This window comes from Botryllus schlosseri, chromosome 10, assembly GCF_051294905.1.
Source record: "Botryllus schlosseri isolate E-star chromosome 10, Bs_hap1, whole genome shotgun sequence".
Lineage (NCBI taxonomy): Eukaryota > Metazoa > Chordata > Ascidiacea > Stolidobranchia > Styelidae > Botryllus > Botryllus schlosseri.
The window spans coordinates 8,311,807-8,383,895 of NC_137245.1; the positions used below are offsets into that span (position 1 = coordinate 8,311,807).

The window sequence follows — 72,089 nt, forward strand, 5'->3', positions numbered from 1 at the left end:
GTCACACGTCATTTCAAATCCCGCTAGTGGGCGATAGACAGTATCCGGAATTTGAGTCACAAAAATATGGTAACCCTAATATACACCGACTCATGCTATACACATACATGAAATGTACGTATGCATACCATGCGTGCATGATGCGCATATGCCGCTGGACCAGGAAGGAACAGATATGGCCCTGTAGGGCTTTCTAAATCTTGCACCACCCCTCCATGCTATCCCAGTAATGCATGAGCGCCAAGCGGGAAGACATGGATACTCAGGTCTTTGGTCTGACCCGGCCGGGGATCGAACCCACGACCTACCGATCAAGAAGCCGGACGCTTCACCATTACGCTATCTTGATGGGACCAAAATTTTAATGAGGATCTGGAAAAAATATAGTCGAATAACGATGGTCTTTCGGGCCCTTATTGGGTGATTAACAATTAGGGTCATATTTTTCCACTCACGCTCATGAAGTTATGGAAAATAGGGCACCTCTAGAAATTTTCAAAGTTAATGGATGAATTTGATCAATAATGTTTCTCGCAATTGTCTTGTGCAGCTTATAGCCAACAACCGAACTTCTGGAGGGCTTCGTCTCTTAGACCTCCCATGTTACCGCTACTTTTGGTTTATTGCCATGATATAGGCTAAAGGGCTTCTTTTGCATTGTCTATCATAGACAATCAGATGAATGGAGACTGCTTACTAACAGCTCAACATGAAACCCCCTGAAGAGCGCGTCACTTCATAATAGAAACAAATATGCATCGGTTCTAGGACAGTCGATCTCTCTAGACATCGGTCATTCTGTGGCCTACACGAAATACCACGCGTTCTGTGCTGGAACAGAACCAGAGATTAGCATCGGTTAATTTCGAGACTTTTTGTTAGTGTTGTTCATGATTAAACGCCAGTTCTAAACGCAAAAGGCTTCACATCTTTGGTGGATTCTGATTTGCCGTAGTATTTTTCTATGAACTAGAGTCTGTGGAAGTGATCAGCATTGCTCCTTGAGTAGAACAAATACCGACTTACATTTCTACTCAATTACAAGTAGAAGTAGCCTACTCATTTCTAAGACATGTCAAAACGACTTCAAGGGGAAGACGAAATGAAAGGTCTGAGAATACTAAAAGTCAGTAAATATATAAGTATATTTCGTCGGGGGAGGGTGGTCGCATACTTTGAACAGTTAGTCGGAGGTGTCTATACATACAAAATCGCAAAGATGTATCGCTGCATATAACGCAAAATGACTATAATGACACCACCCATGGGTAGAATCTTCGAAAAAATGTACTCAGTTACCCTGATTCAGAGGCTATTTTACGCATTCCTTATGACAATTTAACCCATGGTAGTGATGCAATATTATCCCTGAACTACTTTCTACTTTACGAAAACCAAATTGCAAAAGTAACTAGTTCATCCAGAATACTGTTCAGGTAGATATTGAAGTAGTTGTAAAACATTACCACTTCAGTAAGTACTGCAAGTAGCCAAAATCTACTTGAGTACCTCGAAAAAGTAAAAATATTCAATATATATAATATCTCAAAAACGTGACGTGATGGAGCAAAAATAACGTCAGATTCGCATTCAGTGCCCCCAAATTAGGTATAGTTGACTCAAAGAAGTCCTGGCGCAAAAAATCGTGTAGACCAGTGTAATTTAATCTGTTGCATGTTGTTATTTCGTGACCTCACGGCTGCTATATGGTTAAAATATATTGGAATCGCACAAATGCACCAGACTATAGACAGAAAGAAGAACCTCTTTCGTGACTCGTGAGGCACACGCGATTCCAAGTTGACATTTCATCACCGCGTGCGGCATTTTCTCAGATTGCCAAGACAGGCCTATTCGATGCCGACGATTTAGGCACGTATACGAACAACTGATAATTGGACACATATTAGGGTTACCATATTTTGAGATCTGACAAAGAGGACACTTTGTTAAAATTTTGAAATATTAGTAAGCTACCGGCTGGAAAACTGATAAATTTGAAAATTGTTCAACCAAAACTATGTGTTGACTAAAAAAAGGGCATCACCAGAGGTGGTAGAAGTAGTCAAGAAGGCTACTCAAGTAGAAGTAGAAGTAGTGACGTAAAAATCTACTCAAGTAAGAGTAGAAGTAATTTAGTTTTACTAGTTTCAAACGTTATGATGGGCCTTATTTACTGCGATGAACTATTTCATATGGGAGAAAGCAATGCGGTGTGAGAAGAGGAAGCATCGCTACCTAAATTGTAGATTATTCACCAACACTTTCGTGAAAGCATTGTCACTCCATATAGGCTATCTACTTCACGAGAAGCGCGATGAAAATTCTGGGCTTTACTTAACTTTTATGAAAATTACATGTTACTTAGGGTTACCATACGTCCTCTTTTAAGAGGATTTATTGTCCTCTTTTTTGACTTTTTTGAAAGTGTCCTCGGAGGACGCCCTTTTGTCCTCTTTTTTGAGATTTTGTCCTCTTTTTTGAAAATTTAGGTCATATTTAGAGCAAAATGCGAGTGATATGCCGTAAATTAGCACAGAAGTGACACTCCGACTGGGCGAAAAGTTGACCTTTTTTTTAGTCAACCACCCGGCAATGTGGAGGAAGAAACGGTATTTTGGGCTCTGAGCGTAAAAGTTGACCTTTTTTTTTTAGTCAACCGATCACAAAGTGGGAAAAATTCACCGATTTCTGAGAATTCTTCTCCGGTTTTGCAAGTCTCAAATTTCTGAAAAAGTGTCCTCTTTTTAGATTTCCAAAATATGGTAAGCCTAATGTTACCACTCCCTGAAAACAGCCTCGAAATTCCTCAGTCTCTCTTTCGAATTGAACGATTATACTACTTTCTACTTGACAAACTGAAAATAGCGAAAAGTAAGTAAGTAGATCACAAAATATTACGAAGTAGAAGTAGTGAAATTGAGATTTACTTGAGTAAGTACCACAAGTAGTGAAAAAATACTTGAGTACTTCGAAAAAGTAGAAGTACTTCGTTACTGACCAGTGACCACCTCTGGTCATCACTTATTTGTCTCGACTCCGGAAAATTCCGCTTTTTACGATACGTTTGCGGTGCTGAAGGTCGTCATTTCAATCGACTACCGCATTACCCATTTTTTTTTTATAATTCTGATTCTCTATTCTGCTTTTCTTTCATATTGTCGGGTCTTTTTCCGTTGTTTCTTGACACGAGGGGCGAGGGAGCCCAGAATAACCTCCGAATGCGGGAATCAAACCCGGGCAGCCTGCATGGGCGGCGCCGACGTTCACTACTACGCTATGTCCATGCTGTGCGTCTATAAATGGCAACATAATTTTAGGTTACCCTAGGACGAGCGAGGACGAGCCGCCACTGCGGAGAAAGTGAACATGATATTACCAGTGAGCATATTATCACTGCTATTATTATTAGAAATATCACTATTGTGTTGTTCTTCTAAGTCACGACGGCGCAGGCCGTAATCAATCTGAATCGCTGCGTAATCGGTCGTCTCAACTTGCCCGTCGGAGAGTTGAATGGATTTCCATTAGTCATTCTGACTCCGCGTTGAAATGTTGCGAGCTTTACTACGCCGGAAAAAAGTCTGCCAATCATTCGCTGCAACATCGGCGGCGACCAAAGTTCTCGCCGCGTTTCACTCCACAACGCTTACGATCGATCTGCAAACAATGAAAATCAAAATACTATCTGCGTTGGAAGACAACTACATGTACTTGATCATTGACGAGAAAACAAAAGCAGCCGCAATCGTTGATCCAGTCAACCCGGATAAAGTATTGTCAGCTGTAAAAGACGAAGGAGTTAATCTGTCAAAAATCCTGACTACTCACCATCACTATGATCACGCGGGAGGTAACAAAGATCTAGCGCAAAAGTGTAAAGGGTTAGCAGTATACGGCGGAGATGATAGGATCGATGCATTAACGGATAAAGTGACCGAAGGTAGCCAATTCAAGATAGGCTCTTTGTCGGTTAAATGTCTGTTCACACCATGTCACACAAGAGGACACATATGCTACTTCGTGCAGCCTGAAGACACTAATAAAGATCCAGTGGTTTTCACAGGGGACACGCTTTTCATAGGTGGATGCGGAAGGTTTTTCGAAGGTACCCCTGTGCAAATGTACAATGCACTTGTAAAATCGCTTGGCAGCCTTCCGCACAACACCAAAGTATATTGCGGTCACGAATACACCGTTAACAACCTAAAGTATGCAAGACACGCTGAACCAGACAATGTTGATGTTGTGGAGAAACTGAAATGGGCACAGGAGCAAAGGTCGAAAGGTTTGCCCACAGTAGGGCTGTCAACGATTGGAGATGAATTCAAGTTTAATCCTTTCATGCGGGTGGAGGAAAAGACTTTACAGCTAAAAGCCAAGACCCAATCCCCAGTCGAAACGATGGGTCATCTACGCGCGGAGAAAGATGTGTTTCGCTCTTGAACCTTTATGCACAGAAGAGTTACATTGATCGATCTTGGTTAATTTGCAATTATCTTCTGCCAACAGCCTCAATTTGCTAAAAGAAGTGGTACAGTAGCAACTGGGCTAATCATCATTGTGATTGTTGTTTCTATTAGACTTATAAAGACTATATAGTGCTTTTCCCAAGATTTGCAGAACAGCATCCTATTTATTGATTGCTATTGCACTAATTACTTCACTTGGTGGAATATGCTACAGCCCAACTCAATCTGTGACAGATATATCGTGACGTCACCTAAGTAGGCCTATGGACATCGCTATGTTCCCTGTTGTGTGTCAAACTTCAATACAAGTTCTTAAATCAATATTATGAATTTTGAGTCTACAACAAATCGAATTTAAGTAGGCAGGTCCAGATTTAGCAAGAAGAACATCGACAAGTGATTCAGGTGTCCGAAGTCTATGCAATTCATATTGATAATTCTGTGTAGTAATAACCTTCTAATTTTAGTCAGGTAGTGGTGAAGAATTTGATGCGAATTCTTTGACCTTGTCAAGTGCGGAAGTGCCAAAATAGTACCGTAAAATAAATTTATTAGCTAGTCACTGGTCGCTCGTGTTGAACTGCATTGTTATCAAAAACTGACTTTTCCTGTGTTGGTTTTCACAAGAACTATATTGATGCCATTAAATATTGTAGCAAGCACGCTCTTGAGTAGGTTTTTTTCAGACATCAATGGAGAGAAGTAGTTGAGTTATCGACTCTGTGAAGAATGTTATTGGGCTTCTCTAGCGCAGCGCCTACTAGATTCTTGTCAACACATGCTCGAAGTGAACAGTACTGCGAGCTTTGGCTATGTGCTACAGTCGTCCAGAAATACAAATTCCCCAGAAAATGTAGCAAAATAGTTTTCAACAGCATCTAGTGATGCAAAGCAATCGATACTAGTGTCAAATCTAGGTATCGATATGCAACAGATGCCTTAAAACATTGACTATTTCAAGATTATCATATATTTGAAACGATGATAGTTACCATGTTGCTAGTGTGTCACATTTGACCCTGTCAGGGTTGTAACCAAGTCCATCTCACTTTATAGTTTCGACTCGAGAGTCAGTTTCGATTCACTACCTAGTTCAAGTCGGCTAGTAGAGGATCAGTTTAAGTCATCAATGTTCAGTCCACAGTTCGATCCAGTTCAACCCATTCTTTTCAACTCTGCTCAAGTGATGTAGAATGGCTCAAGTCATAACAGTTTCTTGCCCTATCTTCCTAGCATCAGAACTGATAGATTATTGGTACTTCATCTGTCCTGGTATCGGGTCAATACGAAAATCGCGACTGGAGTCATTACAACCCTGGATCAGACTGAATAACTATCGGCCTATTCTTGATATAAACTTCGAAAGTAAATAGTCATGAAACAATTACTGCTACAGATTAGCAAGCAGCAATGCAAACATCAATTATTAGGCTGAATCTCATCTCTACAATACTGCTTCACATTTTGGAACCTAGAGCGATAGGCTATTGCACAGCACAACTATTCCGGTCTCCCGATCAATGTAACGGAAATAAAGCAAAACTGTTTTCGTTCCGTCAAGCGCCTTTATCTCAAAATCAAAAAGTGTGACAAAGTGTTGAGTGTTGATGCATAGCGCCAATACGTCAAATGAAAACATTTTGAAATATTTGTCGACATGGCAACACAGATAAGATATAATCGCTGAGAATTTGCTGTAGCTTCTACTGATGTTAACATCAAAACTAGTGCTTTCATTTCCGTGCGTGAATTAGACTAAATGTAAAACAGTACCATTTTCAACCATGTCTATCACAAACGGACATCAAAGCACCAATGTGTCAACATTCACAGAGCCCATACGGCTGTCAGTGCCCTGGCGGGTTGCAAACGACATCAACTATCCCATCGAGGCCATATCATCAGTGTCAATCTGTTCTGGTTGAAACAGAGCAGCAGAAGAGTAAACAGGTTCAGTGTCGTTGAAGCGTGGCCTCTCCAAAAACTCGTGCTCGTCTCTCCTCTTTTCTTTGATCTATTTCTTCCGGAGGTATTATTTCAATGGCTTTTGCATCTATAAAGTTATTAAAACTAGGCTTGAAATTGCCTTTTACTTGTCGGACAACTCTTTCCTGGTCAAGTGAGCCTTTCACCAATACGTTCATACCCAGTTCTATATCCTTCATAGCTTCTTTTACTGTCTGATGAGTTGATTTGATCGGAATTCTTTGTCCAGTGTAGTGTTGTATCCACGTTGTGACATTTCCTTGCTTTTTGACTACAATGCCAGCGTATATCACATCATTTATATCCTCGGCTTCTGCAGAGCAGTACGTTCGTTTGCATGTAGCCGCAGTTTGAGTCAGCAGTCTTTGAAGTACCGTGGAGGTTCTACAAAGCCTATGTGCTAGATTCATGATCGCTTCTGAAGAAAAATATAACATGCCAGCCCAACAGATAGAATTAGTAACCGAAAGGCGCAACATCACAAATGAAGACAAGTTTAACCGAAAAGATAGCGGGAATAGAAGCATGTGACTAGAGCAGGGTGCAGTAATGCGAAGTAAATTCATGTTTGTATCGATATTCAGACAGATACAAGCAGGATATGTCGAAACAAATAGTTACTCCTAAATCTCATACTACTGGCTATGTATCAAAAACACACTATCCATCATGGTTGAATGATACCACGTTATCGGGTCACAAACCATTCCGTAATCAACTATCTAAACTACATGCGGTATTCAAGATTATATCGGATGGAATCCTATGGCAGCAAAGATGTGGTTGGTGACTCGTATAACGCTAGTTGGTTAATGCTGCAAGGGATTTTTTGCACAGTAGAACGTCAATGTTACAGTTCAGAAAAGCAGAACATTTAGGTCATTTTAAGCAAAACTATCGCATGAAACTGTTGGTGGCGTACTTCCTTCCACTGGTCTATCAAGGTAAAAATTGAATTCGGTAACTGCTGGCGATTGGATTGATGTTCAACGGCCAGATATACAGTTTCATATTCCTGTAAGTACCACGGATTTTCTAATCATTCTACGTTAGCTATTGTTTTGAACAAAAAGTTTATGCTCATCATATGTCTATAGCCTATATCAGGGAGACTTGAATGTGTCATACCCTGTCAACAATTATTGGTCAGACAAACCGATCGAAGACAACTCGTAGGGCGAAACGCTTGTGCATCATAACAAAATATATCTCGAAAAGCACAAAAAATGGTCTCGAAAATAAATTTCAGAGAAAACCACATCGCCACCTAATCGAATCGTAAAAACTTGATCAAGAAATCACGCAGGAAATATGTGCTGCTGGAAGTCGCACTAACTTTGCCAATTCAGAGATACAATAGATCACCTAATATCTCCACGATTGATGTACATTTATCCCATATCAGGTAACGCATCAGGATTTAACCTGGTCGAAGGTTTGGATAAAAATAGGCTACTTGTATATGATGCTTTCATACCGCACTATAGTATCGCGTGCATCACAGACATGATATACAATTCAACGCCTAATGCCGATTACCAAAGTAGACAGTGCGTAAATAACAGTTTATTCATCTAATAAAGTCTTCAAGAGGAAACGGCGTACTTTCTGGTCCATTCCTTGGCTTTCCTGATTGCAGAATTTTCATCTTTTTTCCACTCTTCGGCAACGTCATTCGCCAACGGATCGTCCGGATTCGGAGCACTTAACAAAGCTTGAATTGATAGTAAAACTGTTCTGATTTGCAGCGCCGGACTCCACTTGTCTTTGAGAATATCAAGGCATATTCTTCCGACTTTGTCGATATTAGGATGATAGATCTTAGTAACAAATCGTACCTTTGGCGGAGCCATCGGGTATTCTTCCGGCAAAAACAACTCCAATTTGAAGTCTCCATTTTCGTAAGGCGAGTCCTTCGGGCCGATTACATGGACATGAAAATACCGCGCGTTGCTCTCGTCGGGACAGGCGGTGATTCCTGGTACCGGGTCCGACACTAGCCGTTGGGTTTCTTTAATGATTCTTCGAGGCAAACCAGCCATTGTGGGTATAACGGGCAATGCTCGCCAAACGAAGATAAGAAAGATATACAAGAAACCACACTGTTCCACACGCCCAATCAATAACCTCTGACAATTGCCGTGTCATTGGGAGCATTTTTGAGAAACGGGAACATGGTTCGTACCATGGACGGTAAGATGGAAAATGATGGAAGAAGTATGATTAAAAAAAACTTGGTATCAGTATCAACTTATTAATAATCTTTATCAGTTCAAAACACCACAAAAACTGCGATACAATGAAAATATAGGAAGGTGCCTAAACGACTTGGAGTAATCTTTGAGATCAGACACCCACCTTGGCCTTATGCCAAGTAGAGAAGAGGCATGCACATTGCACACTGCACAGAGCACACTGAGTGCAAAGTGAAGCAGAGAATATAAAAGCAAGCGAAAAAACGAGCTGGCATGTGGCGGAAGGCGAGATCGACATGTTAGGTCGTCGTCCGGTGATTCTGAGGATTGACTGTGACTAGTACTGATGTTGTCGACAATGTATTATGGATCCACATCTTCGGTTAATCGCGATTCAATGATATATCTAGTATCTACCGAACCAGATAGTGTAATGATGATGCGTCCGGCTTCGTGATCCGTAGGTCGTGCGTTCGACCCCCGCGCGGGTCAGATCAGAGACTGCGGATTAAGACCAATTTCAGTAGATTGATGCCTGGGTATTCAAGCGTAACGACTGAGTTACGCATCTATCCGAAGGTTATCCATGAAAATAGCCCCTAAATTCCTCCGTCTCTCTCTCTCTTCCTCTCTCAAAGGAACAATAAAATACTTCTATTTGACAAACTGAAAATAGCCAAAAGTAAGTAGCCTATGTAGATGTACGTGGAAGTTTGTCACGTGTTTGTGATAGCCGTGAACATGATTGTTTTCTATGTGGTATTCGCGCTGGGGGTATAGTATCTTTGACGGCTGGTCAAAATAACCAGCAAGGTGCGGGACAGGTAGAGCCTACAAATATAGTACCATTGAGGCTAAATGACGAGGGAGCGCGCCAAGATATATAGGTAGGCCCAAGTCCGAATTATTTGGTTAAAGTCGACCCGAATGACTTGAAAGTTGCTGTTTAACCATAGAGATTTCATTCGCCATTCGCTGTAAAAGCTGTAAAGGAGGACGAATTGCGAAAAAGGAGGACATTTAGGTGTCCTCGGAGTACATTTTCAATTTCCTGAAAAAGGAGGACAAACTATCGTAAAAAAGGACGGTTGGTAACCAATGTTCCCTCTAATTTTTCAAGAGTCTGCGCAAACACGCCAACTCACTGCGCAGGCCCTCGGACAACAGTGCGCAATCACCCTCCAATAGGGTGATAAAACAAACTGCTGGGGGGCTTCGCCCCCCAGACCCCCCTACGGCTATAGGCTTCTTCCGGTACTTATCATGTACATTGGGTGCCCATTTAGTAGTAGGGTCCCTAAACGCGCGAAGCGCGAAAAAATTTCTATAATTCATGATTGCATCGGCCAATATGATCGGGAATTGCATATATATTGCTGTCAATTTTTATCCTCTCTCTGCTCACATAATCAGATTTACCGGCAGAGCTGATCCAGTGAGGTGTGTTGGAATAGATAGGCCCTCTAAATAATAATAAAACATCTTCGGGCGTACCCGTTGATATAATGACTTCGTTACATGATGCTATTTCGTGACCCCCTATCTCCTATGTCAAAAGATATTGAAATCGCCAAAACGTACTTAAGTAAAAGACGCACACGATTTCAAATTGGTATTTCTTAACTGGAAAATAATGTTCCCTCGATATGGCATTTGTCTTGTTGTGGGACTCAAATCGCCAGGACAGGAACATTCGGCGCCAGCCATTTAGGCGCCCATGGACACGGACACATATATCTGTATATATCTGTATATATCGAAGTTTTCGGTCAGCACCGGGGCAGTCTTTTTCGCCCAAGGTTTTCTCGCTGCTGATCGTTCTGGCGCACTTCTTGGATTCGCATGTTACATAGCCTTCAAGTTTATATGTCATGGTGCGGTAATGGCCGACGCCCAACTGCCCATTTCTATAAATCACGCCTAATTTTTGTTGGGAAAGGGTACCCAGTAATCAGACATCTTACACTAATAAAACACGCGTAGCGCGAAAAAAAATTCCTGAAAACTTCAAAAAATACATCATGATTTGTGTTAATTCTCGAAATAATGTTGGACCCCCTTCGAGCTCGGCCCCTCCAATTGGGGGGTTTGGGTGTGAAAGTTACGGTCCTGAGTAAATTTTACGCAATGTTTATGCCACGCGGAGAAGACTATCAATCGTTAGTTTCTCGCAGATTAACTTCGAGCTAGCCCATTGTAGTTTATAACTTTGTTAAACCATGTTATTTCGCCATTCCCAGAAAATAATGCGCTATTAAAATGATATCAGTATCGCTCACGTGTACGAGGCCATACTAAAAAATATCTTCCTTGAGGCGCAGGTTGTTGTTGTTTTTATTAACTCATATAATTGGCGCTTGCAACTCGTGGTTATTTGCGCCCACACAGTAAATTTCATAATCGCATAATGGCATGTCTTCATGAACTTCCGTGTTTTTTCGGCTCATTTGCTGCCTTCTTTCACGAGTTCGGCTCTCTCTTCGTCTGGGCTTTTCAATGCGCTGTACTACAGCGGGATCGGCGATGAGGAGCCCAGATAAACCTCCGACACATAGAAACATGGCAGAGCCGAGACTCAGGCGCAGGTGATTGTGAACTCTTATTTCTTCACGGAGCGCACTTGTACCTCGGTTTCAGACTTCTCTGATAACACTATTTGGCCCTGGCAATGTTCCATCTCAATTTTCACGAATCTGCGTGCCTGCGTGGTCCATTGGACAACAGTGCGCAACAACTATAAAAAAAATCATCATTTCTGATTTTTTGTGCGCAGTGTAGATTTTCTGTGCGCAGAGACCGTTTCAGCACTGCGCATTTGCGCACGTGCGCAGCTTAGAGGGAACACTGTTGGTAACCAGACACACGTACAGACGTACACACGTAACCAGACACACGGGTTGTATTTAAAACAAACGGTGTTTTAAAACACTTATCAAAAACATTTTTTAAACAGTGTTTTAAACAAAAGCCTATTTAGAAACAACTTGTGTTTTTTTTAAGTTATAAAATTATGCCATAATTGTGTAAATACTTTCCGAAAAACATGTTGAATGAGCCTACGGACGATTATCACCCGATATAGCCGACATATATCGATATAGGATGGTTGGAACCCTCAAAATAATCGGTTCAACATTAATAGTACAGATATTTCATCTGTAAGGAGCTATAATCACCCTATATTTACAATTGTCAATGTCAATCGACTATGGCGTCACAATTGAATACTCATGACGTCATGGCTTAAAAACAAAAAATCAAAACAATAAAAAACATGTTTTCAATTAGGGCCTTGTTTTGATCATGTTTGTTTTTAATTGATTTTTGTTTTAAATGCAACCCTAGACACGCGTATATGTACGCTGCGCAGCAACAGAGAATATCAACTTTCGAGCTAAAAAGAATTAAAAGGCAAATTTGGCACGACATAGCCCATCGATGACACGGCGAACTTTGATAAGGTTATAACAAGCAGGAAGCGGAAAACAGGGTGTAGCTGAAGATATTTCGAAACAGCGGATAATAGTGAAAAACTCAACAATGCTAGTTCCAGGCCAATTTGCCGGAAAATTGCCCATTGATGAACTTTATATGGTTGAGAGCGGATAGCGGGGCGTAGCTCGGGTTGCATTCAGAACAAACATGTTTGAAACAAAGCCCTTGTCTAAAACATGTCTTTCATTTTTTTAGCTATGAAGTCACGAATATTTAATTGTGACGTCACAGCGGATTGTGATGAACAATTGAAAATGTAGAGTCGGCGGTCATCATCATCAGAACACCCAGTCCATGCCAATGATCTATAACTATATGGGGAGGCGAGAGTCGCAGTGTGTAAAACGACTGCGCTACGACACCAGTGGTGGCTGGTTCGAACCCCGGTTCGGGTTAGTTTCTATGTGTCGGAGGTTATCTGGGCTCCTCGTCGCTGATCCCGCTGTACTAACAGCGTCTTCAAAAAGCCCAGACGCACAGTATGCCACGCTGTACGAAGTTACGATACAAAGATACGAAGTTATTGAAACCGAACTGTTGCAATATCAATTTGTAAAAGCCCACAAATGGCGATAAGCGTCACTGAAATGTTGTGCATTTATAATAATCTATAACTATATCTACGCGCAAAAACTGTTGGACCGAGGACGATTTCGAGGGTTCCAGGCACTATTTTGGGTATAAATCGTCCGAAGGTTTATATTGCTTGATATTTTGGACGTATATTTACACACTTATGGCTTAATTACAGACAAACGTTAAAAAACGATTTTTTTTCAAAAAGGCATCAGTTTAAAACAGTGGTTCTTAACCTTTTTTCCACCAGCGCCCCCTTTCAAAAATTATCGTGCTCTAGCGCCCCCACCCCAATATTGTCCTCCTTTTTGAGATTTTTGAAATTGTTCTCTGAGGACGCTTAAATGTCCTCATTTTTGGCAATTCGTCCGTTTTTACAGCTTTTAGAGCTAAGATGGGGGATAGTTTCGAGTAAAAATGGGCGTAAATGATGCTAAACAGGAAGTCGTGGATCGAACGTAAGCGACGACCTTTTTTGAGTCAACCAACGGAAAATCTAAAAGAAACATGTAGTTCGGGGGTTGAGACTGAAAGTGGACCCTATTTTAGTCAACTAACCACGATTTCGTGGTAAATTTACCCATTTTTTCGGATTTTACTCTAGTATTTCAAGTATGCAAATTTTGAAAAAGTGTCCTCCTTTTCCGATTCCCAAATATGGTAACCCTACGTAACAGCACGTCGTCAGTCCCCCTAAAAACGATATCCCCGTCGCGTGATTTCGATGGTCACCAAAGTTTGTGTCGTTTGAATTTTTTTTATATGTAAAATATCGGCCGCGATAATCGGTCAACCTCTATTCTAAACACAGAAGACTAGCTAGAAATTGCCAAGTTCATGTATCAGTGGTTTGTCACAGTTTGTTGTCACAGTCCCACAAATTTTTACGACTACTTCACCTCGAAAAATACGCACTAATTAGGCCTAACACACGCGCGTCGTCGAAGATCAACAACCAAAAGATCAGGGCGTAATACGAGAATCCAACTGACACTGAATACGACGACCACCGTCAAATTTTCACTCACCTCCCGAAATACCCGCTGGAGCGTTTATTCGGTGCTGATTTACGGGATCTCAGTCGGATTTTGCTATAGATAGCTAGTCTAGCCAGTCTATCCAGTCTTCAGGATTACCGGACCACGACGTAACATAGACCTCGCCCTCCGCCACATGCCACCTCATTTTGTCGCTTGCGTCTTATATTCTCTGCATTACTTTTCATTGAGTGTGCAACTGTGCATGCTTTTCTTTAATTCGCCTAGGCTAAGGTGGGTGTCTGATATTAAAGGCTACAATACTCCAAGTTGTTTCGACACCTTCCTATCTTTTCATTGTATCGCAGTCTTGTGATGTTTTGAAACGATGAAAATATTATTAAAGTTGATTGATTTATTGAAATAGGCCTATGACCAAAATTCGCAAAATAAGAGGACAAAATCTCAATAAAGTGGACAAAGAGCGTCCTCCGAGGACACTTTGAAAAAATTCAAAAAAGAGGACAAATACCCATAAAAGATGACGTATGGTAACCCTAATTAGTAATAAGACCTAATTAATAACTAATTAATAAATAACTAATTCCGGAAATTACCGCGTGCCCACTTCAGGAACCACTGATCTTGGCCATGTTTATTTTTGTTACATTGTTTCAAAGTTACCATGGTCAAGATATGGCCATGAAAATGAAAACCATACATCAAGTAAATTGTTGCAAAATATGTAAAATATACAAAAAACTACTTTGAGTTCGCAGCGGCGACCTGTAGATTCGCTGGTCAGACTAGATGACCTTCACGGTCTTATCGATCATTCCTATCTAATACCGAATACTGTGCATGCATATTTTCTGTACCACCAACACTGGCGTTTGTTACTTATTTTGGTTGGATGAAAATAAAGACTCTCTCTCTCTCTCTCTTAAAGCGCCAAGGTTGAAGTGCGTGGCATCGTTATTTAGAAGCACCACAACATGAAAACAATCTTCAGGCTAAGTCAACGTGCACATGTGATATATACTGAAGTGGTCCTGGCGGAATTTCGGCGGAATATTTGTGATCACGTGAAACATGGCGCATGATCACGTGAAACATTATGGTGAACGAATAGTCAATATTAACCCCTTGCGTATCAAGTGGTCGGAAATGTCGACTTCTCGGGCGGAATTTTTGACTAATCACGACTAATTTATTGGAAAAACTGAATTTGAAGACAGATTTGATGCAGCGTTATTTCCTCGTTATTCGCTATTTTAATAAATCATAAAATTATCACACAAACGGTATTGGATTATTCTTCATTACAAAATGATTTTCAGAGTCTACATAGTCCTGGCTTATTCAAAATATGAGACCGATATTTGTGTACAATTGAAGAGCATATTTATATTGAAATATACTCTAATGGTAATCGTTAACAACTGGCAGAGGATTGGAAAGGACATTGTATACCAACACACGCATCACCAAATATGACGTCACCGGCCTGCAATTCCGAATGACCGGGGCTCAATGTAGTCTACTTGGACAACTAGATAATTATAGTTGTCTAATTTCATTAAATTAGAGCGAAATGCCAGTAATCTAATTCTAATCTAATCTGGAAAAGTTGTTGACGATTACCCCCGACCAGTGTCAGCTGAAATATTCGGGTATATTTCAATATGAATATATTATTCGATTGTACAGCTCCTTGGAGGTAGTCAATGTACATTTGATTAGCATAGTTATATTGAAATGTACCCGAAACTCGTCAGGGGTAATCGTCATCAACTAGTAGAGAATTCACAAGAGCATCGTATATCAACAATCGTATCACAAAATATGACGTCAACAGCATGGAATGTCGAATACGAGAGCGTTCAATGTACTATTTTTAGATGATACGCGAACTCGTTTTGTTGACACAGCGTTGGCTGGTGCATTTTGATAAAAGTCGACTCATCGACTCATTTTGATAAATGAAAGAGTAAACGACCCTTTCCGAGTATGCGAAATCTGTCGTCTCGTCTCTGCCTACAAAAAGCTCGTCAATATTTTTTGTCTAAATACTTATTATTTTAGGCTTACGCGTCCATAGGAATAGTAGCTTACTTTCAATATTTTACTTAGAAGTCTGACACGTCTTCAAATATCACAATGAAACCACCCAGGAATCGGTATTGGATAGTTCTTTAGCACAAAATTACTTCCAGTCAGAGCTGGGGTGTGAAATTATTTCTCACGAGGGGTCAAATGTGATGCAGAAAATACTTTGTTGAATCAAACGTTGAATATTAGGTAATAAAGTGAGGTTATTTTAGCAAAAAATACTATATATTCAGTGTCATTATTCTTGGTCGTGGTCGCTGCATTCCGAGGTGTGTGCAGTTTGGTAAAATAAGCCTAGTGAGGTTATTTTAGCAAAAAATACTATATATTCAGTGTCATTATTCTTGGTCGTGGTCGCTGCATTCCGAGGTGTGTGCAGTTTGGTAAAATAAGCCTGGTTTGCTAAGTCATCCGAAATTCGCGCTCTCTCTCACCCGAGTGTCTGTATTTCACTAGCAGTTTTTCTCATAATGCCGACTCAACTTATATGCCTTAACCACGGCAACTTGCTCCCACAAACTAAAAGAATGCGTTTATACTTGAGTAGGCTACAATATTTATCATCATTGGTTTATTAGCAATTTTATCAATTCAATACACCACAAAAAATGCGATACAATGAATAGACAGGAAGATGTCGAGGCACAAATCTCTGCAAAATGTCGGTCTTCAGCCTCCACTTCTGTTTTCATGAAATTCTCGCACGACGCGAAATATAAAGCACGCGGCGTATAATTCTGAATGTAACAATGGAAATTTAAAAAAAAAACATGGTTTGAACTATAGAAAGAGTGAGTTGCGACTTTATTTGTTACGGCATACCTTTTTATATTGACTTTAGTTTGAATCTGGAGTATATGCATGCGATGTACGTAGGCTACGTAATGTAATGTAGACTATATAGTGTTAGTCCACGCATTCACATTTTCCAATCAACTTTTCGCGGACCTTAAAATGTCCAGGTATGGTCTAATGAGTCATTGTGTATTTAAAGTATACGAAACTAAAATTTGAGGGTAAATAGCCTACTTATTTCTGGCCTACGCGTTCATGCGATTATATCTTACATTCAACATGCTATTTGAAAGTCTTGCGCGATTTCAGAACAAAAGTAAACTAACAAAACTACCAATGAAATGGAATTGGATAGTTATTCAACAAAAAAAGTATACTCAAAATACGAGACGAAAGCTGCAGAAACGTACCTTATAATTCATTATTTTCGCCATTCATATGGCACCTTCAGATTCTCCAAAACTTCTTCGTATGTCCTCTTCTGAGTAATGAACAGAAACATCAAAGTAACTTCTTGCAACACAACCAACTTGAAATACTTGTCGCTGCTGTGTGTTGGTTCTAATTTCTTCATGAGCTCACTGTCCTCACGCACCACAGCCTTGTTGAAAATTATTCGCGAAAATGTGTTGTATGCGACGTATTCTGTTCCTGTGTCCAAATACCTGATCCGTTTCGCATGTAAGATGCAGGTCTTGTTTTTGATATATTGGAATATGGGGTGTGGCAGTTACGGACCTGGTAAGAATGCAAATCGTTGGTTGCGACGAATAGTCCTGCATAGAGTTGGGCAATGGGTGCATTACGAAGTAACAAGCAAATGACGTATGATTAATAAAGAAAGTTGTTATCTCATTAGAACTTTTCATCGCAAGCCTTACATTGTCTTCCAATCTCTTCTGAAATTAGTTCTAAGAAGTAAAACAAATGTAATCGTGAGTAATCGTGATTACTTTTGAAATGTAATCGTAATCGTAGTCGACTACTTCCTGATTTTGCTGTAATCGTAATCGTAATCGCGGAATTCAAAAGTAATCGTAATCGCAATCGATTACATTCGTGAAGTAATCACCCCATGTCTGGAGTCCATTCAGACGTGGTGTTCATTGTCCGAAATGCAGGCGCGGAACGCTCTTGAATTCAGCGTTAAACTTGACCAACATTGGAATTGAGGCATATGGACTTTGAAGGCCTTTTCCGATAATGTGTTCGTTGTCTGAAAAACATTTGCAGAACGCTCTTGAATTCAGCGTGAAATGTTTGGCAAACATTGGGATTTTTCGTACATTTGGAATTGAGTCATAGCCTATGCCTGGCCGGGAATTTGTCATACATTTTGAGTTATAGCCGTGGTTCTCAACCGCCGGTCCGCGGACCGGTGCCAGTCCGCGATGACGTATCTGCCGGTCCGCGAGGTATTTTTAAAAAATTTGGCTAATTGCAAATTACTTTTATATTGTAGAACTATTCAATCACTTTGCCGTGGTATATGAGTTGTAATATTAGCAAGTACGCTCGACTCCCAAATATAACACTGAAAGTATCGTATTTTCGTGTCAATTGGTATATTCGTATGCCTGAAATGCGACGTTACGGACTTACTTTGCCCTCTTATTTTGAATAAACTAAGACCCGCTATTCTCTGAAATTACTTTTATATTGTAGAACTAATTAAGCACTTTTCCGTGATATATTAGTTGTAACATTAACAAGTCCGCTCGACTCCCAAATATAACACTGAAAGTATCGTATTTTCGTGTTAATTGGTATATTCGTATGCCTGAAATGCGACGTTACGGACCTACTTTGCCCTCTTATTTTGAATAAACTAAGACCCGCTATACTTTGAAATTACTTTTATATTGTAGAACTAATTAAGCACTTTGCCGTGATATATTAGTTGTAACATTAACAAGTCCGCTCGACTCTTAAATATAACGCTGGATATATGGTATTTTCGTATCAATTGGTATATTCGTATGCCTGAAATGCGACGTTACGGACCTACTTTGCCCTCTTATTTTGAAAAAACTAAGACCCGCTATACTCTGAAATTACTTTTATATTGTAGAACTAATTAAGCACTTTGCCGTGGTATATTAGTTGTAACATTAACAAGTCCGCTCGACTCCCAAATATAACACTGAAAGTATCGTATTTTCGTGTCAATTGGTATATTCGTATGCCTGAAATGCGACGCTACGGACCTACTTTGCGCTCTTATTTTGAATAAACTAAGACCCGCTATACTCTGAAATTACTTTTATATTGTAGAACTAATTAGGCACTTTGCCGTGATATATTAGTTGTAACATTAACAAGTCCGCTCGACTCTTAAATATAACGCTGAAAGTATCGTATTTTCGTGTCAATTGGTATATTCGTATGCCTGAAATGCGACGCTACGGACCTACTTTGCGCTCTTATTTTGAATAAACTAAGACCCGCTATACTCTGAAATTACTTTTATATTGTAGAAATAATTAAGCACTTTGCCGTGATATATTAGTTGTAACATTAACAAGTCCGCTCGACTCCCAAATATAACACTGAAAGTATCGTATTTTCGTGTCAATTGGTATATTCGTATGCCTCAAATGCGACCAACTTTGCGCTCTTATTTTGAATAAACTAAGACCCCCTATACTCTGAAATTGTTTTTATATTGTAGAACTATTTAATCACTTTGCCGTGGTATATTGGTTGTAATATTAGCAAGTCCGCTCGACTCTCAAATACAACGTTGAAAGTATGATATATTATAGTCGACGCTTCTGGTTGCATTCGATAATTTCGCTATAGCGAAGAATATGTTACGAATCATGTCGACTATTATTCCTCGATTTATTTCAGATAGCAATGAGCTAATGACGATGTTGCATTAAATTAAGTCTCGAAATCCTGATTTTTTTCCAAATTAGACCCGAATAAAGAAAAAATTCAACCGTGGTCGATATTTCCTGATTGCACGATACGCTCGGGGTTAATCCCAGAAATAGTGATTTACATGATCATTCGTGGTGTTTCACGTTAGAGCGAAGATTCCACTAGAATTCCGCCAGGACCACTTCAGTTGATATATGTGTGCTGAGACTTGCGACCGTATTTTGAAGACTGGGACATTGTACGGTGCAGTTGCTTATATTCTTGGTCAGGCTTATTATACTCCGAGTCCGAGGACATGAGCTATCGCATGGGAGTACCGTCAAAGAGTTTTGACGCGTTAAAGTTCACCTGCTACAATGCAGAGGAGATTAGGTAAGTTTAACATAACATAACATAACATGGTTGGGTTATATTTTTATCTGAACAAGTCACACACAATGTACAATGCGATAAGACACAATGCGATGTCATGAACAGATAGGAGGATGTAGAACGACACGCATCAGTAGCGATCCTTTACTCTAACATCCACCTCTGCCTAGAGTGCCCGATGTCACAGTTCTTTTTCGATGTTGATCTCTTTGAAGCCGCGGCCCTTTCTACTAGTTCTTTTCCATTCATTGTGAGTGCTTTCTTTCGTCGGGTCTTTTACTGGGCTTTTTTGTCGCCGTAAGAACGGCAACGGCAGGGGAAGAGGAGCCCAGATAAACCTCCGGCGGGAATCGAACGCGGGTCGCCTGCGTGCTGGGCGCTTATCGTAACCACTACACTATCTCCCCTGCACTATCTCCCCTGCAGTTTCTCACCCAAACATAAACATAACCGTCACCCGCGTCACGTCACGGCGTAACCATGCAAATATAAGAATTATTGCAATTTGTACCAACACTGACAATAAATCAGTCTCCTGTAAGCATTAAAAAGCAACACCAATTCTGGTCGCAATTAACAGCTTTACCTTAATATCGAGATGATGTAATGTTGTGTATTAAATATTAATGTGTTGTTGATGCATCCGACTTCTCGATCGCTGTTCTCAATCATTGTTGGAAAATTTATAATTTGAAAAGTAACCAATTTATCTTTGAAAACTGTTTCGATCTTTGATGTATATATTATAGCATATGCAGGTATTTATATTTCATTCTCTGTAAAAAATGGGGAGTATTGACCTAGACCAGTGGGCACTTCTTCGATGGCAGTCAGAGATCGAAAAGTATTCACCATGATCACCAATGAATATTCTCCATGAACACAAACAAAAATTTATATACGTCAAAATAATTTTTTTTTTGTGCCTCTGGGTTGCGGGAGGGGGATATTAGGGTTGTGGGAGCGGGGCATTAGGGCTGGGGTTGAAGATATTAGGGTTGCAGTTAGGGGGAAATTAGGGCTGTGGGAGAGGGGATAATAGGGTTGGGGGAAAGGGAGATTGGAGGTGGGTTAAACCCCGGTTAGGGGTAATCTAACCCCAACTTTGAACCTAAGTCTCCTCCAACCCCCCAACCCTAATATCCCCCCTTCCCAAACCCTAATCTTGGGATACCCTACCCACCTCCAATCTCCCTCTTCCCTAATCCTAATATACCCTACCCTAACCCTAATATCCTCCCTCCTGCAACCCTAAAATCCCTCCTCCCTCAACCCTAATATCCCCCTCCCGCAACCCTAATATCCCCCTAACCCCAACCCTAATATCCCCCCTCCCGCAACCCTAATATCTCCCTAACCCCAGTCCTAATACCCCCCTCCCGCAACACTAATATCCCCCCTCCCACAACCCTAATATCCCCCCTCCCACCCTAATACTCCAACCCTAATCTTGTGATGCCCTAAACCCAACTTTGACCCTAACCCTCTCCAAACGCAAAAACAATATATTTTGACGTTTATAAATTTTTGTTCGTGTTCATAGGAAACATTCATTGGTGATCATGGTGAACACTTTTCGATCTCTGACTGCCATCGAAGAAGTGCCGACCAGGTGGTTCCCAACCTTTTTTGACTCGTAGCCCGCTTTTGCAGCTCCACACCGATCATCGCCCCCCAAATATTGTGATCCGAAAAATGGGTATAAAAACTGGGATCACTGGCAAGTTGACTAATTTAAAAAAGGTCAACTTTTCAGCTTGAACTTGAAATTACAGTTGCAGCTAAATTTTCCTGAGATCACTAAAAAAAGTCATTTCTCCAACTTGACTCCAATCAGGACCGTAACAGCATTTTGTCAGGCCTCCCCAAACATTGGTCTTGGGCCCCCATAGGGTGATAAAACTAACCCTAGACCTTCTCCGCCAGTGGGCTTTTTGTCGCTACATATCAGCTATACCCAATTTAATGTACTGTTTGTTGAGTCACAAATTTATATGATTCATGTTTGAATTGGTCAATATGGTCGGGAATTGCATATATATTGCTATTGTATATATATTGCTGTCAATTTTTTATCCTCTCTCTGCTCCCGTAATCAGATTTACCGGTAGAGCTGAGTGTGGTATGTTGGAAAAGGTAGGACCTCTAAATGAAAATTAAACCTCTTCGGGCGGACCCGCTGTTATATTGACTTCGTTGCATGATGCTTTTTTGTGACCTCCTATAGGCTATTTGCTATATATGCATATATGATTTCAAATTGGTATTTCTTAACTGGCAAATAATTTTTCTCCGTGGGATGGCATTTGTCCTGTAAGGTTCAGATCGCCAGGACAGGAACATTCAACGCCTGCCATTGAGGCGCCTATGGACAATTAAACATATGTATATATATTGAAGTTTTGGGTCAGCAAAAGGGCATTACTTTTCGGCCAAGGTCTTCTCGCTGCTGATCGTTCTGGCACACTTCTCAGAATCGTATGTTACATGGACTATAACTTCATGTCTTGGTGCGTTGTCACGTAGTAATGGCTGACGCCGAAGTCACCATTTCCATAAATAATGCGTATTTTTGTTAGGGGAAAGGTACCCTAAAATCAAGATACAATGACAACATTGAATCGCGCTGCATGAATTTTTTACAAATTCCTCTATAATTGATGTTAATTCACGAAATAATTTTTGGTCCCCTTCGAGTTCGCCGCTCCCCAATTGGGGGGTTTGCGGTGCTGCAGTTGTGGTCCTGATTCCGTGTAGCCGTTTTAACGTTCCATCGTCCCCTATCGCCCCATTCGTTGATTTCGCCCCCTATCGCTCCCTTCTTCCGTTTTCGCCCCCCTATCACCCCCTTCGTTATTTTCGTCCCCGAGACCGCCAAATCGGGGGGCGATATCGCCCACGTTGGGAACCACTGACCTCTACCGAAAACAGTGGTTGTTTTCGTCAAGTTGCACTTGTCAGAAGGGTTATTTCATAGTATGATTACATAATTTAACTGGAAGTTTCGCGTGACGTTACCACCAATTCCACTCCCTATACTGACCGGTTGTCCACTATAACATTCCTACTCATTATGCGACAGAAACATCTCGGTTATGGAGGTCACAAATCCGCGGAGCCTTGATTTCTTATTGAATCCGACTGAGAAAGGGCTTTATGACCCTGTTCTTGGTCCTCCGACCCGCCTGGACAGCTGCAAGACGTGCGGACAAGGATCGATACAATGCCCGGGTCATCTAAGCCATATTGAACTTCCTCTGCCAGTGTACCATCCGGTGTTTTTCAATGTGAGTATGACTAGAGCCCAACCGATATCGGATTTTTAAGCAGGTACTGAAAAAATTATTACTAAGCGATTTTTTTTGACATGTCAAAAAAAGTCAAAATTAGGTCAAAATTGTAGCGTTAGGTCAATAAATGTCAAAATTGTTTACAAAGTTCAAACTTTTTTGTAACCTGCATTTCGTTTGTGTCGAAGATTTTGCACTGTCGGTGAACTTATCATTTGACATTTTGCACCTACCTTAAAGGCCTATACCGTTGTAGACGGCCCATTGTCTGATCATTGTGAATCGTAAACAGTCAAATGAAACAAATAAGTTGACATGGTGTTATGCTCAACATACCGCAATATCCCAACTGAAACAAGACTGCGTAGGCATTGCGTGGTTCTTATATGAAGAAGCGCATGATGAAAAATGTCAGAATGAAGCAACATGGTGCGTCACCAGCGTTCAGTGTTGTCAGCCAACAAGTGCTACTGTTGAGCGTTCTTTCTCTATTCTTGGTAAGCTACTTAGTCATGACAGACACTTTTTACCCGAAAATATAGGAAAGTATTTTTTGTTGTGGGCTAGTACAAAAAATTTCAATTATTTCTACTATAATGCGTAATGTAACTGCTAGAGTTCTTCATAGGGCCAGATTACCTTAAAATGAAGTTTTTTCTTGTAAAAATTTGCCAGTTTTTGAGGCAAAAAAGTTTTTTTCAGGCCAAACTACTTCGTAAGAACAGACAGTTCCAAGAAAGAAGTAAAGTAGTACAATGCTAACTAGGAAAACACCTAGTTTGCATACGTTTGGTCAAATTTGGTCAGAATTAAGATTTTTAAGGTAAAAAAATGTCAAAATTTAGTTTTTTAGGTCAAAATCTTTCGTTTTTCAAGTAGAAAAAATTGCCTCAATCATCACCTTTGCCGATAACTCCGAAATATTTATTCAGCCCATATTCAAATGTTACATCTTGCTTAAGGTGCATTTCCAAAACTACAGATATTTTACTTAGACAGCTTTTCAGCCATCTGTGTGCTGTGGTTGGACATCAAATAAACTAGAAAGTCTGGACAGTCAAGTCGAGTCATTTTCAACTCGCCAGCCGAGTCCAGTCAGAGTCGCAAGTAGAGTCTAGTCCGAGTCATAGTGTTTTGACTCGAGTCCCGGAAGGCATTATGTTCACTGTTCAGTTCAATCTGGTTCAACCCACTTTTTCAACTCCGCCGGAATGATGTAAAGAGGCTCGCATTCATAATATATTACTTTGTTGCACCAAGAGCAGACGATGTCTATAAACATAAGACCTTAGTCGCTTGAACAGGGTGTGGAAGCGACTAAGGTCGTACATTCACAGTATAGTAATATTCATCAGTCTTCACAGTTTCTGGTCATATTTTCCAAGTATCAGGACTGCAACACGAAATACCAATCATGTGGTGACTTTACTATTCTTCGAAGTGACAATGAAATTTCTCTGTTGGCCGTCCTAGTCCCGAATCATATGACTCGGTTGAGTCATGCACAATGACTCTAGTGCAGGTCGAGTCGATACAAAAATTGACTTGACTCTAATCGAGTCATTTCACGTCACCAAAAAATCGCAACTCTCGAGCTGAATGTTTGTATTTAGTCGATGCATTACCTTCTGCGCGGATCTTGCCTGAGATGCCATATTGTCCTGTTGAACCGTAGCCAACTGCTGCTATTGTATTACAAGCTCGAAGCGCTAAAGAATGGGCTGTATCAGTTGACCAACGATCTCGAGGAGAAATATCGAATGGTAAGAGGCAAAAGATGTGATGCGTCGGACTTTATGACGATTTTACTTGGTTAAAGTGATGAAAATCCATCCGAAACGATTGTAAGGAAGAACAAGAATGTCAAACTAATTGTGTACTCAGAAAAGGCAACCAGCATATATCTAAAAATTCATGCTTACAGATTGTCAACATGTGATCCAGTTGAACTTGAACATAGAAAGTTCTCATCGAAACAAATCGAAGAAATTAAGGAATTGTGTGCTGGAAATCGGCGTTGCCGATGTATTTTACTTGTCATGTAACCTTATACAAGCCAACGTAGCGATTAGCTGCCATGGGAGCTGTGACGGCGCCGAGAATAAATCATTGAAGCAGAATATCAAGCAGTTGCATTCAAAAATGCAATTCCGATCATTAGTAATCTGTTCACACCTCCACAGTATGGCTGTTCAAAAAGAACTTTTTTTCCTGGATTCCAGCCATTCACTGATTAAATTGTCAGGTTACCCTAAAAAACGCTGCACACCAAATTTGGTTCAATTCTAACAAGTACAGGACTTCGCAGATCCAATTAAAATTTTTAATTTATCAGAGAAAATAAAAAAAAAATTTCAAATTTTTCTGCCAATCCCATGAAATTGTTGAGCTGTCTTCAAAGACGATGCAAAACAAATCTGACTCAATTCCGACCAGTAGAAGCGAAGTTATGTGAGTTTTTCGTTGATAAATCTCGGATTATCCACCGATCAAGGACAATCCGAGGATTATCATCGAAAAACTCACATTTTAATTGGATCGGCGCAGTCCTATGCTTGTTAGAGTTGAACCAAATTTGGTGTGCAGCGTTTTTAGGGTAACCTGACAATTTAATCAGTGAATGGCTGGAACCCGGGAAAAAAAGTTATTTTTGAACAGCCCTCCACAGTCGACCACCCTGTTTATTATTCACAAATATTTTCTGGTTATTTTGAAGTTTTGCTTTTCTCCTCTCCGTTCATTGAATTATTTCCTTGACGTTACGGTAATGCGCATGATTTGAACAAGTCACAACTCTCGAATTCTTTTCTTTATATTTACTGCTTCAGTTTAAGGTTACATGAGAAGAAATTTCCAACAAAATCATGAGCTTAGCACGTAATCGAATTAATTACTCGATAGCGGACCCCGACTGCCTTGACTCAATTTGACATTATACAACAGTTGACACTGTTCTCACTGTCAGGTTGTTCAAGAAGAAGACGAGAGCACCATCGAAACCTCCGGACTTGAGATCCTGCAAGAGGCACTCGGGAAATTATACAACACGGCCCTGTCCGAGAGGGAGGGACCGGGGGAAGAAGCAAATTATTTTTCAAAAAACGCCGTGGAGCTGAGACGAGGCATCGTTAAGGAATTCTTAAGGATAACCTCGGCAAAGGTGAGAGTGTTGTTCTGGTAAATGTCAACTAGGTGAGCAGCCGGTGAAAGAAATATTGTGTTGGCCATGGTTGTAAACAAGTCGCAAGTGAATCCCACTTTTATAGTTTTGACTAGGGCTGGGCACAATGATTCGAGTCGAGTAGTAAAAGACGATTTCTTGGAGTACTAAAATTATACGCTGCTCATAACCAAAGGTTAATTTACTAACAAGAATTATAGTTTTGATACTATTTCCCACCGCGGAAGTCTTGAAACCTTGATCGGCCGTGTCGCAGCATACGAGACATAGTACAAAGCTACGAACGTTACAGGGAATAACACATTTTCGAAGTCATGATCATCCCACAATATCGTCACGAAGTGCAATGAAATCGGTATCGTCGAAAATATACCACAGTATCTTTGATGTGACGGATGACAGTAGGGTTGCTATATTTTGGAAATCTGAGAAGGGGACACTTTTTCAAAATATTCAGACTTGCAACACCGGAAGAAAATCCTGAAAAAATGGTAAATTTTTTACACTTCGTGGTCGGCTGACTGGAAAAAAGGTCAACTTTCTGGCTCAGCTCCCAAAATAGCTGCCGGAGCGTTACTTCCGTGTTGATTTACTGTGTCTCAGTCGAATTTTGCCCTTTATTCAACCCTGATTCTCCAAAAAGAGGACATTTGGGCGTCCTCCGAGGACACTTTCTAAAAAGAGGACAAATCCTTGTAAAAGAGGACGTATGGTAACCCTAGTTAACAGGCATTATATTCGTTGTGGTGGCATTGTATTCGTTGTGGTGGCATAAAAGGTAAGGTACATATTTGAACTTTGACACAGTACATTCCGTTGTGACGTCATAATGAGTGACACTCGAATACTCTACTCGCCTCGAAGAGTTTTACGTGATTCAGAATCAAATCACTGAGGTACTCGATTTTGCCCAGCCCTAGTTTTGACTCGAGTCGAGTCGTTTTCAATTCAGCACAGAGTCAAGTCCGAGTTCAAGTCGTGGGGCTATGGGCGGAATCCAAGTCATAGTGTTGAGATTGGAGTCCAAGGTATTGGCGGGCCGGATTCCTGAATAAATTGTATTTAATGTAAACTATAAATTTGAAGCGTAGAGACCCAAAACAGTATTTAATTGACATAATGTACTTCAATAGCTGTTGAAAGGAGTCCTTAAGACCTCTGTGGTCGGTCAGAGTTGTGAACAAGCTTCTGAGCTCCGACTGCGCGTTGTATTTTGAAAACCCTCGGAACATCAGTTAAATTGGACCGCAGCTTTTTCTTGTTAATGTGCATCGTTGAAATTGTTTGGTCGCAAACGTATGTAGACGAATGTTCCTGCGCAGTGCTGACACGCTCTCTGTGCGCAGAAAATCTTGAGCTATGCACAAAAAATCCGCAGTGATTACCTTGATGGCATTGATGTAGACGCGAACAGAACATGTAGTTTTATGGCCGTTTTTCTCGTGTAAGACTGGAAACTATCTGCGAGCCGCTCAAAATCCCGTCGCGAGCCATATGTTGCCCGTCCCTGGCTTGAGCCATTGGTTCGCCTCAATTTTTCTAATTACCTTACCGGAGATGGCATATTTGGTGATATGATTGTACAAATGTACATGTGCAATAGGGCTGTTCAAAAACATGTTTTTGTTTCAAATTTCACTGGCTACGTGTTAAAATTATGATGTCGGCTAAAACAACGCTGCACACCAAATCTGGCTCAATTCCAACCGGTAGAAGCGAGATTCTTGCAGTAGAAAATTTTGAATTTATCTTAAAAAATGTAATTTCAAATTTTTTCTGTCTACGTCATAAAATTTATAGGCTGTCGGCAGAGATGATGCAGACCTAATTCGGCTCAACTCCAACCACTAGAAGCGAAGTTATGGCAGTAGCAATATTCCTAATTCCGTGATTTTATAATGAATAATTTCGAAGTTGGTCACCGTAAATACTATTTTATTTAAATTCAATTTTTTTTCCCGCAATAACTTCCCCTCTACTGGTTGGAATTGAGTCAACTTTGGCATGCAGCGATGTGTTAGCCAACATGATAATTTTATCACGCAGCCAGTGAAATTTGAAAGAAACAATTGTTTTCGAACAGCCCTAAATCGCGCAATGTCAATTTCAATTCTTTGCCATTTGCTGATGATTTCCCCGGACGAGTATCGGTCTAAAATATTCTGGTTTATTCCGATATGAAACTACTATCGCTGAACAAACTCAAGTTCTGCGCCTCGAATTGTTGTGACATCTCTTGACGCTTCTCCAGACCAAGTGTCAGAAATGCGGCAACCCGCCGATTTACACGCGCGTGGAGCAGAACTGCAAGATCTTTTTCGGCGAGTCCCGGAATAAGAAGAGCGAGGCGACGCAGCACTACGTGACGCCGGTCGAGGCCCGCGAGCATCTCTCGAAACTGTGGGCGAACGACGGCTTCATCTTGAGGGCTATATTTGGCGCTCTGCACGACGTCGCGTTGGAGGATGCGGTACACGAGGGTGGGTCGGAGAGGAGTTTATGCTACGGCCGAGTACGGTCTGTGATTATTGGCTAGCTTCTAGTCTTCAATTGATAGTGAAAATATTTGAAAATACGAAGCTTTTTTGAGTGGATAATATGCATATTGCGTGACTAATATCTTTTTGTCGAGATGCCAAAGGGGATAAAAATTTATTGAATCTCAGAACTCGGTCCATTGTCCAAAATTTTCTTAGTTGAGCAAAGGTGGAGTGGTCTAATTTTATTCCCAATTTCTAATGTATGGATTGGATTTTTAATTAAAGAAATAGAACACCAAATTTCAACCGATCCATCGATTTAGAATACTTTCCGACAGGATATACAGCTCACGGCCTAGTTTTCGGTATATCCTGGATCACAGTGCTGCGAATAGTGTCGCAATTCATGACGGGCACTCATCAGCAAATGTGGAGTTTGAAGATTCCAGTTCAACTCCACTACCAATGAACAGGTTTCTAATTTCCTCGTTTGCTGATGAACGTGTGCCAGCCCAAGTCGAGTCACCTAAATATCTGGAGGCATTACAAAACTGGTCCATCGCATACGGCTTGAAAATTTTTCGCTAGTTATAAATGTCATTGCAGTGTACTTTTTTATTGTTGGCCGTACTCTGCGTGTAACTGCAAATGTTGATTTAACGTATGTCTTCAATGTTGCAGCGTCTGAAGAGTCGAAGAAGAGCATTTCGTCGCCGATGGACGTGTTTTTTCTCACCGTTGTGGCAGTACCGCCTCCAAAGTAGGTGTTTCGGATTTTGCCGAGTGGCAAATAGCTTTTCCAGTCCTGTCACACTATACTCTCGGGTGTTGGTTAAAGTAAGATGGTAGTAGTGCAGGGGACTATGATCTACAGCCCGCGGATTGGATTCACCTAGCCTCTAAGAATAAGAAATTCTGAAAATAGGATTGGATATGGTCGGAACACTACGTTGCTCCAGTGCTTGGAATTGGACTTGACCGTTTCCACAGATTGGGCTGTCCGTTAAAAGTGGACTCTCCGCTGAACGACCAATGAAATTCGCTAATTTTGCATCAAGAGTTATCAGAAATATACAAGTTCCCAAAATTGGATCACTGTTTGCAAAGCAAGTTTGTGAAATGAAACATAAGGGTTTCAAAGGGATTGCTGCAATCAGTCTTGTGATTTGCAAATTAGATTCGAACGCTGTGCTGCTGCGCTCTTTGCACATTGGAATATGTGACTTTGCTTGGTGGTGAAAAGGTATAATCCAGCGAATCTCAAAATTGCAATCGTGAACAAGGCGAAAGGGTGTGCCCTCTTATTTTAAACTTGGTTGTATGGCCGCGCTACGATTTGGAAAAAATAGCAATTACGGCGGCAAATTCTTCTCACGGTAATTTGAATTTGAAATCTTGTTGAACATCAACATCTTTGCTTCTACTGGTTCTAATTGAGCCAAATTTGTTGCGTGTCTTTTTTTTGCAGACAATCTAATAGCTTCATGGGGTAGCCAGTGAAATTTGAAACACGATATATTTATTTTCATTGAGTGATCAAAAAGTTTTTTTTTTATCTTTCATAGCAAAGCCTCCATAGGTTGGAATTAAGCATTGTTTGGCTGACCAAACCATTCAATCGTGCAAGCAATAAAATTCGAAAACAAAGTTGATTTTGAACAGCTCCAATGGGCATACAGCAACAAATTTCACGGTTGGGTTGCCAATAGTTTCAATAGGAAACCATAGAGTTCTTGATGGCGCACAGTGAAATAGAAACGTAGGAAATATCCTCACCACCTATTCGTTTCGCACAGGTACCGACCCGTTATGAGCGTCAACGGAAAGCAATACGAAAATCCGCAAAGCAGCCTCTACTCGAAGGTATTAGATTTTCTTGAAAACTTTCATACCTGTTCCCAAACTCCCTTCTTCTTTACAAAATCAAAGTGCAAAATTAAATGTGCCGGTAGTTTTTTCAAAAAACTGTTTGGTAAAGGTGAAAACAGTCTAAAACCGCATTCATTTGAGTTGATAGTGCAAATTGCCGAAATGATTGGAAAAAAATCGGACTTCGTCGCTGACCGCCTGCGTTTTCAGATCATTGTGGACTGCATGATGCTGCGAACTCTGACCGCTGTCTCGGACGACGAAGACGTGAATTTGAAGGAAGTGGACGCGACGCAAGATCTGGTCGGCGGCAAAACGCAAATGTTCAGCAAATCGGACAACATCAAAGTGAGTGTTGCGAACTTGCCTTCGGGGCCGGTGCCCTGGAGCCGTGCATTTTCAAAAGAGCTGGGACCGTAGCTCTGATATTCAAATGGAACAGGAGCTATTATTCAAACAGCTGGCTCCTGCTCTGGCTCCGTGTATTTCATGAGATGCTATACTATCACTCAGTCTTGTAAGTGTAACTAAATCCAAAGAGACCAAGTCACAAGTCAATCTCACTTTTATAGTTTTGACTCGAGTCACGTCGAGTCATTTTCAATTCACCGCCGAGTCAAGTCAGAGTCTGAGTCGTAGTGTTTTGACTCGAGTCCAAGTCAACACGTTCACTGTTCAGTGTTCAGTTTTGAGTTCAACCCACTTTTTTCAACTCTGCTCGAGCGATATAGAATGGCACACGTTCATAATATCGCAATTTTTCTCAGTTTTCACAGTTTCCATTTTCCAAATATCAGGACCAATGGACAGAATACCGATAATGTGGTAACCTTACTATTCTTCAGAGTTACAATGAAATGCCTTTCTTGGCCGTCCTGGTCTCGAGTCATATGACAGCGGTGGAGTCCTGCGCAATGACTCGAGTACAAGTCGGGTCATTGCATAAGTTGACTCAAGTCGAGTCAATACCGTAAACCGGGGTAACTTTGGACTTAAGGGTAACTTTGGACACTAAGCAATAAAAGATTTAAATGGTTATTGGTGGAAAAGGGTTGCCGCTGGGTGTCCAATTCTTTTTCATGAGGCAAAAGTACCACATGTAGTCCCAATAAAAGGTGGATTCATTTCACTACCAGATGAACTTGACCCAACATTGATAAATTAATGGAGGGGGTCAATTTCATCAAAATTTGTGGCCGTTAAACTTCTTACAACCAAACATAGTTAGCATGTGATTCATAGATTCAAAACTTGGCAGCAGATACCTCTAAGTAGTCTTAATCCATGGCAAAAATCTCAGTGGGCTCACCCTTAGATCAATACAAGAAAATATGATGTCCAAAGTTACCCCGTAAAAGTTTATCAGAATGGGGTAACTTTGGACAGTGGAAAATGTGATATTTAGAAGGTAAGGTAAAAATCACGCAATAGGCCAGAAATATACTATTTTGTTTCAGTTTTAGCCACTGCTCTCATCCACTCTTACCAAATAAGCCTCATTTACGAGGTTTCATAAACAATAGAGGGTAAAGGCATACAAAAAACTACATTGTCCAAAGTTACCCCACATGCACGGGTAACTTTGGACACGGATAATTTACAAATATAAGGTACTTATTTATGACCATGAAGATTTTGGATTAGTTAATTCTAATCTTTGCTCCATGACTCCAAAAAAACACAAAACTTGCCTCCCCTACACCCTAGCATTTCCAAGATACAAAGCGGAATTGTTGAAAATTGTCCAATGTTACCCCGGTTTACGGTACTTGTTTATGACCATGAAGATTTTGGATTAGGTAATTCTAATCTATGCTCCATGACCCCTTAAAAACACAAAACTTGCCTCCAGCACCCCAGCATTTCTGAGATACCAAACGGAATTGTTCAAAATTCTCCAAAGTTACCCTGGTTTACGGTACACAATTTGACTGGAGTCGAGTCATTTTATGCATTTGAAAAATGACTCGAGTAGCCAGTGATGTCAATGAACAATAGAGATGGAGCTAATCTATGATCAAAGAGAGCCCCGGCACTGGAGCTGGAACGATTTTACATTTCTGCTGGCTCCAAAGCTTGTGACGTCACGAAATTTTCCAATACTCTTATCTTTAATTGTCAATACGGATATTTATTTCAAACCATGGTGTTGACTAACTTGACTTGATATTATCAGCCAACCAATAATACTCATTTCACTTCTAACCATGTATACACCGGTGAGCACGATATTGTTTCGTTCTAGATTAGCGATAAAAGTTGGGACATGCTGGCGGCCATACCCGGTAAAACCAAGGCCGACAAACTGGAGAATTGTTGGGAACGTTTACAGAAGCACGTCAACCTTATTTTCGACTCTGAATCTTTCGCGAAAGGCGGCGAGGACGTGTCCGAGAAATGCCCGGGCATCAAGCAGAAGCTGGAAAAGAAAAACGGTATCATCAATCGTCAATTAAACAAAATGTCTGCAGCTGAGCACCTAGAAGCTGAAAAATACATCAAAAATATATTTTCTCTCCGGATCCCGGGCATTCACCGATTAAATTGTTCGGTTGCCTGAAAACGCTGCACACCAAATGTGTCTCAATTCCAACCAGTATACGCTGAGGGTTATCATCAATCACCAATTGATACAGAAGATGAATTTCGGTTTTGGAAAAGTACAATTTTTAGTCTTGGCAAACTGCTTTTTTGACAAACAGATATTTCACATCATGCCGTGTTAATATTGATAGAATGACATGAGGGTTCTTCATAGTCGATTAGCCATTTATGCGCAGTATAAAATTAGAAAAAACTACGATTTTCCTCCCACCAAGTGAAATATTTAAGGGTAAATACAGTAATTTTGGGCTTTTTAGGGGTATAAATATCTTCTGACAGAGAGCCAATCTGACAAAACTGACGCGATATCCGTAATCAGCAACCTCAAAAACCCCAGAAACGACTCTAAGATGTTCTGCCTAAAAAATTTTTTTTCGTTTTGTTGACCAGTGTAATCTTATGTTGTCAGGACTTTTTCGCAAGAATATGATGGGCAAGAGAGTGAACTTCGCCGCGCGGTCCGTTATTTCCCCAGACCCGTACATCGCGACGAACGAGATCGGTGTGCCATTGTGTTTCGCATCCAAACTGACTTACCCCACGCCTGTCACGTCTTGGAACGTTAAAAAGCTGCGGCAGAACGTGATCAACGGACCGAAGGTTATGGCTGTTGGAATATTTGTTATCTCAGTAGCTCATTATTTGCTACACATTATTCGGATGTAAAATGTTTTCTCTGCTCTCCATACTTGTAGTTGTTTTGAAAGAGTTGACCATTCGAAATTGTATCGATATTTTGCATGTTTCATTCAAATTACAATACTTATGGTCAGATTTACCCTGGCGCTACCATGGTCCGTAAAGAGGACGGGTCCAGCATACTACTGAAAGCGGACGACCCGATTCAGCGAGAGGCAATCGCCAACCAACTGATCGCCCCGGAAGGCGATGGAAAAACGAGGAAAGACGGATTGCGAGACGTCAAAATCGTTCTTAGGCATATGGAGGTGGGTGAACTGCATTCGTTTGACGGAACACGAGAAATGTATACTCCTATTGAAGTATACCCGAATTCGGCTGACACTCAATTGCACCCTCGAGCGTCTCTTTAGGGGACTAGCAAGTCCAATTTAGAAAAAACATCAGAATTTTCTTTTTTTTTCTTGGCTTGAAATATCAACGAAGTACCCATACTCTTGCCTCATGGCCTTATGTTAACCAAAATGTAACTAAAAACTTCATAATTTCGATTTTGATCCGCACCGGTTTAGTATCTTTATTACTGGTAAAATGTTTCTTATTATTTTTCTCCATTGTGAAAATTTGTTGAACAGCTTTATGGTAAATCAAAAATTTGTGTGATATATATGTCGTATAGTATTCACTCGTTTTTTTTTTTGGAAAAGCTAACATCAACACCTATGTTTTGCTAAATTAGAGTCGTTTGGCTTAGGTATACCTTGCTCTGAATTACAGAGGTTCACAGCAAACCTTTTGGAAAACTGACTTGAAATTTGAAATCTTGAATTTATCCAAGAGGGGTTGCACATATTCCTTCAAATTTTAGCGTAACACAGCACTGTCCTAGTACTCTTTGAAGAAGGCGGTATATTGAAAAGAGGGCTTCACAATTTTGAGATTTCGCATTCCCCGTGTCGGTGCATTTTTTCTCCCTCAAATCCACAATCTGAAGAGTAGAACAATGTTTTTTTTTTTTTTTGTATTATAGCATAGCGACATCTAGCGACTGTGAAAATTTCATGGTGATGGGGTTAGCCATCTGAAAGTTAGATTTTTGACTCGCTAGTCCCCTCTAGTAGGAGAAATGGTGCTGGAAAAGCGACGCAGAGTGTTGCAGTGTGTATGTTTGTCTATTTTGATTTCAAATTGGGCAGCTGTGATAAATTATTGAGAATATATTTTGGAATTATGCCTGTATCATGCGATCTTACAAAGCGTGCCCGAGCGTAACTCCATGTCAATTCTGTGATCCATTGCCTCGATTCCAAGTTTAAGAACCGGATATCTTGCCACTGAAATTGGTATATTGCATTTAGAAATCATAGTTTTTAAATTGTTGCTTGACCCTGCGTGCGAAAAATTGTCTAATTACAAAGAAATAGTCGTTGAAAATGAACCTTGATTGTAATCAACATCTCAAGTTTGCATTTGTTAATTATAATGGTTATTTAGCTATGAAATAATGAGGCACGGGCAGAGAAACAAAATATTGTATCTAGAATTCTTGCGACTCCTCAATCTGTCTTCTGCGCCACGTAACTCTGTTAAGTGTTGACCGAATCCATGTTTTGATATATGTCTCGAGTTTTAAGGGGCAGGCACACGTTGCCACACATTTTTTGAAATTAGATTGGAATTAGAATCACTGAACTTGGAGAATGAATTGTAGGCTATTCACATTATAACAACAAAAATCTGCTTCAGTTCATGTCATATCAGAGCTCATTCAGAGATTGGCTCGTCTTGTGCTCTAGCTAACTGCTGCTACTGTAACATTCTTTGCAATACTAGAGCATAAAAATATTTCGTAAGTTACAAGTATATAGTATATTCATATTGAAATAAACCCGAATATTTTCGGCTGACACTCGTCAAGGGTAATCGTCAGCAACTAGTAGAGGATTGAAAAGAATATTGTATATCAACAATGGTATTGAACATTGAACGCTCTCTCGTTTGAAATTTCATGCTGGTGACGTCATATTTTGTGATACGATTGTTGACGTACAATGTTCTTTCCAATTCTCTACTAGTTGCTGACGATTGCCCCTGACGAGTGACAGCCAAAAATATTCGGGTTTGTTTCAATATGATTATACTAATCGATTGTATATTGAAGTTCTGTACCTCCAAGAAGCTCTACAAATGGAAGTGTGATTGGCCCCTCCCTCTACTAGTTGCTGACGATTACCCCTGACGAGTGTCAGCCGAAAATATTCGGGTATATTTCAATATGAATACACTATTCAATTGTATATTGAAGTTCTGTACCTCCAAGAAGCTCTTCAAATTACAATTAGTGTAGTTATATGCAAGTCCGCCTACAAATATATCTCGAAACTACCAAGTTCTTGACATGTCTCCTTTTTCGTTGAGCTACGTCGGAATTTCGTATAAAAGAGGCAACAAGGTTTTGAGCCCTCCTGTTTGATGGAACTGGGAGATTTCAAAATTGATAGAAAACGATTTGAATATTCAGGACGGCGACGTTGTGCTGGTGAATCGACAGCCCACCCTGCACAAAGGCTCCATCATGGCCCACAAGGTCCGAGTTCTGCCCGGGGAGAAAACCCTGCGCTTGCATTACGCCAATTGCAAGTCTTACAATGCCGATTTCGATGGTGAGATACTCGTTATTTGGTCGGGCTGGGTAAAATCAGCATCTGAGTCAAGCATTAAGATTAGAGTCAAGTGCAGTATTTGGCTACCACTTAAAGGTAATATTGACCCTGAAAGTTTAAAAATAGAGCCTATTTTCGGTCATGATGAAAATACTGCCAATTACATGTTGTCGAAAGTAATTTTTCATTTCTGGACCACGTCTATTTTGTAGCACTTTGTGATAATGCATTGGGTCGATCAGGATTAATACCTCACAGAAATTTCTTCTCAACTTGGTTTATGACTCGTGATAGGCAAGGCATTGAATGTCTGGTCAATAAACAAGGTAACCCAACTCCAGTCATTTTCCATGTATAAAGATGGCCCAGACCGAGTCATGATTCGAGTTATTACAAGCCGGGTGTCCAGCTCTGTTGTTGTGGCGGTGAAATTTTGAATGTATCTGTCAATTCGGCTTCTATTTTCGTTGGCCAGGCGACGAGATGAACGCGCATTTCCCGCAAGACGAATTGTGCCGCTCGGAAGCTTACAACCTGATGTCCACCAACTCTCAGTATCTGTCGGGCAAGGACGGCAAGCCTCTGAGCGGGCTTATTCAAGATCACATGGTGGCCGGGGTGCACATGTCCGTCAGAGGAAGGTATGTGTTGCGTTCTTAAAATCTAATTGTAACGAGTAAAGAATGGCTGAAACGGAAATTCTCAGCGGATGTCTATGTGGCTAACATATTTGCGATTTGAGCGGATAGAGTGGGTGTTAGCTACAAGCTTCTAGCGAAATAATTTCAAATGCAATAAAGAAGACCGACAGCTCAGCAATAAACTTTCATCATTGAATAGGCCTGGTTAAACTTAAGGCTGTACAGTGTACAGAATCGATTACATCAGTGATTCGATTCCGAATCAAGTATTGAGCTTCGAGTCGAGTATCTTGTAGGTACAGAACTTCAATAAACAATTGAATATTATATTCATATTGAAATAATTGCGAATATTCTCGGCTGACACTCGTCAGAGGTAATCGTGATAAGCTTTGTAGTACATGTTCTTACTCTACATTACGACCTATGGCAGTTACAGAGTCGCAGTGTAAAACAGTAATGTAACTATAATTCTAGTTGGCAAATTGACTCCTATCTTAGAATCGTTAGAATTGATGCTGTACCCGATACAGTACGCGAATGATTGTGCCCAACCCCGGTTATGAATTCAAGTCAACTTCATTCGCCCATATTCAAATTCAAGACACTATATTGGATGTACTTTGTAGGGACAATTGACTCATGACGAGAAGGCATAATATTTTGCGACAGGTGCTTCAACAGAGAACAGTATCTGCAGTTGTGCACCAACGCGATGATGGGCATTCGGAAAAAGTTGATTCTTCTTCCGCCGACGATATTGAAACCGGAGATGCTGTGGACCGGAAAACAGGTGATGTGTTGTTTTCTGCAAAAATTTAATTCGATGTTCAAGGGGTTGAGACGGAATGGAGTTATTCACATGCGGATGTTTGATTCTTTTGTGTGTAAATAACATCGATCTAATATGATTGCAATGATTTTTGAACTCTTGAAGAATAGTCACGGTAATAGATCTGGTTAACTGTCCAGCGACCATGACTATTGATCAAGTGACCGTTTATTAGTAGGTGCAGATTCCTCTCGTCTCCATTAAATGTGATCTGTAGGGCGATTTTTTTAACCTAAAAACGCAAGATTTTGACATAAAAATCAAAATTTTGTCATTTTTTGACGTTAAAAATCTTAATTTAGACCAAATTTGACCTAACGTATCCAAATAAGGTGTTTTCCCGACATAATGTTAGAATTGTACTACTTATCTTCATTTCTGGTTGGAGCCGTCTGTCTTTACGAAGCATAGTTTGGTCTGAAAATTTTTTTTTGCAGTACACGAAAGAAACTTTACTACATTCTTGTGTAGAAAGTGTCTGTTCTTACTAAGTAGCTTGCCAAGAATGGAGAAAGAACGTGCAACAGCAGCAGTTGTTGGCTGACAAACCATTGCTTCATTCTGGCAATGGTGTCTACATCACAATTTTTCATCATGCGCTTCTTGATATTAGAACCATGCAATGCCCACGCAGTCTCGCTCCAGTTGGCATATTGCAGTAAGTTGAGCATAACACCATATCAACCTATTTGTTTCATTTGAATGTTCATGATCCACAATGAGCAGACAATGGGCCGTGCACAACTGTAGGCCTATAAAGTAGGCTACAAGCTGTAAAATGTCAAATGATAAGTTCACCGACAGTGCAAAATCTACAACACAAACGAAATGCAGGCCGCGAAAAAGTTTCAATTTTGTAAACAATTTTGACTTTTTTTGACCTAACGCTACAATTTTGACCTAATTTTGAATCGCCCTAGTGATCAGATAGTTTTAGAAACCACATTACCTCTAATGGTGTTGATCCAACCCAGTAAAATTCCACTTGGCGTGAACAGATCCTGATTAAACGCCTTCCGCAAGATTTGAAAGCAGAGAAGTATTGTAAATATCGTAGTCACGCAACTCCGACATTAAAATTGAGACTGTTTGCAAAGCTGTGTTTCTTGACGTACCGGTACCAATGATTTTTCGATTCAATGTCCTACATGTTTATGACTTTGAATTTAGGTGTTCAGCACGCTTTTGATGAACATCATTCCTACCGGAGCGCCGTTGCTGAACTTGACGACCCTCTCGAAAATCCGCTTTTCGGACTGGGAAAACACAGACGCCAGGCCGGCTAATATTCGCAAGTCGGAGATGTGTGAGTCGCAGGTAGGAATTTGTTTTTCGGTATTGGCAAGCGGTGACTCAGCACAGTGCCACTCGTGTTGCTACCCTACTGGTTACAAATCCTGTTTGGCGATGCGATTGTTGATTTGCAATTTTCTTACCAATTCTTTACCAGTTTCTGACGACAACCCCTGACGAGTGTCAGCCGACTATGTTCGGGTTCATTTCAACATGATATATTGTGCAATTGCATATTGAAGTTCTATACCTCCAAAAAGCTCTTCAAATATTTTCCACTTGTATGACTTTTATTCACCAACAGCTATTTTTGCACTGCTGTCTACTACTTCAAATTATACTGCATGAAAGCTAGTTTTTTTTACAGATTTGGACCAGAAAATTTTCAGTTCCTCCAAATTACAGTTTCGTTTTGGTACACATTTAGATTAGCATAAAAATTACCGAATTCGCCAAAACTTGGAAATTGAATGGAATTCCGAATTGTAAAGATTTCTAACAAAAATCAAGTCCAGGTCATACGAAATGTGAGTTCATTCCCATAAGCGTAAGAAAAACTGAAGATTTGGATTATAATTGAAATTAGAGCTGTGAAACATTTCACAAAATATTCCGTTTAGCTCTAATTATTCCAATTAGGCATATACAGCTAGAATTATCTACTTTTCCAAGTTGGGTTTTAATATATCTATGCCACTTTCTCGGGTCGGAAGATATGGGGGGCGATTAATATATGTCGAGCTTGATAAGGGGGCAATGAGTCGAAAAAGGTTGGGAATCACTGGGCTAGAACAACTAGAATGTTTTAAGATACCTTACATTATCAATTGTTTCGTTCAGGTAAAAATACATTTCATTTTCAGGTGATCATCAGGAACTCGCTACTCCTGTGCGGAGTGTTGGATAAAAACCAGTACGGCGCCAATGCCTACGGTCTCGTGCATTCGATGCACGAATTGTACGGTTGCCAGTACAGTGGCGAGCTCTTGACGTGCCTGGCGCGGCTGTTCACTGCCTTTTTACAACAGTACCGCGGTTTCACGTTAGGTGAGAATTGAGGCATTGTGCTGAATTAGTGATTTATGAATCTATTTAATTTAGTTTTATGCGTCGCCTGTGCCATCTAGGGTATAACAATAATAACTATGTATTAATGGCAGGCGCGTAGCCAAGGGTTTACAGTAGTCCGATACGGTACTATCTTTTCAAATTGCGATTGCTTTCACATTCACACACTTCAATTGATCGAATCTTTCCTTGCTTACGTCATATCGTAATGCAGCATTGTCGCAAGCAGCATGAAATAGATCTGATCGAAAAGGATCGAATCATCTCAATCCACGTAACTTGCAGTTATTCTATTTATGGTCCTTTGAAAGTTATATATTCAAACATCCTGAGTCATGTATTCAGTAATGTTACCATTCCCAACGGTAGCCTACTTGAATACGATTTTTCCTAGCCCTGCTTATTGTTGCCCTGATGAAGATATCCATTATACCTAGTAGTTTGCACGGAAATGATTCATTCTAAAGAAAATGACCCGGCACATATGTTATTTGTTATTCTGTCGATGGAATCTGCTTGTATGGTTGCTAATAATGCCGTTACAGGTGTGGAAGATATTTTGGTGACGGCGGAAGCAGACAACGGAAGGACAGACGTTATTACAGACTCGCTCGAAATGGGCCCGGCTCAAGTTGCCGAAGCGTTCGGCATAACTAACACGGAAGACACGCAAGGTAAATGCTTGATAAAGTACTCCTCCGCTACCAACACAGATGATCAGTCGGTTGCCTGTAATATACGAGCATGCGACTCAAATGACAAACGACAGGTCAGCGTGCCACACTTTAACTTTGACACTGGTGTCACAACCTCAAAACTTACCCTAACAACCAACCTAACTCTGAAATCAACTCTTATATTTTATCCTCACCCCTAACCCAACCCTCAAATCCAAAGCCGTGATTTCCAACCTGGTGTCCACGGTGTGTGTAACATGAGACCCACATAGAAAAATGTTGCTCGACAGAAGTGCCAATTTTCAGTTGTGTGCGGCCTGCTAAATAAGTTTCCAATTTAGCTAAAAGTGCGATGCACCTGAGCAAAGCTCAAGTGGGCAAAAAGATGAGAAAGACCACAAAACAGTACAATTGCAAATCACTAAAGAATGCTTAAGCTGACTTTGCACATAGATATTTAAGACAAAATATATTCAATGTTTGCACGATTCTCTGTCTGCCGTGTTCGATTGGTATTTATCTGTTACCGAACTTCATTGCTAAGCTCGGGCTCCAGAGCCCCGGATAGAAAGCATTCTTGTGACTTGTCTTGTAAAGAGAATGTAGAATGTGTTTAGTGACATTGAGATTGGAATACGGTCATTTGCTCTGTAGATGCATCGTCCAAAATGCACGACGCCCATCTGTCCAAGGTCCTCGGCAAGGGGGACGGCCTCGCCGCAGTTGACCATTCGATGAAATCGGCCAGCAACGAAGTCACGGATCGTATAGCGCGGCATTGCACCGGGCGCGGTCTTCAGAAGGTCTTTCCAAACAACAACCTGCAGCTGATGGTCACGTGTAAGTATTCCGCTAGAGAAATGTTTACATGTAAAAAGTTTGTTACTGACAAGATAAGCGTGATTGTGAAGCGTCTGGCTTCTATTCGTTACCGACAAGATAAGCGTGATTGTGAAGCGTCTGGCTTCTTGATCAGTAAGTCTTGGCCTCTTGGGTTCAATCCCCGGCCGGGTCAGACCAAAGACCTGATTAGTGACACTGGTTTCCATGACTTCACTGCTTGGCGCTCAGCATTACAGGGAGGGATGGGCAAAATCGAGTGCCTCAGTGATTCGATTCAGAATCACGTATTATGCTCTGAGTCGAGTGTTCGAGTATCACTGATTATGTACTATATCAAAGTTCAAATATGTACCTTTTTGCCACCACACATGAAAGATACTTTGGTATTTTTTCGACCATACCGATTTCATTGCACTTTTTGACAATGTTGTGGGATGATCATGAATTCAGGAACATGTCATATCCAGTAACGTCGTAGCTTTGTACTATGTCTCGTAGGCTGCGACACGGCCAATCAATGTTTAAAGGCTTCCTAAGTGGAATATAGCATCAAAACTATAATTCTCGTTAGTAAATTAACTTTCAGTTGCGAGGAGCGGATAATTTCAGTACTCGAAAAAATGTCTGTTACTACTCGACTCGAATCATTAAAATTAATACTCAATTCAGATTCGAGTACTCGAATCAATTACTGGGATAGCACGGAGAGGTGGCGCAAGGCTTAAATAGCCTTACAAGGCTATATCTGCACCTCCCTTGTGCAGCGACATATATGGACACCATCCACTCATGGTATGCATCAGCACAGATCGTGTGTATGTATATCATGAGTCGTTGTGTATGCCGCAAAATATCAAAGATAAAAGTAAACAAGGTCCTATTCCTATCATCTCATTGTTTGTTTCCGCCATGCAGAGGTCAGTAAGTAAGTGCTTCGACTGTTTCAGATTACTTGATTGCCCACATTTTGCAACTCGCACGTGTGGTTGTTGTTATACTGATAATCCCACTTCCACTTGAACAGTTTTTTAGGCTTAACTATTACTTTCGGCACATTTTCGGTATTTTGATGAGCAGTAGAAAGTAGTTCGTACGTTAGCTTTGCATCACTTTTGAGATCGGAATTATCATAACAACTGGGTGAGATTGCCCTCATCAATTCGCAATGTTGTGTTGATATTGATTAACTGCTAAAAGTGCACTCTTACTTAATCTACAATTTTCAATGTATATTTACACTTGAAGTAGTAATGACATCTCTTGGAAATTGCTACATCTAATGTACGGCATTACTTCTAATTCTAGTTGAGTATTAAAAGTTACTACCCTGAAAACTTTGACGGAACACCTTAATTCTAGAAATAAGAATGTCGTTCTGTAAGCTCACCCGATCCATGCCACCTTTGTAGCCTTGGAGTAGATATACTACCACAATAATGGAATTCTGCATTTTAGTTGGGGCCAATTTCGTGATCATGAATGTGGTGTATGCAACGCCAGCAACAAATTTGCCTCAGTAACACATAGTCGAGCAACAATGAGAGAATATTGTAAAGCTTGTGCAATGTGAAAGTAACATCAGGATAGGCTACCATATCATGGTGCGATACACAACACATGGTTAGCTATTGCTACAGTTAGTAACATGTCCTTCTCACCAAATACATGAGTTTGAGACACAGTTAAGTACACCAAGGTCAACTGCACTACCACTGGTTGTAGCGATACTGCAATCTTATATTCTTATCTTCTCTACCTACATGTTCTTACGCATTTCATGACACAGCATAATGACATTATATTATAATGTCTGTTTAGCTGGCGCCAAAGGTGGCAAAGTGAACTGCATGCAGATTTCGTGCCTGCTCGGACAGATCGAGCTCGAAGGCAGGAGGCCGCCGTTGATGGTCTCTGGACGATCGATGCCAAGTTTTCTGCCGCACGATCTCACGCTACGCGCCGGCGGTTTCATATCTCAAAGGTACGGGTGTACGGGACTTCTAGTTTGACTTAATGTTGACAAAAAAGTGTCCGTCTCTTTCCCTCCGTAGGTTTTTGACAGGGATTCGTCCGCAGGAATACTTCCACCATTGCATGGCCGGTAGAGAAGGTCTCGTCGATACCGCCGTCAAAACAAGTAGATCGGGATATTTGCAAAGGTTTGCTTGTCAATGTGATTGTAGATTTTTGAAAAGTTGATTGTATTGACATGTTTCTTTTCAAAATTTATGGCCCACACATGGAATTTTGCGTTTTATTTGGCTGCCTTGCCTCAAGATTATGAATGTAGTTTCGAAATTGGTGTGTTTGCATAACAGCTATTTGGTGGTTTGCTGATTTCGGATATGATTTTAGATTTTTGAGATGTTGATTCTGGTTCAATGTCTTGTATGTCATTTTGGATTGCTGAATTGAACTGATCTTACAAACAATCACAAGTCACATGAAGTGTTACCAGAAACTCTATTACTATCGCCTGCTCTTGTAATTTTTACTCTGCCTCCGACTCTCTGGCAGATGCCTTATCAAGCATTTGGAGGGACTTGTGCTCGCTTATGATTCAACCGTTCGAGACAGCGATGGGAGCGTGATGCAGTTCCTCTACGGCGAAGACGGCATTGAGGTTTCCAAGGAGGCCTACCTCGACCTGAAGCAGCATCACTTTCTCGTCAATAATATTGAAGTAAGTTTGATATCGGTCTACCCTCTGTAATCATAACTGGGGTTGCGCAAGATCTGAGTAGGCTAGTTATCTTCGAGTATTTGGGTATATCTGTTATGACATCGTAACAATAACAGGCCTAATGATTATAAAGATGAAGTATGTTCCATTTGCTGGCGTGAGCAAAATATCGGCGGTTACACTTTGTCAAGTTTATTTAGTCTTGCTCGATCGTTGCTATTTATAGCCTGTTGCAGCCACATACTCTGAACATTATTTTTCCTACCTACTGATAGATATGCAACACAAGGTGTCACCCTTGAATACCCAGAGAGGTCTACTGCTGAGATGGCTAAAAGCAGCATAATAGGTAGTGCTGTAGCTGGCGATCCGAGCGTTCAAATTTAATAAAACTGGTCCTAATCGAAAGCTAGTGTCGTCTTGATCCCGAAAATACAAATTGAAAACTGGTCAGAGCAATGGAACCACTCCGAAATAGCTCTCAAAACCGATTGTTGCGACGGGTATTTCAGGGTGGTTCCGTTGTTCCGACCAGTTCTTATTTGTATTTTCGGAATCAGTGTGACATTAGATTTTGAATAAAGACCAGTTTTATTGAATTTAAGGACCCTTGTCGCCAGTTATAGGACTAGCAGGTAGCAATTATGCTGCTTTTGGCCTTCCTTGCAGTAGACCTCTCTGGGTATTCCAGTGAGACGACTGAGCTTCGCATCTATCTGCATACAAAGTTACTTTCGAACAACCATATTGCTCATTTTTGCGATAACAAGAATATAAACAGATTCAACATAAACTAATTAGACCTTCGGCAAAGTATCACATAACAATACAATTTTATCGCTATCATAACATTGTCATAAAAATGAAAACTAGCGAATATCAAATTATATATTCAAACGATCGACTGTTGAGTCTCCTTTTTGCCGCAGGCCGAAACCGGGCAGCTACCATCGATGGAGACGATCGAGTCTTCGTCGATGGACACAAAAACGGCCGAAAAGATGTGGAAGACGTATCGGAAGATTGCGAAAAGGAAGAAAAAAGCGGAGAAGTCGGTCAAGAAGCAACGCGGAATTGTCAGTCGGCGGACGTCGCCATTTGCCGATTTCTCTTGGGAACACGGGACGCTGACAAAATCTCAGGTGGTTGTAGTAACAATCAGTTTTTTCCAAATTAGATTATAATTATAATTATAGCTATACCACCTCTGCATTTGAGTAGCCTACTTTAAAAATAAACACACTTTGGCACCGACAGCTTTCGGTTATGGGGATTGCTCTAATTCTCGTTGGTATTTTGGTAATCCAGGCTATCGCTGCATGGAGGAATCTGCCCGCCGACGAAAGGCAGGTCTACCGGGACAGTTTCAATTTGAGGCGGTCGCCGGACCCAATATCATCGGTACTGCCTCCGGGTTGCTATCTCGGCGCCATGACCGAGAGGTTTCGGGACGAATTGCATAGTTATCTCAAGAAAAATCCAGACGGGCTGCCTAAGAAAGAGAAGAGGAAAAATCGGTTGCCGTCTTTGAGCAGGTAGGAAAAACATATGAGTGTCAATCGACGCTCAAAACCAGAACAAAGTGTTTTATGACCCAGGACTCGACTCTGACATACTCGCTAATAGTAGCTTGGGAATTTGGAAAATAAAATCCTGCTTTGAACAATAACGCTTGAACTAAAACCATAGGCTGTATAAACAAGACCACAATTGTGTTATATAAAGCATCTATAATATTTCACTCGCGTTTGTTTCAGAGTGAAGGCGTTCCTGTCATTAAAGTATCAGAAAGCGTTGTGCAATCCGGGCGAATCCGTGGGTGTGTTAGCCGCGCAAAGTATCGGAGAACCCTCGACGCAGATGACGCTGAACACATTTCATTTTGCCGGTCGGGGAGACATGAACGTAACGCTGGGTATCCCACGGTGTGTATTGCATAGTAGGCTTATTAGAACAGTGGTTCGCTGGTCAATTCGTGACCACTGGAATAGAATACTAAGAGATAACAAGTCTAAACTGAGGTCCAGTCGTTTGATTGAAAAAATACTTTTTGAATGTTCTTTTAAAAGGACGTAAATCTAGGTGTGAAGTTTTGCACTGTAGAGAGTAGCGATTTGTCCCGACACCTTGTTTTTGTTACGAATTGCAATTAGAAATTTGGTGGACACGTTTGTTTAATGGACTGACGCACGTTTTATGAATGGAAAGATTTTATTGGAGTTGGCCATAAAAATATCACGCATACGCCAGGTGTCATTCATGACAGGGTGGCTTATAAATCTCGCAAATCATCACGGTTGTGACATTTGTTCATGTCATTTTATGCTTTGCTCAAACGATGACACTCCCATCTTTCGGATCATAATTATTTTATTACAAAAGGCACACCAAACGTCCCCAGTAATAAACGTTATCGTGAAACCTTTATTCAAAATCTGCATCACAAGTCACTTATTCAGGTAATTACGATATTGAAAACGGTTGAATAGTGTCTGACCAACCAGACCTGGACAACCAGGAAATTTCCAAATTAGATTAGAGTTATAGCTACACAGTTTTGTTCTAAATTGTATTAAAATTTGATTTAAAACTTACATTTTTTCTCTGAATTTGAATTAGAATTGATGAATTTGCGATAACTTTGACATCGAATCAGTTCCATTCGTGTCAAACCGTAGTCGATTCTCATGGTCACGGGAAATGAGAATAGCAAATGTCTATGCAGCTCTCCTGTTGCATGTACAGGAACACAGGAAATTAGATAGGAATGATAATTAGAGCATAATAACATTTAATAAATAGTATTGGAAGTGGATTATTCGCAATTCGATTTAATTAGTCATTTAGAGAACTAGGATTATCTAGTCGAGTCGACCATGATGAGAAATGAAGCAGTGATGAAATGAACTCGACGTGAAAATGACGTATTGTTTCGCTACTCCACTCCTACCAATCTACGAGAATCAATACAATTGATATTGACTCAACTTTAATTGTCTCTCCCTGACAGTTTGCGAGAAATCCTGATGACAGCTTCCAAGCAAATCAAGACCCCGCAGGTCTTTGTTCCGGTCGTTCCCGGCAGGGAGAAGGCGGCGGAAAAGCTGCGAAAAATTTTGTCCTCTGTGAAATTGCATCAGGTACCGATTTTGTTGTACGGTTGTATGGTTGGTGAAAAATAGGTGGAACTTGCTACTACCACGGATGGAACCGGGGTTTCCGCCGGCAACGGTGGTGGTAATCTGACTCTCCCGCACATAGCTGCATTTTGGAATGTGATAACAAAAAAAAAGATCATCAGTTGAGCAATTGAGCCGTGATGTAGAGGTTTGGCCGTAGGTGTTTGCCTGTTTTCTAGTCACCGGTATCAGAACCGGGGACTGAACAGCGACATTACGCAGGATGAAGACCTTCTATCGTAATCTTGGCTTGTTCACTTTACACGAGACCAATATTACTGATGTACTGTTACTGACTTACCACTTACGCAGATCAGAGGGCATGGATAAGCCTAGATCAGTGGTTCTTGACCTTTTTTCCTCCAGCGCCCGTTTTCGAAAATTGCCTGGGTCTTGACGCACACCGTATTTTGAGAACGGTATAAAATACAATTAGGTTAGAGTTCGAAGTCCGATTGGTTTTTTGGGTGGGGAATAGCTTAAATCGTGCCAAGGACCACTTGACTAAATCAAGATTGTCATTAACAACCATCAGGTATGGGCTCGTACCATCTGGTCAATTAACTTTACCATTAATGGAATGCAAACAAAGCAATTCATTATAACGTTCGTGTAAGGTTGCGGGTCACAACACCAAACAATATCATCCTTTATGATACGATGGAGAAATATTATGAAGATTTAATTTTGTAGTTATCCAGTACAAGTATATTTAGTAAATCATTTTGACCTAAAAGCTTCAAAGCATCTTTAATGTACATAGTGCTCTCACTCTCGCTCTGACAAGGGTACATTGCCTCTTTACTCGACTTCGACAGGCTGTTCGCTTAGGGATGAAATACCTAGTTTGAAACACTCTGTGGAAAATAACCCGAGGTAGCACGATGGTAGTGCTTCAATGGGGAATTAGCGATCTAAAGGTACATTAAAATTATAATAAACCACTATATACATGGAACATGTTGCACACGTACGCGCAATCAAAAAATTAGAGGTCAGACAGATTTTGTCGAATTCTAATTTGCAATGACAACTCAGGGATATATAGAGCTGTGTTGTACTATGTTCATACTTTACCATCTACTGCGACGCAATTTTTCTTCAGCGCCCCTCATATCGCCCCCTCATCTGCCCCCTTCAAAATCAAAACGGCCCTTGGAGGGCGCTGGCGAGAAGGTTAAGAAACACTGACCTAGATAAGCCTACAACACTTATTAAGGGATTTTGGGTTTGATATGGAACGTGCAACCCATTTGTGTTGCAGCGGTGTAACGTACCACAACGCTACTCGCCACTTAGGGTACTCCAAGTAATATAGGGTGTCGTGAACTATTTTCCCTTTGAGAGGGTGTCGCGATGTCGAAAAGGTTGAAAACCCCTGGTCAAGGTAATAACATTGTTAGGTTGCATGAATAAAAACGCTGCGCATCAAGGTCAGATACCTTCCAACCCCTAGAAATGTAGCTACTCATGAAATAATTTTGTATTTGAAAAATTAGTATTTACTGTGGAAAATTCTATCGTTTAGCTATGCTACTTCAGCAATTTGACTAGAGTCATTACAGCCCTGGTTCACACTAATGTTTTGTCTCCCGTTCAGGTGTTGCACAAAATCCAGGTCGAAGAACATCTCGACGTCGACACGGACCAGTCCTACCGACAGCGGACGCGGCGCTCGCAAATTCGTATCGAACTGTTGCCGGAGAAACAGTTTGGGAAAGAACTTGCCCTGACGCGGGCTTTCGCGTTGAACTGCATCGAACACAGGTACGGAATGACTAGTGACGATCTGCGCGTGGTTGATGGTTTAGGATAAGGGCTGGGCGAAATTGGGTGCCCGAGTGATTAGATTTTGATGCCAGCCAGTATCACTCATAACGTCACAACAGCATGAATGATGAGGAAAGTTGAAATATGTACCTTTTATGCGCCGAAAATATATTGCCTGTTCTACTACCAGGGCTGTAGCCAAGTCACAAGTCAATTCTAGGTTACTATCCGTTCCGTGTTGCGGCTGACCAGAGTTTCGTCCTACGAGACTGAAACTCGCCGATAACCAAGCAAACTTTGAAACCAGGTTCATCCGTAATCTCGTTACATCTCTGAGTCAGCAGTTGAGATTGCGCACTGAAGAAGACATGGTTTATACGCAGCAAATGAACTCTGCGGAAAGCGCCACCAATGACGATCAAGATGACGAAGAGGTGAGATTTCCGATTGCTTTATGCAGAACAGAGCTTTCAAACTTGTGTCGGCACGGTTCTCGGAAAGTTTTTTTTGGTCGGTTGAGTGTGCCATATTATCTCGGATGACAAAGACCGAAATAGATCGTCGATTAGACTGTCATGACTGAAAAGCAACTGACTATCCACTGTATTTAATGGATAGAAAAGCTATCTAATTTAGAAAGGTCGTAATTGTAGGTCTCCGATTCGGCTATTTCATACCTAAAAAAGGTATCCTCTGTCACAATCCCTTTACGGCATCACGACTGAAGGACAATATAGTTTTAGAGAGGTTTTGATGATGTGTTTCAACATGCGCCAGAATTTAGGCTGTCTAAAGCTCTGTACTGCGCTTGTCGAATGGCATCCGTGCTCTGGTTGGTTGGTTTTGGATTGCGCACAGTTTGGAACCTACCGTGTCTGCGATACCAAACCAAGTCGTGTGTCATGCGATTCTTTCAGCTTGAGACGACGGAGCCAACGGAGGAACCGCCTAGTCAAGAGCAGTTGGATGCGGACGAAGCCTTCGACGAAGACGACGCCAAGAGAGGGAAGAACAGTCAGGATTTCGAAGAGGAGGAAGAAGGTAGGTCTGACAATATTCATTTTTTGCATTCTAAAGATGTTTTGATTCGGGATCGGCACAACGAATTGGTCAATTCGGAATCTCTTCGAATCTGGAAATAGGAATATAGATTTCCATCGTTTAGAGCGGGGGTGTCAAACATACGCCCGCCAGTTGGTATCATCCGGCATCTGCATGCCTTGTTCCAAATATTTATGAAGTTCATTTCAAAAATTACGAAAAGATCCGTGGTAGAATCTGTGGCTGCACTTGAAAACACTGCTGTCCGGAATTAATCTCAACTAGATTAACTGTATGGTAGTAAAATTCTGTTTTCTGTACAGCTGAGCCGACGAGAGTTTTTCGTAGCCTACTATTAGCTATTAGCAATCTTCTACATCACTGCACTTGAATTCAGACGAAATACAAGATAAAGGTAACGAAGCAGATATGCCGATGCCGGTTAATGAAACAATGGAAAGCAAAGAAGATAACGACTCGCAAGGTTTGGAATTGTTTATGTCTGGGATTTTATTACAATTACAGATGTGTTCTCTGGTTTAGGAAAGGTTAGGAACTGCGGATTTGAACTAAATGTAATGTAATGAATCATCCAGCGGTTCAAAACAGACTTGGACAACTAAATCATTCTTGTTTTCTAATGAGTGGGGCAATTTTTTTACCTAAAAAAACTGAACATTTTTACACTAAAAAAACTTGATTTTGACCAAATTTTGACCTTTTGTATGCAAATTAGGTGTTTCCGCACATCATGTTAAAATTTGAAGAGCTTCTTGGAGGTACAGAACTTCAATTGGCAATTGAATAGTATATTCATATTGAAATAAACCCAAATATTTTCGGCTGAGAAGTCGACTCCAAGGCACACCAATATAAGTGTCGCGTCGTTGGGAGGGGCCGTTCACACTTCAATTTGTGTGCCTTGGAGTCGACTTTGATCAAAATACACCAACCCAAACCTTGTCAACAAAAGGAGTTTGGGTACCACCTGAAAATAGTACATTGAACGCTCTCTCGTTCGAAATTTCATGCTGGTGACGTCACATTTTGTGATACGATTGTTGATATATAATGTTCTTTCCACTTCTCGACTAGTTGCTGAAGATTACGCCTGACGAGTGTCGGCGGAAAATACTCGGGTTTATTTCAATATGAATGTAGGCTACTATTCAATTGCAAGGTAAAATTGTAATCTTCATACCCGGTTGGAACTGGCTGTCCTTACTGAGTAGTTTGCCCGGGAAAACGTTTTTGTCTTAAAAATGACTAATTTTTACATGAAAAAAATAGTATTTTGACGAAATCTGGACCTATGAAGAATTCCTGTAGTTACATCGCGTATTGTGGTAGAAATAATTAAAAGTTGTTGTAGTACAACGAAAGATACTTTCCTACATTCCTACTAAGTAGTTTGCCAAGGATGGAGAAGAACGTTCAACAGCAGCAGTTGTTGGCTTACAACACTGAAGTTGTGCGTACACTGCTTGTGAAACAGCGTGTTGCTTCATTCTGAGAATGGTGTCTACATCACAATTTTTCATCGTGCGCTTCTTGATATAAGAGCCATGCAATGCCCAAACAGTCTCGCTTCAGTTAGGATGTTACAGTACGTTGACCATAATACCGTGTCAGCTTATTTGTTCCATTTGAATGTTTATAATTCACAATGAGCAGACAATGGGCCATCCACAACGGTAGGCCTATAAAGCAGGCTGCAAGCTATAAAATATCAAATGATAAGTTAATTGACAGTTCAAAGTCTACGGTACAAAGGAAATGCAGAGGGCAAAAAATTTTTGACTTTGTAAACAATTTTGACAAACTTTTGACACGTAAAAAAAGTCGCCCTACTAATGAGACAATAGAGCGAACCGCCAGTAATCTAATTCTAATCTAATTTGTGAAATGTTTCTTTCATCTAATTATAATCTAATTTGTGAAATGTTTCTCTCTAATTCTAATCTAATTTCTATTACTAACTTCCTATTTCTGGTTTTCCTGAAAATGATACAGCAGGACCGGATAGGGCAAAACGAGCCAAGCTTGCTCTACGAGCATTCGCGATCATCTTGCTTTATGAGGATGCAGTCTGACTTGATACGAACGGAATTTGATTCTCAAATTCACAAATTCATTACTTCTAATTTTAATCTAATTTGGAGAAAACTCTGCTATAATTCTAGTTCTATCTTGTTCTAATTTTAGTTCTATTTTTCTATTTTGGAAAAAATTAGTAGCTTTAAATCTAATTCTTGTCGAATTTGGTGAAAACTGTGCAGCTATAATTCTAAGTCTAATCGAATTTGGTGAATTGGCTACAGAATAAGAAACAACGCTCCGTGTGGTATGCGATACCATGGAGTTTCGTGTTGAGCCTGTCGTGTTTTTGCAGCGCCCGAAAAGACGATAGACATGGAGGACGTCCAGAAGCGTATCGCGAACGTTCTCAATATCGGAACTGCCTTGGTTCGTGTCCTGAAGTATAACTTTGATTATGAAGACAACGGATGGTGCACGGTCAGTACAATTTTATTTTTAGTTTGAGCCAGGGTCGTCAACCGTAGGTCATCAGCAGGGCTGGGTCAGTAATTCGAGTACTCCAATCTGAATTGAGCATCGCATTGTATTGATTGGTGTCGAGTACTGAGAAATCATTTGGAATACTGAAATTATACACTCCTTGCCATTAGGAATTTCTTATCTATGATAATTATTGTTTTGACACTATCCTTCACTGTGTACAGCTTTAAACCTTGATTGGTTGTATAAAGACATTTCTGGGACTTCTTGATCAAGTTGCAGCGTACCAAATAATCTTTAATGTGATATAGAGCTGTCTTTATATTCTTTGAGGTAGCATAGAAGGTGCATATATCATTCATACTGACGTGTGTGTGTGTTGCCCACGTATGACGGGGAATGGTGGACACAATATATTTTTGAAAATAGCCCCTTCGTAGTGCAATCAGTCAGTTTGCATCATTGCGAAGATCTATCTTTAAATTCCACCCTTTGATTTACTGCTGTTGAGTATGCGGCACCTCATCCAAATCTACTTTGAATTCTCCTTACTTCAGTACTTTTTATTTTATGCTTTTAAGCACAGTAGTTTTGGGATGTAGCCTATTAGAAATCGCTTCTTCCACGTATGTAGCAATGCTGACTGGAACCTTTCGTATGCCATGTGCCAAATGTCAAGATATCAGCAAGTCGTGTGCCCCACTTTTTCATATGTATTTGGTATTAATTAACTGCTGAAAGCGTATCGTGTGGGAATTTCATGGTGGCGTGAGCAATTTATAGCTATGTTGCTACAGTGATTGTACCTTGCCTAGCATCCGTCACTGGGCGTTGGTTTACATTGCAAACATATCAGAACCATGTGACGCTAAATATATCTCGTAATTGCTGTTGCGTTTTTCGTGCTTTCGAAGTTGGGTGATAGAAGTCCTATTGCTCTCCTAGAGTAGACCACATATCTAAAATAGTGGTTCTTAGCCTTTTCACCTGTTGACCCCCGTTAGAAATCGCTAATCAGTTCTCGCACCTGCTCTAAGGCTACCGAAATATGTTACTGTATTCTAATGTGTAAATAACCTTTGTTTTTACGTGAAGCAGGCAGAAAAATCATGATTTGCGCAGATAAGTATTTACCACTGGATATTGGAGATGTTCCCAACCAGCTTTCATGAACTCTGACATGTGTCGGGTGCATTGTGTACTATCTTTGTCAGTAAGACGCGTGACAGCATAGGCCAACATAACTTTGTCATAATTCTATGTTCACTATTTCAGCATGGTTAAATTGGAGTACTCGACACTAGCTTAGTAGTGTGGAGCAATTGGAATAATAATCCCAAGCTGAATTGGATCGTGGCCAAACCCGGATATCAGGCCGAGTCGTAATTGTCTTTAATGTGATGCAGAACTGGCAACGAGTCGTCCATACTGTTAGGGTGTCGTAATGAATGATAATAGAGAACTCAACTTGACACCTAATCCTAAATTTAGTATCAAATCATTCAGTCAGGTTATCGATTTTGCCCAGAGCTATTGGTGTGTGTGTGTGCGCTAACATTGTTATGATAGTGAAGTGAACAGCGGTTATGTTGCGATCAATGGGTCTCGAATGAACAAAGATTTACGAATGCGTTTTATGATTTGTAATTCCGATTTCGTTAACAGATCGACATCGAAATGCCGTTGACGACCGCGCAACTGAATATCGTGTCGGTAGTCGAGAACGAAGCCAAGTCGATGTACGTCCGCAAAGTGCGGGGTATCACGAGATGCGTGCTGCAAAGAAATCAACGGGACCCGGACGACATCAAGTTCGCGACGGAGGGGATTAATTTTTATAAGTTATTTGAATATCCGCACGTGAGTCGCTTTTGGCCAGCTCTTTCTGTAACCACCGTTGTCCTATTTTATCTCTGCGTTTACAATGAAATAGATCAGTAGCTATGCATATCTAATTTTTGAAAGAGTGCTCAAGTATCCTTATGATTACTTACTCTGGGCGACAGATTTTTAGGCAACTTTTTGTACTTTCAATTTGATACGTGTTGTCTTGAGACATTTGTGGCATAACTACTACGAGTGAAGTTGTCAGGAGTGTGAATATGATTTGCATGATTTTACCTGTTTTCAGCTTTGTCATTTATTTTGCCCTGTGTATTCATGTGTCCGCCTATGATTTTCTGCGAAATTATGCAACCCTACGACCATATCCGATTTTGAAACTGCTTATTTGCCCTCTGTAAGCACAATCTTGTTTAATTTGAAGGAAACAGGTTTATTCGCTTGACAATATTAATAACTAAATGTGGTAAACATGTAATTTTCTGAGTAGCTTCACTGGAATATCCGAGTCAGCGGTGAAGTGAAACGTACCCACTGACCCTGTCAAAGATACCGTTTGTAACGATAATATCCTTTTTACACTCAAGATCTTGGACCTGAAAAGACTGCAGTGCAATTGCGTTCATTCGGTGCAGGGGACTTACGGCATCGAGGCCGCCTCCCGGGTCATTTCGAGAGAAGTGGCAAACGTGTTCGCTGTCTACGGTATGCAGGCTTCTTTCTTTTCGGTATAATTTCGTAATCAGTACCGTAACAGTCTCGTCCAAAAGCTCAAAGGGGAAAAATTATTTCGTAAATGAAAATGAATTTGAAATTTTTGGCCATATATATCCGGCTAAAAGTTTTCATTAGAGTCACTATATTTAGTGATATAATATTGGTGAGTGGTGACCGCCCCAGCGAGATAGAATTGAAGACAACTCTAACCCCTTTCCAAGCTCCACTCTACCCCCTTGTGAAATCATTTATTGTTCACTCGGAGTGAGTAATCAGCTTGTCCCTTATTCTGAATGCATCCGCACATTGTTCATATTATTTCTACGTACCTTTGCTGTACACTAACCATTAACCATTCATCATACTAGATAATGCCTTTGATGAGTATCCCACCAGCTTTCGATCTCCAGAGACGATTCAGTCGTCAATAGTGACACCGAAATTAGTTGCAATTCTAAATCTGTTTTAATATTCTGTAACTGGTACCTGTTAATGTGCATAGAGACGTTAACACAACCAATATTATCTGATCTGGCATTTGTACCCGATTCTGAACACCGTGTGTTTTCAAACTATCCCCTTTCTTCCCCCGTTTTTTCACCACTCCCTCCTTCTCTCTCGGGCCTGGCCCCTCAAAACATAAAAATAGTTGTAAAAAACGTATTTTGCCAAACCGAGTCCAGCGCATCGGGTTTCAACCTTAATGACATGGAGAGCACTTTCGCCATCTCCATGCTTTCGGAAACCCTAAATAGAAAAATCTACCACAATACGCATCTAATACACTACTGGTGAAAATAACATTAAAATACAATTTTCACGCACAATGCCACCATTATAATAATATTTCCTGCAAATCAGTCATTGGCACACGTCTTTGCTGTTTATGGTACCGGTATGTGTTTTTTTTTCTTTCAAGTTTATTTCCGCAGTGCTGACAAATCAACGTTTCTACGCAGGTATTCAAGTGAACCCGAGACATTTAACTCTTGTCGCCGACTACATGTGCTTTTCCGGATCCTACAAGGGTTTCAATCGAATCGGTATGGCGGATTGCGCCTCCCCGCTACAGCAAATGACGTACGAAAGCACAATGTCGTTTCTGAAGGAGGCTGCTCTTTACGGTGAGCGTTTGACGTGCATTTTTTTGTCATTTGGCGACTTCTTTGTCAAGATAGCGTGATGGTGGATCATCCGGCTGCTTAATCGATAGGTCATGGATTCAATGCCAAATGCCTGATAGGTAAAACTGATATCTGTGGCTTTCCCACTGGCAATCATCATTACTGGGGTAGCATGAGCGGTGGTGGAAGGCTTGGAAAGCCTTACCGGGTGTTTCTGCACCTTCCTAGTCCATCATGCATTCGTGGTATCCATATGCACAGATGGTGTGTATGTATATCATGAGTCGGTGTATATGCTGTAAAAGCATTGATAACAAAAATATATATCATGTCCTTTAAGGTCAAGTTAAGGCTTGCAGTGCTACTTTTTTGTCACCTGTGGCTAGAGCCTGGCCCATATCTGTCTCAATAGAAATATCTTCCTGTCTTATTACGACATCACTTCTAATATTCCGAACGAGAGTCATCAGTATTGAGAGCTCATCTCTTTGTGAACATGCTGAAATGGTGTCTTACTTCTCTTTAATCAGACATGGTCAGTATAATGAACTTTAACTTTTATGGAGTAGTGGAGAGTGGGTAGGTATGGGCCACCAAATCTTACAAAGCTATAACTTGGCCAAACTTGGTCTAATATTCCTAAATTTCGGTATAGACGATCATTAGTTATATGGCTAACTATTACTGGTAGAATTAAACTAAAATACCCATGTATTTGGATTCGAATAAAATAGTATTTACGGTGACCGATTCTTCGTTTAGTTATTATAGTTGTGCTCGCCGTAAATACTATTTTATTCAAATGCAAATTTTTCGACGGCAATAACTCCGCTTTCACTGGTTGGAATTGAACCAAATTTGGTGAGCATCGCTTCTATAGACAGCCTAACACTTTCAGGGGGTGAACAGAAAATTTTCAAATTTTTTATAATTTATTTTTATATAATGAATAGAAACTTTGTTCTCCTGTAGCAAAGCGGTTACTGGCTGGAATTGAACCAAATTTGGTGTGTAGGCTTAAATTAGGTAACCTAACAATTTTATCAAGTAGCCAGTACGATTTGAGAAAAAAAGTCATTTTTGAAGAGCCCTATTGTGCAGTGCAATGCGCACGGACGAATCTCGACAATTTGCAACACGCCTTTCGTTAATTGGTCGCGCCCTTCGTTTTTTGGCCGCGCGCAATACTGATAATACAACTTATTGAATTGCAACCGAGTATTAGCGTCACGGTCATTTAAAAAAGGATAGGTTTTGCGTTAACGGGGGGGGGGGGGGGTTCCGACCCCCGAAACTCCCCCCCCCCTTGGCTACGCGCCTGTGAAGTTGTGATGATTTTTTCCTACTTTTATTTCTACTTCACAGTTTTCAGCTTTTAGGAAATGATTTGGCTTAAATAGTAACTTTTGCCTTCCGTACTTGTGAATCACTGCTTGTACTTCAGTAGAGACGTGAATGCCCTTCTATATCTACTCTGTTCCCGCTAATATGGGACAATCATTTTGATAGAAGAAAGCTCAATTCAATTCAACATTTACGGCTGCTCCAAAGCCCTGCTTATGACATCCAATATATGCATGCGATACTCTTTGCAGGTCAATGGGATTCCTTGTCATCGCCTTCGGCACGAATCGTAGCAGGCCAACTGGTCAAGGCCGGATCTGGATGTTTCGCCGTGGAATTTCCACTGTCTTGTTGAATGCCGAAAGGAATTCTTACTAATTGTTACCACAACTCGTTTTGTGTGGTGGTTCTTGTATGTTTTGGGCAAATAAAAAGATTACGGTGCCTTGCGTTCTAGATATGGGTCGATGCTATGTAGTGCAGTCTAGGAAAAAGTATGCTCATATTCAGGGTTGTAATGACTCGAGTCAGACTCGAGCCGCGATTTTTTGGTGACTCGACTTGACTCGAGTCATTTTCTTAAAAATTAAAAATGACTCGACTCGACTTGAATAAATTTGGCATTTTGAATAGATTGCTTACTGTTATATTTAATTCGAAATATAATAATGTATAATAAATATACTAATAAATAGGAACCAGTACACGAGAGTCGCGAACTGTAGACAGGGCCGTAACAGCACCCCCAAAAAACGTTGGTCCTGGGCCCCCCATAGGGTGATAAACCTAACTTCTGGGGGGCTGTTTACCGCTGCTTTTCATGTATAGTCGGTGTCCGTATCGTGAGTCAGTTTATTTCGCATAAACGCGCGAAGCACGAAAAATTTCTATAATTCATGACTGAATCGGGCAATATGATCGGGAATTGCATATATATTGCTATCCATTTTTATCCTTTCTCTGCTCACGTAATCAAATTTACCGGTAGAGCAGAGTGAGGTGTGTTTGAAAGGGTAGGGCCCATCAATAATAAATGAACATCTCCGGGTGTATTGTATACCCGTTGGCAGGAAAGAAAAAGCACTTCGTCACGCCCAAAAAACTGGAGTCCTGGGCTCCCATAGGGTGACAAACCGACCCGCCAGGCCGCCACCACGTTGTTCACGAATGTACAGATGTACTGCTTGATAAGCCAGCGCGAAGCCCGAAAATTTTTGATAATTCATGATAAAATCGGTCAATAAGGTCGGGAATTGCATATATTGCTATCAATTTCTTGTCCTCTATACTCAGTTGCTCACGTAATCAGATTTACCGGTAAAGCTGAGTCAGGTGTTGTCTTGGAAAATGTAGAGCCCGTAAATAATAATTAAACATCTTCGGGCAAGTGGACCCATTGGTATGACTTCGTATGATGTTATTTCGTGACCTCATGTCTGCTATATCAAAAGTTACAATCGCCCAAACGTACTAAACTAAAAGATCACACGATTTCAAATTGGTATTTCTTCACTGGCATATAATTTTTCCCTGCGGGGTGGTAGCCTATTTGTCTTGTGAGGTTCAGATTGCCAAGACAGGAACATTTAGGTGCCAGTCATTCGCTGCCGATCGTTCTGGCACACTTTTTGCTGTCGCATGTTACATGGCCTAAAACTTTATATATGTCTTGGTGCGTCGTGGCGAGGTAATAGCCAACGCTGATATCAGGGTTGTAATGACTCGAGTCATGACGATTTTTTTGTGACTCGACTTCACTCGAGTCATTTTATTGAAATGGGAAAATGACTCGACTCGACTCGAGTCAATATTTGGATTGACTCGACTTGTACTCGAGTCATTACGCATGACTCGACCCAAGTCATTGACTCGGCTTATATTATATGACTTGAAGATGAAGAAATTTGCGAATCGTAATGGCTAGATCAAAGCATCTGACGAATTCTGGTGACATCGCTAACTGTCACCACTGCTTTCGTTGCACTCGTCTGATATCAGATATAACGCCGGAAAAACAACAGACAATGGTACATGTAGCAATGCATTGTACAAAATCCTCCAGTGATGAAGAGGTAATATATCCCCCTCAATCAAATTACTCAAGACTTTTCAAATATACAAGCAAACAATCGAAACGAATTTCAATTAGAGCCAATGAAATGGCTCAGTTGGTCAAGTAGGGGAGATGTGGTACCGATGGATCAAAAATTGGAAAATGATCGCTGGCCCCAAAATGTTCAGCCGAAAACAGCAGATATTTTGCTGGCTCAGCACTTTGATACAAGCTCTACCTATCGCGCACATATGCATGAATATCCGTCTTTTCAAAAAATATATATAGACGTTTAAAATTTGTTGCTCGAACGTGTCATTCCCCACCCGGTGGGTACAATGGCACACGACCCGGGACCTATGACACATATACCCTAAAAAACTCAGATGTGGCCACTTTTCTTGCTCAGTATTATAATCTAAGCAGTAGCAAGCCACAGAAGAATGTTTGGTCGCAACCGTCAAAAAATAGAATAAATATTAACTCAAATGTTGTCATAAAATCACTTTTCGATTTAGGCTCGGACTTATAAATTTGAGGGTACATACATATTGCCCGAAAATCGGCAGTGTGACTTCCAAATACCTCGTTATAGCGATAAGACATCATATGCAATTATTACATAAAGATTTTCTGTACCTGTACGTAGTCATGTTTCATGATTAGTATGCTTGATTATTTTGCTTGATTTGGCTATTGTATCATCGGTCCCCACCCTACGAATTTTATACATGAATCGAAAAAATTCCACTCAAGGAAAGTACTGAAAAAAATGATAGGTGCCATTATGTAGCCTGATACAAGCACTACACTTCACAATTAAAATGGTTGCTGGTTTGTTCGTGTTAAAGGTTACAAAGAAAAATTTATATGTCGATCTAAATTTAGTTATTACACCCCCCAAAACAAAAAACATCTGTGAGAGACCCCATAGCTCGCGCACGTCGATTTTTTTTTGTATGTGAGGAAAGATTCTGCCAGCATGCAATTGTAGACAAGTTCATGAAGTGTAATCATGGAATTCCATAGAGAATTTTCAAAGTATTTCGGTACCAGTGATCCATCGTTACCACATCTCCCCTTCTTGGAATAGACTGATATGCTCATGTGTAGATTTGATGGCGATGATTCTTTGCATCTTTGGGCGACTAGATTGAATGAGTATCCAATGCTCTTCAGTGTGGCTCAAAAATTCCTGTTAATTTCTACATCTAGTGCACTAGTGGAACGTGTATTTACTAGATGTGGATATATTCTAAGGCCATGCCGCTTTAACATAGGCTTACCATACGTCCTCTTTTTTGAAAGTGTCCTCGGAGGACGCCCTTTAGTTTTGAGATTTTGTCCTCTTTTTTGAAAATTTAGGTGAGATTTAGAGGAAAATGCGAGTGATATACCGCAAATTAGCGCAGAAGTGAAGCACCGGCGGGTATTTCGGAGGGAAAAGCTGTGATTTTAGCTCTGAGCGAAAAGAAGACCTTTTTTTTTTTTTTTTTTTTTAGTCAACCGATCACGAAGTGGGAGAAATTTACCGGTTTTTGAGAATTCTTCTCCAATTTTGCATGTCTGAAATTTCTGAAAAAGTGTCCTCTTTTTACATTTCCAAAATATGGTAAGCCTACTTCTAACATATCTGAGGATTTCCTTTCCACTTGGGTATGTTTGAAGTGTAACTCATTGATTTGATCTGCTGTCTCTAAAAAAACACACAATACCCTCCGTCCATTTGACGTTTTGTTAGGTATGTGCATTGTGCACGTGAGTAATAATGAATGCCTAATGTTGTGTGGTGTTCGTACAATATGTCTGTTCAAAAATAACTTCTTTTTTTTTAAATTTTACTGGCTGAACACTGAATATGGCTTAATTTAAAAAAGTAAAATCAATAATATGAGAGGAGAAAATTTTGGATTTGAAAATAAATGGAGTATTTTTAGTGAGAAATTCTTTCATATAATATAATTATATACTAGTAGTAATCCGACTTTTTTTTGTCATATCCAAAATATTCCACTCTACTAACTTCGCTTCTTCTAGTTGGAACTGAGCCAAATTTGCTATGAATCATATTTCTACACAATCTAACAATATCATGAGGTAGCCGATAAAATTCGAAATTTTCTATTTGTAATTAATCCAAAATTTTGTTTCAGCAGTGCTTTCTACTGGTTGGAATTGAGCCAAATTTTAGTTCTTTTAGGCAATCTAACAATTTTAAGAACTAGCCCAACTTCGAGATTTTGTCTTCTTTTTTGAGAATTTTTGTTGGAGCAAATTCGAATAAGATAGAGTAAATCAGCACTGAAGTAACGTTCCGGCGACTTTTTCGGGAGCTAAGCAGGAAAGTTGACCTTTTTTTCAGTCAACCACCTGATAATGTGAAAGAAAAACTATACCTCTACATAAACATGCATCTGTTGATTCTCTATCAGCTGGTATCTAGATATGTATTCGTTGGTTCTCTATCAGATAGTATGTAGACGAAAATTCGTTGATTCTCTATAATAGGGTTACCATCAATGTTCCCTCTAAGCTGCGCACGTGTGCAAATGCGCAGTGCTGACACTGCGCACAGAAAATATAAGTTGCGCACAAGAAATCCGAAGTGATGACCTTTTTTTTTAGTCGTAACGCACTGTTTCTAAGGGTCTGCGCTGTGAGTTGGTGAGTGTGCTCAGACCCGGCAAAATTAGAGGGAACATTGGTTACCATCCGTCCTCTTTTAACAGCATTTGTCCTCTTTTTTGACTTTTTTGAAAGTGTCCTCGGAGGACGCCCTTTTGTCCTCTTTTTTGAGAATTTTGGTCATATTTATAGCAAAATCCGACTGAGATGCCGTAAACCAGCACCAAAGTGACGCTCCGGAGGGTATTTCGGGAGCTGAGCGGAAAGTTGAACTTTTTTTAGTTAACCACCCGTCAATGTGAAGGAAAAAACTGTATTTCGGGCGCCGAGCGTGAAAGATGAGATTTTTCTTAGTCAACCGACCGCGAAGTGGGTAAAATTTACCATTTTTTGAGAATTCTTCTCCAGTTTTGCAAGTCTGAAAAAGTGTCCTCTTTTTAAATTTCCAAAATATGGTAACCCTACTCTATAAGCTATTTGTGAGCAGTCGTCGACGTGCTCGTAATAAAAACTAAATGCTTGTATTTGTGATGTATCTGACTGACAGATATTCGATTTAAAGTTCTAAGATTAATAAAGTTATCATATTGGCGGCCTGTCTCGTCTATCTGTAGCATCGGTAAATGAGACTAGGAACTGTCCGTTATCTGCCTAAATAAACATGTGCCAATACTCTGATAGGGACAAAATAAGCATGTTTGCCAAACAAGGAATTCGATATCACCCAAGTAGGATTGAAAACATAAGTTGAACATGACTTCAATACTGTGACTTGGACTCGGACTCGAGTCATAACACTATGACTCGGACTTGACCCTTTAAACGGTGACTTGGACTCGGACTCGACTCGGTGATGAATTGAAAATGACTCGACTTGACTCGAGTCAAAACCAAAAAAGTAAGATTGACTCGTGACTCGGAACCATGTGACTTGGTTACAACCCTGGCTGATATGCCCATTTCTATAAATCTTGCGTATTTTTTCGTGTGGGAAGAGCACCCAATATTCAAGACACTTGGCAACTTGAAATCGCGCGCAGGGCGAAAAACTTTTGATAAAGTTGCCTAAATTTTCAAAAAATACTCTATAATTTATGCTAATTCACGAAATAATTTGGGGCCCCCTTCGAGCTCGCCCCCCCCCCCCGTTTGGGGTGCGGCAGTTACGGCACTGACTGTAGATAACAACACGCATATGATACAACAGACACAAATTCGGCTGTGAAATGGAATATTCCCAGCGATATGTTCTTTGTGGCGGCGGAGGATCGGCTTTGGCAGCTTTATAATGGTAGATTCAAGGACTTTTAAATGAAAAAGAAAACGACACCGAGAAGTTATGGAAAGCAGATTGCTATTATAATGTTTCAAGAGGTGCTGTCCGATGGCAGAGTTACATATAGTTATATGACGAAAAAGAACAAGGATGGCCGGTCTAAAACTAGGCATACGTGAAAATATTAATATCGAACAATTTGGCATCCTATCAGTTGTAACCGATAGCTATTCAAGGTCATATTAATATGACCGTGAAATTTCACGAAGAACGAGATCACTTAGTCGGTACGCCGAGGTAAAACCTGTTTGTTTCTTCAGCGCTAATGACCTAGCGTGACGTAACACTCAAGTGATTGTACTAAGCTAAAGCAGACCTACCTTACTAGAAATTGATCCAACATTCGGTAACGATACACTATTACTTCATAGTTCAAATGAAGTCCAATGACCGTCATGTTACCACGTCCAATGTCCATCATTTGCATATGCATTATGCATACATAATCTAGAATACGTATCGTCATTAGTTACATTTACTCCACCAGGACACGGAAATGAATGTGCGCGATAGACGCACCATAATGGACATATATTTTACGTCAAACCTTCGTTTGTTTTGTTCAGTAATCTCATGTGGTCATACTCTTCATACGTAAGTGTTAATTTGTGCAAGAGCAGTGGTTTGGTATGACTTCACAGTTAGCATATGGTATGCGTGCAGTACAAAAAATGTTAATCTAACTTTATGAACATATGGGTTTCGTGCGGATTATTATATATATCCTTTCGTGCGTTCCACTTCGGGTTGCAAAAGCCCTTTAGAATCCACAAGCTTATAGCCCAGCTCAAGACTGAAAGACCGAAAGTCACGTTGTCTGAGTTGCTTAAGAGGGGACAAAATTTCATAAACGAGCCTATGAATAGGATACAAAGTCGGAATTAGCAGACCTACCTTACTAGAAATTGATCCAACATTCGGTAACGATACACTATTACTTCATAGTTCAAATGAAGTCCGATGACCGTCATGTTACCACGTCCAATGTCCATCATTTGCATATGCAGTATGCATACATAATCTAGAATACGTATCGTCATTAGTTACATTTACGCCACCAGGACACGGAAATGAATGTGCGCGATAGACGTACCATAATGGACATATATTTTACGTCAAACCTTCGTTTGTTTTGTTCAGTAATCTCATGTGGCCATACTCTTCATACGTAAGTGTTAATTTGTGCAAGAGCAGTGGTTTGGTATGACTTCACAGTTAGCATATGGTATGCGTGCAGTACAAAAAATGTTAATCTAACTTTATGAACATATGGGTTTCGTGCGGATTATTATATATATATCCTTTCGTGCGTTCCACTTCGGGTTGCAAAAGCCCTTTAGGATCCACAAGCTTATAGCCCAGCTCAAGACTGAAAGACCGAAAGTCACGTTGTCTGAGTTGCTTAAGAGAGGACAAAATTTCATAAACGAGCCTATGAATAGGATACAAAGTCGGAATTACTTATGCAAACTAGGGCACTTGAACAGTCTGACAAGAGGAGAAATTTGTTTGAAGAGACGAGGAGCTGTTTCTGGAGATCCAGCTCAGAGCTTGGTCGATCGCTATGAGCTGCGTCGACATGACCGAATAATCCATTAAACGGGCCTCAGCTACTGCTTCCGTAATCTGTTGTTGCCGCTCGCGGCTCTGCGTGCTCGTCATTATTACGCCACAAAGACAAAATTCTTTGTGTATTACGAATTTGGTTTACCTTGGTAACTGACGTTCGCTTTTCATGAGTCAGTCAATACAAGTCTCCAGTTGAATGAATTTGGCATTTTGAATATATTGCTTACTGCTGTATTTAGTCGAAATATAATAATACTGCGATCCGGTTCGGGTTTCAAAATCTCTTCAAAATCCACAAGCTAAAGCCCAGCTCAAGGCTCGAAGACACACCCTAGGGCAGGGGTTCTCAACTTCCCTCGTATAACGGGCCGCATTTAAACACCAAATGACGCTGCGAACCGGTTTTTCAGAATTCTACTCCGGTTTTGCAAGTCTCAACTTTCTGAAAAAGTGTCCTCTTTTTAGATTTCCAAAATATGGTAAGCCTAACAAACCAGAGCAAACCAATCAACTCTTCTCCTTTCCTTCCTTGGCTGGAGCCCTACACTAATAGTTACAGAAATCAAGATTTGTCAAGTTCATGCTTTTCACTGGTCCCCTTCCCACGTTTGCCCCGTCGACATTTCCTCTGGAAATATGTCCGCTCTAATGAAACGCACCTGGATGATTAGCCTAGCTATGCAATGTGTCTGCAGTAGGGCTGGGCAAAATCGAGTACCTGAGTGATTCGATTCTGAATCACGTAATATGCTTCGAGTCGAGTCGAGTAATCGAGTGTCACTCATTATGACGTCATAAAAGAATATGATGCCAGTTATCCATCTCATAAAAGATACTTGGGTATTTTTTCGACCACACCGATTTCTTTCCATTGGTGATAATGTTGTGGGATAATCAGTAACCTTCGTAGCTTTGTACCATGTGTTTCGTGCTACGATACCGCCAAACAAGGGTTCAAGGCAGTGGAAAATTAGTATCGAAACTATAGTTCTCGTTCATAAATTAACTTTCAGTGGTGAGAAGCGTATAATTTCACTACTCGAAAAAATCGTTTTTTACTACTCGACTCGAATCATTAAAATTAATACTCGATTCAGATTCGAGTACTCGAATCATTGTGCCCAGCCCTAGTCTGCAGTAGGGCCCTTCAAAAACGACTTTTTTCTCAAATCGTACTGGCCACTTGATAATATTGTTAGGTTACCTAATTTAAGCCTACACACAAAATTTGGTTCAATTCCAGCTAGTAACCGCTTTGCTACAGGAGAAGAAAGTTTCTATTTGTTACATAAAAATAAATACAAAACAAAATCACCCCATGAAAGTGTTAGGTTGCATATAGAAACGATCCTCACCAAATTTGGTTCAATTCCAACCAGTGGAAGCGGAGTTATTGCCGCCGAAAAATTTTGATTTGAATAAAATAGTATTTACGGTGAGCACAACAAAAATATATAAACAAAGAATCGTGAATCACTTTCAAGCAGCTTAAATTCACATTTAACCACCAAATACGTTGGTATTAGCCTAATTCTTTGCGGGATGAATCCTTCAGACCCCTTTAGCCATCTGATTCATAAAAGTTATTACGCGAATCACAAGACTTATTACGTTGGGTCCATCGGCTTAGTAAGCACCCACCAGTGTACAGTACACTGTACACTGTGTACAGTTATTACTAGGGATGGTGTGAACCGCTGAAAGGTTCAGGTTCGTGTTAACGTGAACCTTTTTGAAAGGTTCTGTGTGAACACGAACGTGAACCTCATGACGTCACGTGACGTCATATTGCTAATTTAAACCCCATATTTCAATTAGGTGATTGCCTACTGTACACGATACTGAGCGACGACTCGAGGCCACATAATAGCTCAGTACTTAAGTACATATTGAAGTTTGAAACGTTGGCAAATTTATCAACTGGGGTACTCAAATGATATAATAATCCCATAAAGTCAGTATCATGTGTCGCTTTGCCAACAATTTCGACCTGATCGGGCAATGTATTCGGCGTCTGAGTATTGCCACATGGATATTTAGCAGAGTGTAAAATGGGTTTCTATGCTTGCTACCGATTAACAAGTTGTACAGCAGTATAGCCAACACCCCAGTCGCACGGATTTGGTTTTTATGATACAGTATATACATATGTAGTCAAGATTGACCCCGTACGGCTGCTAGATTTTTACATCAGAATACGATATCAATCTCATTGATTGGTTGAATAAGGATCATTTGTTGACAAAACACAGTGTGTTTCGCTCTTGATGTCATGTGATTGCGGGTCAAGCTCACAGCACAGAGACACTAAATATGCACAAACGGAAAGCTGGAGATTTCGAGCAAACTTTTGTAACAATACAAGTAAATTTTTTAAATTGTCAAGGGCATGCTCGTTTAGTGTTGAATGTTTACGTTGCCAGCTCCATGCATAGAGTGGCCCGCAGTTGAAAGTCAATAAAGTTGAACTAAATATGTTATAATGAAGTGAAAATTGCAATATATGAAAAAGGTTCACAGTGCAGAACCTACCAAGGTTCTGTTGTGAACGCGAACCTCAAATTTTCCGAGGTTCACACACAGAACACGAACGTGAACGTCACGTTCACACCATCCCTAGTTATTACCTTGTCGCGTGAAGCGTGAACTCAAGAGAGTGAAAGAGTTAAGGAATTTTGTTAATAATAATAATTACTTGGTTGAAGGATGTTGTTATTTCGTGAACTCAGATATGATTGCCGCTATTCGAAAGATATTGGAATCGCTCACTCGCTCTTTTTGAGTTGCCTGACATTTTTTCAAATTTATTTTTTTGGATCATTCAAATTTTTGTAACGTGCTTCGCGTCTCGCAGACCCCAAAAGAACCGCGGACCGCAGTTTGCGAACCACTCGTCTATAATGATTCTCGAGTAAACCGCCGTGATAGCTCATACATTTTGAATTGGTACTTTTTTGCGAGATGGTTATAAATAGCGCAGTATACATAATTGCAGAGGCCTAGCCAGGGGTGTTGAGTTTGAGAATCACAGTGGTGGATGGTGGTCGGGATCCTCGATCCCGGATTAGTATTTAGCATTTCCTATGCGTTACAGCCTTGCTAGTTAACATTTAGATTTGGCCAGGGGTGACTGACCTGCGGACGTGCGGCCACATGCAGCCGAAAACCGTGATTCTAATGATACGGCCATCTACACATGTTTATGTTAGCGTGTGTTGGCGGCCGTGAATATGCAATTTGAATCGATTCCTATAGATCCCTGGAAGATTTCAATTCGACAAAAAACTTTTCTTCACGCTTAGTGCGCTTCATGGTGTCTTGGAATATTCGTTTTTTTAAATATCATAGTGTACTTGCATTCTATTCCCACAATACAAATGCGAAACGCATAGGAAAGTGATGCACTCTATAAAGAAATACCAAATTGTAGGAATCGTGAGCGTCTCACGAATGTTGGTTTTTATCGTACGTTTGAGCGATTCCGATCTATTCTGGCTATACCGACAACGACAATCCTAATAACAATCTGTAACAGAGTGAATAATAAAACCGGAAGATGCATCATCATTAATTGTGTGACCAAAATTTTCGAATACACCCCTCCATTAGTTTTACCGGTTAATCTGAACATGTGGGCTGAGAATGGATAAATTTTGACCAATATTATCGAAGAAATTCATTGACGAGGCTGAAAAAATATTCGCGCCCTGTGTGGCTATAAATCGAGCCCAATAACTTTTCCTGTCCATAATGGTCGCGATTCGGGTGCAAATATAGTAAGTCTGTCTGGGTTCTGCAATTAAAAACCTTTACATACGCAAAGTATATTTCAAGAAAACAGTGATGTCAAAGAACACCACAATGTATCTCGGCGGTGCGAAGTTCCCGGTAGCCAAGTTAACATGTCGTCCAGATGTAATGTAGTGAACAGATAGGAGGATGCCGAACGACCAGTTGCAATCTCTTAAACTGCAATACCATGCCATCCACCTCGACCTAGTGCCCGATGTCACAGTTCTTTTTCGATGTTAATCTGTATTCCGCGGATGTTTCGCACGATTATAGCAGCCGCTTATCATCGCGACTACGCCGATTCCCTCGAACGAATACGAAGCTTCGAGATGTTGAAACCAATTGATATGATGCGCTACACCTTGCTTTTCAACCTTTATGAGCTCCATTCGCACTTTTTTAGTAAAATAAATTTCAATCGCACAAACTAATCGAAAATTGTTATACAAAACGAAGATGAAGATACTTGTCAACATTTTGATCAGATGTGCAACAAATTGGCTCTACAATGTAGCTTAAGCTATCAAGTGTGTATCAAGGTAACTTTTTTTGCTCGTTTTGATTTCAACTATTTCACTAAAACCCTTCTCAGCCAAACAAGTTGTTAGGTTTTGTACAAGAACGTTTACTAGTGCTACTAGTGCTTGGATGGCCAGGTCTCAAAATCTGTTCTGCACTCCTACCCCAGATACAGCGTATTTTTCGCGAGTGAAGAATGCTTGCTGGCAGAAATCGTTTGCTGGCTCCAGTTTGTCAAAAGGGTGAAAACCCTCATGCATGTGTTGGCGTTTTGCCTTATGTCTTGTAAAATTAGATCCAAAACGATCAACGAGAGTGTAGGCACATTAGTGCTCGCTACCTTATACGTTGCCCCAACTTCTGTCTCGTGAGTGTATGAGAAGAGCAAATAAACCAGACTTACCGTACGTCCTCTTTTAAGAGGATTTGTCCTTTATGTTGACTTTTTTGAAAGTGTCCTCGGACGACGCCCTTTTGTCTTCTTTTTTGACATTTTGTCCTCTGTTTGAGAATTTTGGTCATATTGGTAGCAAAATCCGACTGAGATGCCGTAAAACAGCACCGAAGTGACGCTCCGGCGGGTGTTTCGGGAGAGTTTTTGTGGCATCTCGCGACCTGAGCCTCACCCATGAGAATGAATTCCTTTTTTGATACATTAGTTAAATGCTACGATTTTCCAGACATGTATGACATACAGAACGCGCAAACCACAATTCTCTAGGGATGGTGGGAACGTGAGGTTGACGTCCGCGTTCTGTGCGTGAACCTCGGAAATTTAGAGGTTCACGTTCACAAACGAACCTTGGTAGGTTCTGCACTGTGAACCTTTTTCATATATTAAAATTTTCACTTCGTTATAACATCTTTGGTTGGAATTTATTGCATTGCAACTGCGGACCACTACATGCATGGCGCTGACAGCATAAAAAGTCAACACTAAACGTGCATGCACCTTGACAATCTCAGAAATTTTACTTGCTTTGTTACAAAAGTTTGCTCGAAATATTCAGCTTTCCGTTTGTGAATATGTAGTGACTCTCCGCTGTGAGCTTGACCCACAGTCACACAACATCAAGAGCCTACACCATCAAGGCCTACACCTGCAGGCCTACATGTAGTCAACGAATAATGCTTATTCAACCAATCAATGCGATTGATAGCGTTGTCTGTTGCACAAAATCTAGCAGGCGTGCGGGATCAATCTTGATTTCATATTGTTATTGTATCATAAAAACCAAATCCGTGTTGGCTACTGCTGTATAACTTGTTAATGGGGTAATATCGGCAGCAACTATAGAAACCCGTTTTACACTCTGCTCGATATCAACGTATATAGCAATAATCGGACGCCGAATATATTGCCCGGTCTGGTCTAGCCTGTTAAGGCGTTCGCTTATATTCCAGTGCAAGTCCTCATCGAAATTGTTGGCAAAGCCACGGAAGATATTGAGGAAGATATTGATTTTATGAGATTATTATATCATTCGAGTGCACCAGTTGATACATATGGCGACGTTTAAAACTTCAATATGTACTTCGGCATTGTGGCATTATGTGGCCTCCGCCCGAGTCGTCGCTAGCTATCGTGAACTGTACATTAATATAGCCTATCCTTTAACTGAAATTTCGGGGTGGAATTAGCAATATGACGTCACAGGACGTCATGAGGTTCACGTTCGCGTTCACACAGAACCTTTCAAAAAGGTTCGCGTTCACCTGAACCTTTCAGAAGTTCACACCATCCCTAGTTTCAGGGTTAGTACTTTGCAATTGAACTCTCAAATCGAATTCACATGGACGTTTAACCCGCAACGATAGTGCTTGGTTATCAATCAATCATAAATCATTGTGTCATCATGAAATTGATAATTATTCACGCCAACACATTTCACAATCATTTCTGGGCTAGCGATGGTGAATGCGGCTCTTCCATTTGTATTGCAAAGGCTAGCAATAAATGCAGAGTTTGACCAAGAAAATGTCGTCGAGCGATATCGGTAAGAAAAGAAAGTATGAACAGGAAAATAGA

At 40.5% G+C, this 72,089-nt stretch overlaps 3 protein-coding genes across 3 annotated transcripts; 2 read left to right on the forward strand and 1 right to left on the reverse strand.

The window, feature by feature from the left end:
- The first annotated feature begins 3,212 nt into the window (after positions 1-3,212).
- On the forward strand, positions 3,213-5,134 carry LOC145449012 (hydroxyacylglutathione hydrolase, mitochondrial-like). Its single transcript, XM_080327474.1, has 2 exons — positions 3,213-3,381; positions 3,442-5,134. The coding sequence occupies exon 2, from the start codon at positions 3,553-3,555 to the stop codon at positions 4,444-4,446; it is 894 nt and encodes a 297-aa protein (XP_080183600.1). The 5' UTR covers positions 3,213-3,381; positions 3,442-3,552; the 3' UTR covers positions 4,447-5,134.
- An 883-nt stretch (positions 5,135-6,017) lies between these two features.
- Positions 6,018-8,607, reverse strand: LOC145449018 (ubiquitin-conjugating enzyme E2 N-like). The gene has a single exon (XM_080327481.1). It carries the CDS (start codon positions 8,498-8,500, stop codon positions 8,045-8,047), a length of 456 nt encoding a protein of 151 aa, XP_080183607.1. The 5' UTR covers positions 8,501-8,607; the 3' UTR covers positions 6,018-8,044.
- A 6,075-nt stretch (positions 8,608-14,682) lies between these two features.
- On the forward strand, positions 14,683-58,615 carry LOC145448996 (DNA-directed RNA polymerase I subunit RPA1-like). Its single transcript, XM_080327453.1, has 35 exons — positions 14,683-14,732; positions 19,682-19,866; positions 22,949-23,153; positions 24,770-24,919; positions 26,122-26,316; positions 28,589-28,817; positions 29,499-29,577; positions 30,614-30,680; positions 30,897-31,034; positions 32,932-33,121; positions 33,700-33,890; positions 34,064-34,237; positions 36,451-36,592; positions 37,068-37,233; positions 37,906-38,026; positions 39,236-39,382; positions 40,222-40,405; positions 40,972-41,100; positions 41,758-41,943; positions 43,765-43,927; positions 43,998-44,105; positions 44,464-44,629; positions 45,559-45,771; positions 45,938-46,164; positions 46,387-46,554; positions 47,640-47,769; positions 49,409-49,575; positions 49,886-50,012; positions 50,496-50,619; positions 51,017-51,103; positions 53,012-53,136; positions 54,805-54,999; positions 55,569-55,686; positions 56,658-56,822; positions 58,418-58,615. Exons 2-35 carry the CDS (start codon positions 19,790-19,792, stop codon positions 58,519-58,521), a joined length of 5,157 nt encoding a protein of 1,718 aa, XP_080183579.1. The 5' UTR covers positions 14,683-14,732; positions 19,682-19,789; the 3' UTR covers positions 58,522-58,615.
- The last annotated feature ends 13,474 nt before the right edge of the window (positions 58,616-72,089 follow it).

Bases quoted from the DNA above. Each gene is read 5' to 3' on its own strand.
- LOC145449012 (XM_080327474.1), top strand. From the start codon at position 3,553: ATGTTGCGAGCTTTACTACGCCGGAAAAAAGTCTGCCAATCATTCGCT.
- LOC145449018 (XM_080327481.1), bottom strand. From the start codon at position 8,500: ATGGCTGGTTTGCCTCGAAGAATCATTAAAGAAACCCAACGGCTAGTG.
- LOC145448996 (XM_080327453.1), top strand. From the start codon at position 19,790: ATGAGCTATCGCATGGGAGTACCGTCAAAGAGTTTTGACGCGTTAAAG. The intron at 36,593-37,067 runs GTGAGATACTCG...TTCGTTGGCCAG, and splicing joins TTACAATGCCGATTTCGATG to GCGACGAGATGAACGCGCAT. The intron at 55,000-55,568 runs GTGAGTCGCTTT...TTTACACTCAAG, and splicing joins AGTTATTTGAATATCCGCAC to ATCTTGGACCTGAAAAGACT.